At 31.7% G+C, this 72089-nt stretch overlaps 2 protein-coding genes across 6 annotated transcripts in view; both read left to right on the top strand.

Moving 5' to 3' along the window:
* Positions 1-5810, top strand: part of LOC139512078 (V-type proton ATPase subunit S1-like) — a 13419-nt gene extending 7609 nt beyond the window's left edge. The window contains exons 5-9 of the mRNA XM_071299443.1: positions 546-631; positions 1363-1589; positions 2780-2824; positions 3923-4154; positions 4695-5810. Of these exons, the coding sequence (XP_071155544.1) occupies positions 546-631; positions 1363-1589; positions 2780-2824; positions 3923-4154; positions 4695-4904 (800 nt within the window). The 3' untranslated portion in view covers positions 4905-5810. The remainder of the gene's footprint in view (positions 1-545; positions 632-1362; positions 1590-2779; positions 2825-3922; positions 4155-4694) is intronic.
* Positions 5811-17688: 11878 nt separating this feature from the next.
* On the top strand, positions 17689-68228 carry LOC139512066 (cAMP-dependent protein kinase type II regulatory subunit-like). 5 transcript variants are annotated; one of them, XM_071299416.1, is made up of 16 exons: positions 17689-18109; positions 25945-25980; positions 27815-27864; positions 31432-31515; positions 38469-38510; positions 44796-44860; positions 46688-46829; positions 49217-49318; positions 53502-53576; positions 54945-55010; positions 58309-58369; positions 60756-60824; positions 62224-62315; positions 62999-63025; positions 63786-63825; positions 65607-68228. In XM_071299416.1, the coding sequence occupies exons 1-14, from the start codon at positions 17875-17877 to the stop codon at positions 63017-63019; spliced, it is 1140 nt and encodes a 379-aa protein (XP_071155517.1). In that variant the 5' UTR covers positions 17689-17874; the 3' UTR covers positions 63020-63025; positions 63786-63825; positions 65607-68228. The 5 variants fall into 5 exon arrangements, with proteins under 5 accessions (XP_071155517.1, XP_071155506.1, XP_071155528.1 ...); XM_071299405.1 differs by lacking the exon at positions 62999-63025; XM_071299427.1 differs by lacking the exon at positions 63786-63825.
* Positions 68229-72089: the final 3861 nt, after the last annotated feature.

Raw genomic sequence — 72089 nt, 5'->3', positions numbered from 1 at the left:
TGTCCAATCAACTTGACACTTAGTACACATGTTCCCTATAATATGATCTATCTAATTTTAATGCCAAATTTGAATTTTGACCCTAATTTCACGTTCCACTGAACATAGAAAATGTTAGTGTGAGTGGGACATCTGTGTATTGTAGACACATTTTTGTTTTATAGACACATGGTATACTTGGTATTTTTTATTTCACTATTCTAAATTTTAAATAGGGTAATAATTGATATGGAGCTGTTCCAAATTTTTATCTAGTCCCCCATTAGAGGCACTCAAATTGATTAAATATGGTTGGTTGCATTTTCCAATAAAGAATTCTTGTGATAATTTTAAGTAAAATGAAAATTTGCCATTATCTTAATAAAGTGCCCCCTACAAATGTATGTCCCCATTTGTTGAGCTGCAACAGGCTTTACCTGCAATCAAGCTTTGAATTCATGAGGAAAAAAAAGGAAATGTTGATTCATAGTGCTTGATTATCTTTTATTTTGATGCTTGAACTTGAATTAATCATGTTAACTATATGAGTTTGTTTCTTCTTACAGATGAGAAAATGGCTGAAATAACTAAACAACTGACAAAACTAGGCATCAAATACACAGCTGTTTATACAGGAAAAACAGCAACAAAGGTATGCATTGAGCTTTATGTGTAGCATTGTGGTTCACAGCTGGCAGATTTAGGGGAGAGCCCCCTTTTGTAAGAAAGATTTGGTTGATTATATAGGGAATCACTGAAGCATGACTGGAGGGGGCCGCCATTTTTAAAAATTTCTGGATTCGCCACTGGTTCATCAATTACATACATGTTCTTGTAAAAGAGTCGAACTTGACAGTGTATGCTGAATATCACTATATTTTACACATTTGAATAGGACACTAAAGTTGTTTACATTTGAATAGAAAACTAAAGTTAATCGTATATTGTGAAAAAGTATGAATTTTATATGGGCTTCAAATTTTATAACATTTCAACATTGTTCACAGGGTCCATCGGACTATCTGAGTATCTCCTGAATTTGTTGGTTTGTTTTAAGAATGATAGTATTTATATATGACACATTTAATGAATATAAATATTTGACATGTAGTTAAGTTTAAAACTTACTCTGGAGATTATACAAATTTTGTCAATATTAGAATACACAATTAATAATTTGATTTGCTCATTCAAAATTCTAAACTAGATGTTTTCCATGTTCAATGTAGGCATTTTCATGCTAGACATGGTGGAGGTAGCACCAATGAAGCCATGAAACATAAACCTGATAGAAGCTCCCTGTGGGCTTTTTAATTCTTTTATGTTAATCTTTATATCTATCATCATTACCATGACATTACAGATTTTATGATCTCTTTTCAGACTTCTAATGTTCAGGGTTCTGGTGTCAGCAGAAGACTTCAAGCCATAGATGATGTTTCTAACCCCAATGCCACATTTATGAATATTACCTGTCCTGGTAGGAGCTCACCTTTCTTTTTCTATCTGAGAGGTCTGGAAATAATGGCACAGAGTAATGAGTCGAACTACAATAACAATAACATCACACTCGAAGATGATGGCACAACTTGTGATAATGATACAGCTGTGTAGGTTTTAGATATTCATTTATTTATATTTTGATGCCTTTCTGACTGGGAGATATGATAGCTAGGGGGGGTTAAGAAACAAACCTTGTAGGCAATGTTCTTTTTATACGAACGCAAAAAATTTTGCTGTCGTACATGTATATTGGTATCACATTGTCGTCAGCGTCGTCCGAAGACGGATGGTTTCCGGATAATAACTTTTGTATAAGTAAATAGAAATCAATAAAATTATAACACAATGTTTATAACCACAAGAGGAAGGTTGGGATGGATTTTTGGGGTTATGGTCCCATCGGTTTAGGAATTGGGGGCCCAAAGGGGCCAAAAACATACATTTATCTAGTTTCAGGACAATAAGTTGTGTATAAGTATTTCAATTACTCTGAAATTGTACCATCAATGTTCATACCATTAAGTAGAAGGTTGGGATTTATTTTAAGGGTTTAAAGAACTACTTTTTTTACAAGGAGGATCCGCATCAGGAAAAGATGATCAGGATATGCTAATTTACGGAAAAAGTCATCTCACTTTGTACCTCGAAAATTTAACCATATATGTGAAAATGTAACAGCAGCGAAACAAGCTATCATACATATCCAAGTTTACGATATGGACTGAGCTACAGGAAAAAACATTACGATTACTGCCTATGTAAAAACAATTAAAGCTATTGACCCAGTTAAGTAAATTTGATCTTCCATGCCATAGCTTGCAAAATTTAGTAGTAATGATTTTTACAAAAACAAGGAAGAAAATATTATGAGTGGGTGGAGTAGGAAATTCAGATAACATGATTGTGTAATAGACTTAATGCTTGTTTTGTCTATTTAATTGAGAAATAAAATGTTACACACAACCAGTAGAATTTGAAAGACAACTAAGCTAAGACCTGGCAGTGTTTTTGAAACTTCCAATTATAATCTTATAATTTGTAGTAAATACATCAGTGTTTTTAAGAACAGTCTGCTTGTAATGTCTGTACTTGACATGTCAAACGTAAAATATTTGTTTTGCTTGCTCTGTAAAATGTTATTTGTCTTTAAGAATGTTGTTGCATTGCTTTTATGAAAAAATATGGTTGAACTAGATGAAATAGATAAGTTTTCTGAAGATATTATTTTGTTTTTTGCTCCATATCTGGATGAATATATAATAACAAATGAAATGTATATAAATTTATCTCTTTCCAGGTTAAAGTTGAAAGCCATAGGAGATGATATGAAATTTAATTTGGAGTAAGTAAAATACACAGATATTGTGCTTTGTCTTTGGATTTTTATAATTCCCATGTAGGATAGTTTTGTGTAAAATCTGTGCTAGTGATGTTGAAATGATAAAAAATAATTATTAATTTGTCAGTTTATACGTTAGTAAAATTGATTGATGGATGCTCAAGATTCAGTGCCAATGAAACATGGATATTCAAATCATAAGTTGTGAAAGCAAAAGAATATACCTAGATTATCCCTGCTTTGTACTAGAACAATCAAATTATTCACATGATACATGTAGATGGAAATAGCCTGCAGATATATGTCATCATAGACAAACATACATTTTTTGGTCTCTGGACTGACTGTTCTTTGCCCTTGCTCAAATATGGATAATGCTTGTCCGTAAAACAACCAGAAATTTTAAAATCTTCTGTATACCCTCGGTCACACCTTACTGGATAGCACGAACGGATGCCTAAAGGACGAAAATAAAAGTTGACAAAATTGTTTTCTGTTGGGAATCTGTTGATGTACTGACCAAATAAAACGGACGCGTAACGAATGCATAACAGACACACACCGGATATGCAACAAAAGAACTAAGGAAATGTTCCGGACAAAACGGATGTCAAACGTACATCCAACGGACGAATACTGTATAAAACGGACACCTAACTGGACGTTCAACAGACATTTCATCCATTAGACGTCCGTTCAAAGTTTTGAACATGCTCAAAATTTTCCACCGGACAGAAAAGACGTCGACGGATAAAACGTATGCTAAACGGACATGGACAGACGTCTAACGGATATGAACAGAAAAAAAGTTATCCGTTAGGCATCCGTTCGAGCTATCTGTTAAGGTGTGACCGAGGCTAATGACATAAGTTGGAATGGTATTGTGAACCTAATCCACTTCAGACAAAAATTTGACTACCATGCATGGAAATTAAGTCAATTTCTAGTGACTGCATGTATACAAATGTAATTTAATACAATATTTGTTTTTATAATCACTCAGGATTTAAAGAAATTAGCCATCAGATAGTATGCATTGCCATTGAGGTCATGCTGTAAATCTCATGTGTTATATTTAATATAAATATATTTTTGTTACAGATGGTCCATGTTGATTGACAACATCTCAGAATACTGGACTATTAAAGAGAATATGGTATTCCTAGAGTGGACAAACGGCACTAAGACTGTTACTGCTAACGAGACCCTAGTCATCAAACCAGGAGACCTAATGGCACCAAAACACTTCTCTTACCATTGTTCAATGCACAAGATTACCACTCTACGTGTCAATGCAACTGCTAATATCACTTTGATGTTTGATGGTCTACAGGTATATTATAATTCTACCAAACTTAGACAGAAGCTTGTTTTTTATCATAAGATAATATCCAGAAGTAAAGGTAAACAAAAAATCCCTTTTTTTCCCCTAAATTTTACTTACAAATGGACTTATTTTTTTTTCTGTCAGTTAACATTACATCCACTCTGTGGTGGTTAATGTTTTTTTTTAAATTTTAATAACTTTCTTAAACTATTCTGGATTCCTACTAAACTTGGAAGGAGCTTGTTTATGATCAAAAGCTAGTCTCTTAGAAGAAAATTTTGTAAAAATATATTTCCTGTTTTTCCATGTACGTTACTTATATAAGGACTTAGTATTTTGTCCAGTTCACATTACAAACAGTGTGCAGTTAAGTTTCTTAAAACATTTATTTGATTCATAAAGAAGCTGAGACGTTCGCAAAACCCTTACAAATTATTTCTCAAGGTGACAGACAACATGTTCCTTCATCAACTAATTTAAAATTTTCTTTAATTTTAAAGATTTTACAAAATTTAAATTAATTTTATTTTTGATTTTGTATTTCAGTTCCAGCCGTTCATGATAATGGATAACCAGTTCTCTGATGGTTGGGACTGTGTGGTATTCTTCACCCCAGGGATATGGATGGCTCTCATCAGTGTCTCCATCATGATACTGATTGTTCTGTATGGACTAGGGATGATAGCTTCATTGAAAACCATGGACAGATATGATGATCCTAAAGGAAAGACAATTACAGTCAATGTTAATGAATAATCATAACAAAATAGGAGAGATCTTTGTTTCCATTAATCTAAAAGTTTAACAAAAATTGAAGTAAGAGCATATTTAGAATAAGTTGCATAATGAAATCAAAGAAGTAAATAAAACTAAATGCTTAACTGGTTAGAACTTCACATGTTTTGGATTAAGAGTTCATTTGAAAGTAATAATTTTTATTAAATTTAACATGTTCTCATACGTAAGGCAAAATGTGAATTGGTAAACTTTAATATTTGGCTGTCAGGTAATTCCTATGTTGATGGGGCATCACAAGTGATCAAGTACAGAAAAAAAACTATCATAACTATATTATTATGACTTATGTATTGCCAAATAAACTATTAAGTTCTAAATACTTTGGCACTAGTAATTCACAAGAAGTTAAATTAAAATCAAGATTAATTAAAAAAGAATTTACATGATATACATCTTTATACTTTTTAATTCTTTGAAAGTTCTGGTTTTGTCCTATTCTATAACATGACTGGAATAGTTTATTGAAGAAACTGTAGATTTAATTCTACAAAGATTAATGGAAACTTAATCTCTTGTTTTGAATTGTGAACATTAGTTCTCTCAGATTTAAGGAAAACATTTTCTTTAATTTCTTTCAAACTTTAAATGTCTTAAGTTTTCTTGTTTGATGGATTCTTCCTGATATTGTAAAAAAAACAACAACAAAAAATTCAAAATTTCTGTTGCTTTTGAAATTTAGTTAAGGTTATAATATTGCAAATGTTCCAAACTTGTTTCTTTTCTTATCAAAGTACATTGATAAAGTTAAAAATGTAAACTCTGTTTTTTAAATAATATACTCTGTTTAATTGGGAATCTTGCATTTCTATAGTAAGTCACTTTCAATATTTTTTTGTAGCAAAGTAATAAAAATAGAAGAAGAAATTTGTCTTCTGTTTTGTTCTTTAATTAATTTTTGACATTTTGATTACTTTTTGCTGTGTTGTAGGACAGTTCATTTCTTGGAAAGAACGAATAAACTCTCATTTTCCTGTCAATTTAAAAAAAAATGAGGTATGATAGCCAATTTGACAATAAACAAAAAAAAACAAATATGATAGACAGGAACAAACCAAAACCACTGAATTACAGGCTTCTGACCTTGGACAGGCAAATTCATAATCCAAATATGCATAATTTGTTAAGGCCTGATAGAGATTACAATATATATGCTTTATAAAATTGAGAATGGAAATGGTGAATGTGTCAAAGAGACAACCTGAAAACAGCTTGAGGCCACCATTTGGGTCTTCAACACAGCAAGAAAATCCTGAACCCAGAAGCATGCCCAAGCTGGCATCTAAACAGAATGTGTGCTAGTTCAATGAAAATGGAATGTCTCAAGCTTGGAATGATTGATCCCTTGGTGATGAAGACGAATCTTATTCAATATCAATTGCATCAACATTACTTAATACACAGTAAATTTTGCTTCTAACATTGCTTAGACATTGTGCTTTTTTTGCACGAATATAAAATAATTTCTATAAAAAATGATTATTTCTTGCTCAACATCCAATCTCAAGTATTTAATGCATAATCAGGACAAGAACAAATTTAGAAATGATACAATACAGAGCCCTGTTATAAGTCAGAGGGCAAAGGCGCTGTCCATATTTTTATGTGCAAATTATTTATTTGCCTCAAATTTGGCAAAGACTTCAAAAATTCATATGACCTTGCATTCATGACTCAAAGAAGAAAATAATGATATGGCTTAGAATGAATTATATCTCTTAGCAGTCCTTGCTTGAAAGTAGATTTGTGGTTTTGACTTTTTCTGTATTTGATATAATTGGTTATTCAATCAATCAAATCCAGAAACACAAATTAAACATTATCAATAATCCATATAAATCAGGTCCATGTCTGATAAACCCTGCCAGACGGATATGTATACCATACAATCATTTCATACACCAAATGCAGTTGACTGTCAGCTTAAAGTTAAAAAAAACCAGATCTATTTGTGAAAACTTAACATTGACCTTGAAAGTGAGATCAAGGTCAGAGTACACCTGCCAGATAGACATGCACACCTTACAATCATACCATACACCGAATATAGTTGGACTTCCAGCTAATAGTATCTGAGAAACAGACCAAAAAGAACGAAAACTTAACATTGACCAATAAACCATTAAAATGAGGTCAAGGTCAGAGTAAACCTGCCAGATAGACTTGTACACCTTAACCATCATACAATACACCAAATATAGTTTATCTGCTCTTATAAGATCTGAGAAACGGATTTTACCTCTAAATTTAAAGAAATTTCACTAATAAACGAAATGAGGTCAAGGCCTAATGAACCCTGCCAGACAGATATGTACACCTTACAATCATTCTATGCACACAATGTATTTGACTTATTACTTATACAAATGAATCTAAGAAAATGGACCAAACTACGACTACTCAGACTACTGAATATTGACCAGTAAATCATGCAAATGAGGTCAAAAATTGAGAAGAAATTAAACCTTACCAGATAGATTGGACATAAACAACCAGTATTGTGTAACAAATTATTGACCTACTTCTACTACATAGTAGCCTGGCCTACTCTTATAGTATCTGAAAAACGGACACAATCGCGTAACTTTATCCTCGATCACTGATGCAAGAAATCAGGTCGACATCTATTACAGATTACACCCTGCCTGACGGGCATTTAGACCTTGTAAGGTTGATCAAGGATCTTGAAAACGTTTATCCATATTAACCATAATGAACCTTTGAAGAGCAAGATACAGAAGTAGAGAGACAACTATACACATTAAACGGAAGAATACGTGAAATAAACAAACGTATAGGTAGCCACTCATCTCAATTTTCCTCAGATATAAGCAACACCAGTAAATATCACTGTGGAAAAGACAGGAAACTCAAAACGACGAGAAACTACGAGTTTGGACTGTATCAAGGCTGAATTCACCCAGGCGAGCTACTAGCAAAAAATTGGCTAAAAAAGATCTCAGAACAGACCAAGAGAGACTGCTGGGAAGTTGTACACAAACCACCTTTAAAATAAGCTCACTGCCTGCAGATTTAGTCAGCGTGGGTTTTTCCACACTACACTAAATCACTATGTTTGCAGTGACACTTATTTTATTATATGTAGTACTCACCATACCAACAGTTACACAACACAGTAAATCATGGACACACCAACAACTAGTTCAACAATTACTAAATGCTAAATTACACCCAGCCGGTAGAAGACCAATCTGCCTACCTATCTGTAACGCCAAAAGCAAATATTTTCTCCTACTATTGATAACTCTTAAGTAGAGACAGGACCGTCAAAAAAAAGAAACCATTATCCCTGTGGTCTATGCGAGCATCCAGTCACATGGAACTGTCGAGGAGTGTGCTGCGACGGGTGCAACATCTGACACCACAGCTCTTGTATAGAACTATGTTCAAAAGATTATGAACTCCTAGAAAAATCCAATGTACAGTGGATATGCTGTAAATGCGAAAGCATGAACATAAGCTCATTCACCTTTAGAAGCTATGAATTAGAAACATCAAACATATATACGAACAAATAACAGGAATGGACTCAATATCATCAGTCTTCAGTCCACTGAAGTCAAGTAGCCCAAAAGAGTGGAAATATGTCATCACACAGCAAGACACGATCATCCATAAACCAAAGGAAATCACGTCTCAGTAGTAATCCTTACGAGATACCAGCAAATTCAAACATCCGCATCATGACAATTAACTGCAGGAGTATAAAAGATGAAAAAACAAGAATTTGAAACAGCACTCCACAACTTAAAACCAGACATAGTATGCGCCACCGAATCATGGTTATAAAGGGAATAAAACCAGGATCAAACCCAACAAAAGACGCCATAATGTCAAGCGAAATATTTCCATCAAATTACAATGTATACAGAAACGACAGAGTGACCCTTGGAGGGGGCGTATTTGTACTCGTTGAGAAATCCATCACATCAGTCGAACAAACATCCTTAATCACTGACGGAGAAATTGAATGGGTAAAGATCAAAATAAAAAACAACAAAGACTTGCTAGTTGGATCTTTTTACATGCCACATAGAGATCAAAACACCTAAACGAACTGCAAAAGTCGTTCGAGAAGGCCAGAAGTAATGGGAACACCAATGTCATTGTATCAGGAGATTTCAACTGCCCTGACATCATGGGAGACAGCAACAGCCCTTGGACCAGACAGAGAAATCCAACAAGGACTAGATGATATAGCGGAAGCATATAACTTGACACAAATACACACTATACCAACTCGTGAAGGAAACCTCCTAGATCTTGTATTTGTCACGAACCCAACTCTATAGTAAAATCCTCAAATAACGTACCAAGTATATCAGACCATGATATTATCATCACCGACCTGGAAACAAAAGTACACCATCAAAAAAGCCTACCAAGAAAATGTTATATATACAAGAAGGCTAAATGGGACCAAATTAGCATTGACCTTAAACACACCCTAGAAGAGGTCAAAGAAAAACACCATCAAGGAGCTGAGGTACATCAACTTTGGGACACCTTAAAAAGTCAGCTTCAAAAAACCATGAATACAAATATTCCGAACAAAGAAATAAGATCAAGAAATAACATCCCATGGATCAAACACAAACAGAGGAAAATGCTAAAGAAAAAAAAGAGGCTATACAAACAAGCCAGAAAAACAAACAAATGGTCAAATTATAGGTCTTTTCAAAAGGAATGTAAGAAACAATTGATGTAAGCAGAATATGAATACGTCAACCAAAATATCTTTGAGGGACTAAACAACAATGACACAAAGCCGTTTTGGAAGTACATGAAATCCAAACGACAGGACTCAGGAGGAATAGCACCATTAAAAAAGGGGACTAATCTTGTCAGTGACAGTAAGGGGAAAGCCGAACTCCTACTAAAACAATTCAAGTCCGTATTCACAATAACAAGAGACACAAACCTACCAACAAGAATACGAGCTAAAATCAACATAACACTATTAACGATCGACCAAAAGGGACTGGTAAAACTATTAAAAAACAAAATTGACTTTAGTGAGACAAAATTGACTTTTGTGAGACAAAAATGACTTTTGTGAGACAAAAATGACTTTTGTGAGACAAAATTGATTTTTGTGAGACAAAACTCAATTTTGTCAATTTTGTCTCACAAAAGTCAATTTTGTCTCACAAAAGTCAATTTTGTCTCACAAAAGTCAATTTTGTCTCACAAAAGTCAATTTTGTCTCACAAAAGTCAATTTTGTCTCACAAAAGTCAATTTTGTCTCACAAAAGTCAATTTTGTCTCACAACAGTCAATTTTGTGTCAAAAAAGTCGATTTTGTATGCAAAATAGTTCACAGAATCCAAACTAATTAAATTTGCATACAAAATTGACTTTTGTGAGACAAAATTCAATTTTGTAAGACAAAATTCAATTTTGTCAATTTTGTCTCACAAAAGGCAATTTTTGTCTCATAAATGTCTATTTTGTCTCACAAATGTCACAAAAGGCAATTTTGTGTCACAAAAGTCGATTTTGTATGCAAATTAGTTTACAGAATCCAAACTAAACAAATTTGCATACAAAATTGACTTTTGTCGCCCAATTTTCAAATTAGGTAACAAAAGTAAAGTCTGTGTTACAAAAATGAATTTTGTCATGACAAAAGTAACTTTTGTCCACTGAAAGATAATTTTGTATGACAAAATTTTAAATTTGCAGTATGCTACAAATTTTGTTAAACTGAACTCATTTTTGTTGAACAAAACTCACTTTTGTCCGTACAAAATTGAATTTCGAGTACAAAACCACAAGAGTCCCATTCGGCGCCCCGTACCTACAAGAGGTACAAGTGAACCCGTACTTAGGACTCCAAATCTCAAACGATCTGAAATGAAGTATCCACATAAATAACATCAGCAAGAAAGCCAATGCCACCTTGGGCTTTATTAGGAGGAACTTGAGGAACGTACCTGAGGCATGTATGAAAGTAGCATACATATCCCTAGTAAGATCGACAATGGAATATGGCGCAACAATCTGGAACCCATATATATGAAAGGGGATATTGACAGTGGCGAATCAAGAAATTTTCATAAGTGGGGGCCTACTGACTGCCTAAAAGGGTGCCCGCTCCAGTCACGCTTCAGTGATTTCGTATATAAGCAACCAATTTTTTCCCAAAAAGGAGGGGGCGGGCCCCCTGCCCCCTAAATCCGCCTCTGATTGACAAATTAGAACGTATCCAAAACAGAGGCATACGATTCATTAAGAAAAATTACAGGAGTCGAGAAACAGAGTCCATAACAAACATGATTCGCCAGCTTGAAATTGAGACGCTAGAGGAAAGAAGACACAGCCTCCGTCTTATTCTGATTTACAAGGGGGTTGACGGTCTGGTGCCGGTTCTACCAGCCGACAAGTTTGTCATACCAGCACGACCTAAACGAATGATAAAAGCCAAAACGTATTCAAATTGTGAAACTGACAATATCATCGAACGTCAAGTCATCAATAACACCAGAGGATTAAAAGTACCAAATAGCAACAAACCACAGTATAAACATTCATTTTTTGTGGAAACAACTATTCACTGGAACCAACTACCAGATAAAGTTGTGCATGCAGGTTCTGTAGAGGCATTTAAGACCGCTCTACAAGAACACCGCCCATAACAACGGCGCTCTTCTCCACCGTGTATAAAAGCCTAAACAGGATTCTACACGTACCACTACAGATACAGATAATAAGTGAGCAACTCACGTGCGACAAAAATCGGTTCAAGTAAAATAAAGAAGTGATGAGACGGCAGCAAGCAAGTTAGAATTTGGCACAACAACTTACAATCATTGACTAGCAAATATTATTGACTTTAATATGAATTTCTAAAGTAAGCCCATAAATTGAGGTCTAGCTTCTGGTAATGTTACAATTGATTGAAAGTCTCTTTAGAGGACGGGGCTGTGGCACATATCCATGGTAATCAGTGACACAGATATTTTGCACCCTCAAAATTGCGAATGAATATGACTTTAAATTTATCGTTTTAAACCCTTGGTTCAATAAATTACTTTTAAACAACATACCATTATACCAGGGAATCGTGATAGTAAACGCAAACCCAGAAATAAATACACACCATAAGTAGGTGCAGCTGGAATGTTGCAACACAAAAAAAACTCTTATAGGTCACAACCAATACTTATTGTCAATTATACTAGGTGTAGGTCAGGATATGTCTAAACTGGAATTTGTAGCTTAAATTTGAAGTTCATTGGGATAGATATAACAACAGTCTTCGAACTCTGAATTATTCAGTCGAAAAGGCCGCCCTCAATATAGCGAAACGTGAAGTTTAAGGTAAATGCCATCTTTTCCATTTTCTTGTGATGCTCCTGTATGACCTGTAAGAAGCGGGACACAAAGTTGAGCTCGTAGGAATTCATATTGTCTGTTTCATTCAAAGAATACTTCTTCTTAACCAATGTATGATGTCAATAAAACAGCAAGCATCTTGATGTAAGTGTCAGAAAATATGTTTGAATGAGAGGGTTTTTATTTTTTATTTTATATCACATATTTTGTCTATTCACAAAGCAACATATTTTTATTTACGATGATCATTCTATTACATGTAGATCAAATAGCTCTAGTAGTCATGTTGGATATTGTCATCACTTGCCATTTGTCGTCGTCTCTGGCATTGTTGTCCTAAACTTATTTTTAAAATTCTTCTCCTTTTTTATCTACCAGACCAATTTTGACCAAACTTTGGCTGGTTTATCCTTCTGGTATCTAGCTTAAATTCTGTTTATTGTTATTTCTTCCTATCAACAAACGTGTTTGCCATGTTTGAAATAGATAGCATTTATTGTCTTATATCTTACATACTCGTATATTGTAGTCACAATAATACAATTGAAACTTATCCGTTATCATCTGTGAAAACGTTATTCCATTACGGTCAACAAACTCGTGGCAACGTCGATTAAATTAACGAAAGGATGAATTTAACTTCACCAATTGGAACTGTTGGTTTAATGGCTTCTTTTTGAGTAGCAACTCTCTATCAATGAAATCATGATAGGAAATACAAGATCTAGAATATCGTATCAACTGGGAGATATATAACTACATAACCCGTAAGTTAGCCGTGCTGGAATGTTGCTACGTAGAAATTGGGAAGCTGAAATTATCTCTATTGTCGAATAAATAAAGACAACAGTAGTATACCGCTGTTCGAAATTCATCGGTCGATTGAGAAAAAAAAATCCGGGTTACAAACTAAAACTGAGGGAAACACATCAAATATAAAAGAGAACTACGACACAACAGAAACACATCATTAACATGATTAAAATGTAACACACACAGAAACGAACTATTATAATATAACAAAGTTTTGCCGGTTTTCAAACACATGATATATGATTGTCAATATCTAAATGTAAGTCAAGATATGAGGCAGACTTAACTATATCACCGCCGAAAAAAGGAAAATTAACAATAGAGGGGAAAAAACATCGATTTTGCCGTATTTAATTTTTTGCAGAGTTTCTGGTGTTTTACTGACTATCTAAATATAGGGAAGGAGTGTTTTTGCTGTTGATATTTGATTTATTTAAAGTAAGTTTTATTTGGGTAAATCTCGGCAGTATATTAAGAGAATTCTTTATTAATTAATGCATGATAAAAGAGGGGCGAAAGATACCATAGGAACAGTCAAATCTCATAAATAAAATATAAACTGACAACGTCATGGCTAAAATGAAAAAGAAAAACAGACAAATAAAAGTAAACAAGAAACAACATAGAAAACTAAAAACTGAGCAACACGAATCCCACCAAAAACTGGGGGTGATCTCAGGTGCTCCGGAAGGGTAAGAAAATCCAGATCCACATGTGGCACCCGTCGTGTTGCTCGTGTTATTACAAACCCGGTAAATAGTCTAATTCGGTAGGTCAAATTCATAAAAAATGTAGGGGATTGTAGTTACGACGTAAGATGAATTTTCATTAGGAAAACGGTAAGTGTTGCTGAATTTATAAATTAAGGTGGTATGGGTGTCTTTCGCAATCTTGGATTGTATTAAACAGAGAATCTAAGATCCAGATTTTGAGTCAAGTTAGCAAAATTTGATGAAGGAAATGATGTGAATTTTGCATTTAAAAGAACAAACTAATACGATTTTAACTTATAAATATTAATATCACATATATAGATAGTATAGATATTTCTAGATTGATTTTTAATGTTTTCAATTTGGCATTTTAAGGGGAGGTAACTCTGAAATAGTGTATTTTCTGATGGAAACTACATGGAATTTTGCTATTTTGTGTTTTAGCTTCAGAAAACGAACGGTGACCCTATCTTTTCTTTTGATATTCTCAAAGCATTTTCTAATTTAAGCCATATTTCATGCAAAGTACCAGAATCAAAAATCATATTAAAAAGTTTTACATAAACGGGTATAAAAATGTGTGATGTGCTTTTAATAAATTCATTAATTATGAAATCATCGCCACTGGCCTTTCCGTTTTTCAATTCTCGTGTACACTTGCTAATCTCTTCTGCGGTAATTTCTGAATTCAAACCTTCATTTGCGCCTTGTATGTCATTCGGCTCAGTTGTGACGTCATTTGTATTCTCGGCGTTATTTAAATTTTTGAAAAAATCAAACAGTACATATAATGCTATGTTAGGTTTATTTCTTTTCCCTCCCCTATTTAAAACTTTCCAATATTCCTTCGGATTTTTTGTCCTCAGGTTTTTCATATGTTTTTGATTTTTTTTTTCTATATTCCCTCATCGATTTATCCATCTGGCATTTATATTCCCGTTCTTTCTTTTTCATTTCTTCCCTTCTTGCTTCTGATCTATTACTGTTATAATTTCTCTTTGCTCCCCTGTAAATCTTTCTCTTATTCCAACATTGCTTATCAAACCATGGTTTGTTCCCCTTTTTGCCCAATTTTTTTTCAATACGACTTCCTTGGCTAGCATTATATGTATCTAGAACATTACATGCAGCATCCAATAATATGCTGTTAATTTTGTAGACTAGCTACTTCGTTAATTTTGCCTTGAGATAAAAGGTTACTGTCAACTGATTCTAATTCGGCAACCAAATCTGAAATTTTGTCCTTATCAATAAATTCTACGAATTCATTTTTTTCTCAACATACCATTTTTGTACCCGTTTTACTTCTTCTTCTTCTTTCAGTACAGAGTCGGACTCTTCTTGAGTGTATAAATGACTCTTGCTCGTGAAATCATGAGGCCTTCCCTCCTCACTTAATAAAAACTATTTACAGGAAAAATTATTTACAAATAAAACTATGTACATCTGGGGTCAAAGGAGATCTAGGTGTGTGAAGCTCCTGTCAAGGCCTCTGGCAGGATGGTAAGGCTGGCCTTGAACTCTTCTAGTGTAGCTGCTGTTGTGGCTTTTTCCAGTAGAGTGTTCCATTCCCTGGTTGATCTTGGGAAGAAGGAGTACCTGTATTGGTCTTTTAGAGTGCGCTGTTGGTGTATGCGGTGGCCTCCTCTGGTCCTTGAATCTCCGGGTTTGTAATAATTAGAGGGGTCAATATCCACCAATCTATTGCGGATCTTATATGCCATGGTGAGTCGGTCTTTGCAGCGGCGATCTTTAAGAGGCTCCCATTTTAGTCTCTCCATTAAGGAGCTGACACAACCTGGGGATACATCTTGGTATTCATTGTACACGAACCTAGCTGCCCTTCTCTGTACTTGTTCTAGGTCTTTTTCAAGGGTATGTTGGTAAGGGTCCCATACAGTGGAGGCATATTCCAGGGTAGGTCTGACCATGGTGATATAGGCGTTAGCTTTGACTTCTGGTTTACACCGTCCTAGGTTCCTTCTCAGAAAGCCTAGTGTCCTTGATGCTTTGCCTACCGTCTGGTTGATATGTGTCTTCCACTGTAGGTCATTGTTTATGGTGACTCCCAGGTATTTCCCATGCTCGACTGCATCTAGTGTGTGACCATGTAGTTGGTAGTTCGTTATCAGTGGGTTTCTTTTGTTGGTAATCCGTATCACGATGCATTTCTCAGGATGGAAATTCATCTGCCATCGTGATTCCCACTCTTGGAGTTTGTTAAGGTCGTCTTGGAGTGTCTCGCTATCCTTTATATTCTTTATTTTTCTGTAAACTAGGCAATCGTCTGCAAATAACCTTGCCTCAGAAGATGTTGATTGTGGCAGGTCATTAATATAAGCCAGAAATAATAGGGGTCCGATGACTGTTCCCTGAGGCACCCCTGAGATGACGTCTAGGGGGCCAGACTTATGCCCTTCAAGCAATACGGATTGTGTTCTCTTGCTTAGGAAGTCTTGTATCCATTTGAGTGTTACTCCACGTATTCCGTAATAGTCCATTTTTTGGAGGAGTCTCTTGTGGGGCACTTTGTCAAAGGCTTTGGAGAAATCAAGCAGGATGATGTCTGTCTGTTCTCCTTGGTCTAAATTCTTGCCAATTTCGTCTAGTGTTATCAGGAGTTGTGTTTCACAAGATCTTTTGGATCTGAAACCGTGTTGATGGTCACAAAGGATCTGGTGTCGGTCAAAGTGATCCATGATGGTGCTGTGAACAATATGTTCCAATAGTTTGCAGCAAATTGAAGTCAATGAAACTGGCCGATAGTTAGAAGCTTTGTGTTTTTCTCCTTTTTTTTTTTTTTTTTTTTTACTTCTCTTGCATTTTCCACGCTGTTCTCAGCAATATGCACATCTTCTTAAATACCATCTTTAAAATTTAAAGCCATAATATTAACGGAGAATGGACATCTGAGAACAGCTTGAAAAGTCTTCAACATACATATTTACAACGAAACATAGAAAATCAGAAGTACAAATAAAATAATCAACAACACTGACTGGCCTGACAGTTATAATGCATTTGCTATTAGATTTATCAAAGACTATTTAATTAGATAGGAAAACATTTGTTTGAGAAAGATTGATGTGCGGAAGTGTAGTATAAAAAGTGGAGAGTCAAAACTGTACAGGACTTAACCGAATCAAAGGCACGTCATTAGTTCATTCAACAGATGGATAAACTTGCATCGACTCATATCTAGATTTTAAAAAAATCACTGTATAAATTAGGATGTGATATGACGTATTTAAGTGATGTAATTGTTTTAGTCTACTGAGTGACAGTGATTCTAATTGATATTTTTTTTTATCTATAAAAGAATTCAGTAAATGTGCTAAGTAGGGTGTGGTAAAGAAATCCTTGACATTTAACTGGTATAAGTTAACAACAAAAGTGTACACCAGATACAAACCGTATAGGCTCGTCAATATAAGTGCAGTTGCTAGTTGTTATTGCCTCTATTTAATTGTAGGTCTTCAGATGTATTAATGGTTATGCGCATTGATTTTAGCAGACGACGCACGTTTTGCTAAAGATATATTTTCAGAAAAATAAATTAAACTCTCAACTTTTAATTGTGTTAGTAAAGAAAAGATCGATATAAAATTGTGTTTTTTGTGAGGATTTTATCAGTTACACTCATTTACGTGACTAAAACGTGCATAATCGATGGCGCTTCCGCCCAAATTGTTCGTGAAGCAAAATAGTGCAACAGATTAAAATATATTATATCAAAAATAATTGCCTTGTTTCAATTTTTTTTTTCAATTTCGAAGCAGTTTATAAAATTGAAAACCAAAATAAATCAATTGATTATTATAATTTTGATAATTAAAAGCAAATGTGATTATTATAAGGTACGAAACAGTGGTGACGTACATTATTGGCAATCAGATATAGAAACAGTGTGGCGAATAGTTCAACAGAGATGGGCGACTAAGACCCTTGACAGCTATTGATGTTTTACATCGTGTTATTAGATGTTTTGATTAATTTGCATTCATTATCAATTGTATTTCTGTAGGATTATACTTTCTTTCTAACCATGAATTTTGAAATACCAACAGGACTTACGGATCTTTTACAAGACTTCACTGTTGCTGTTTTAAAAGAACGACCACCTAATTTAAAACAGTTTGCTGCTGATTATTTTGCAAAACTAAATGAACAGAACAATGAAGAAGAAGATGATGACAAACCAAGGGGTGTTAGATTTGCTGGTTCGCCAAACCCAGAACCAATGCAGACGGAAGATGATGAGGATTCTGATGAACCAATGGGTAATTACAAATCCACATGATTTTAATTTAAAGACAAATCAGAACCTATAACTAACTTTCTACTTAATCTATGAACCGTTGTTTTGGGGGTTGAATAAATCTCAGTTTTATGGGTCAACTCTAATACACCTTATTGCTATTTGTCCCCCATTAACGTGATATCATACGGTATCGGGATCGTTCGCCCTGATTACATGTTCGCCCTAGGTTCGTTCGCACTGAGTTTATTCGCCCTGGTAATCCGTTCGCCCTGGGTTCGTTCGCCCTATTTTCATTTATGATATGTATATATGTTACATTAATGAAAGAAATATATATTTATATATATTAAAATGTATGTGTGAGGGTTTGGATGGGGTTAAATGATTAAAGAATAATGCCCTTAAAAAATGAAGATTAGAGAATAATGGGCGAAAAAAATGAAGATTAGAGAAAAAAGGGGTTAATTTTTTTTGAAGATTAGAGAAAAAAGGGGTTATTTTTTTAAAGATTAGAGAAAAAAGGGGTGAAAATTAAATGTTTACAGAATAACAGATCCCCCCATCCAGACCCTCATGTATATCTATTAACAGTTAAATACAGAATATTAATTAAATAAAATTCTTGGCTGCATTGTTACACTTTATTCTAAAATTACTTTTAATTACTGTTGTTTGAATTTTTATTGCTGCATGATTAGGTATGATTTGAAATCTTTGATATCACTGATTGGTATATGAATTGCCTTTGATGGATTAATAATAATGAAAATAACATTTTTCTCAAATAAAATAGTCAGCTTGGATGGGTAAAAACACTGGTGTACACATTGTTAGGCATGAACTTATAACCTAGTAGCAGCTAGCTGTAGACAACATAATACATCGTAAATATTCGGCGAAATTGTAGACCGACTTCAACATATTTAATTAAATACACACAACACAACACTATACTAAAAAATAAAAATCGTAAATATTCGGCGAAATTGTAGACTGACTTCAACCTATTCAATTAAATACCCACAACACAACACTATAATAAAAAATAAAAATCAGGGCGAACATACCCAGTGCGAACAGGTATCAGGGCGAATGGTCTCAGGGCGAAACGGAACTTGAGGGCGAACAGTAACTAGGGCGAACCGAAATCAGGGCGGACGGACCCGGATTCATATCATACAGGTTCCCGTAAAAAGTACGACATTATAAAACAAAATATCTGACGCCACAATGGAAAAGTGATTGTTGTATGACGTCAATAGTTCAAGCAGATAAGGTGTATTGAATACACCTTATTGCTATTTCAGTATGTAATTATACCTTATTGCTATTCCCAGCTGACCTAATTATAACAATCTGTCCTGCTTGAACTATTGACGTCATACAACAATCACTTTTCCATTGTGGCGTCAGATATTTTGAGTTATGACTTCAAAATTTTACGGGAACCTGTGTGATGTCCAGAAATGGTGGACAAATTGAAATAGCAATAAGGTGTACATGTATAGCCATTTTAGGAATCTATTTCGATTGACCAGAGAATCCCCACCAGTTAAACTTTTGATGTCATACAACAATCACTTTTCTGTTGTGGTATAAGATATTTTCTATTGTGAAGTCAAATTTTACAGGAACCTTTGTGATGTCCAGTACTGGTAAACAAATAGCGACAAGGTGTATACATTTGTACACTTAAATACATTTTTAGACTAACTTGAGTAACATCACTACTACATTGTACATTTACAAAATGTATATATGGCTTTCAGTGTTTTATGATTAAGCACCCTGCTTTATATAACTGTATGATTAAAGTCATGAAAGTAGATGGAGAGGGGGGTTGTATACACAATGTGTTAGATATATATAGTAATATACTACATGTATTAGAAAATACTAAGACACATTTAAAAAGGGACATATTGATACATGTACCATGAAACACAATACATGTAGTACATGTACACATATTAATACACACATCTACAAATCCCTTTTATGACATTTTAATAATATAATGAACTACATGTATGACTATACATTACATACTTGTATCTTTCTAGACATGCTATTAAAATAGTGTAGGAAGATACAGAACAGAACATATTTTATTTCCAATTAAGGGCCCACAAGGGGCATACAGAGCATACATGAATAAGGAAAAAGAATATTGATTTGCATGATCATTGGTATTATTTTTTTCCTAAAAAAAAACCAGTGTGAGACTACTTTCATGCATCTTTGATTACATTTGATTTGTGCCACTGCCATACATTTGTACAATCATCATTTGCATAACATCAAACCGTTTTCCTTTACAAATTTAGAAAAGAGACCAGGTATTTACAATATTAATTGAACACATGATTATAATTACTGTTTGTTTGCATTTCATTTGTTGGTTTCAATTCTTATGTTGAACATTGTTTTAGACAAAGTTACGTTTTTGTAAATACATGTATATATTTTATATTATAAATATGTGTATTTACGGTTTCCTGACCTACAATATGAACCCTGATAATTGTGCAAATTATATTTATTTTATTGCGATGTTTTTTTTAAATGACTTATCCCTAAATGTCTACATTGTACATGTAGCTCGAAACGCAATTTAGATAAATGACCTCCAACCAGAAATACAGGGAAAAGCAAAAGGTGATCAGATTTCTGAGTCTGTTAAGACTGTTTCCAGGTTTGCCCATCAAATACAAAAAAATAAAAAAATAAATATTTGCTCAACTATATATCCATCCTATTTTATGTACATGTAGCAGGTGGCGTTAAACGCTCATATTTTATTTATAAGGTCCAAGTGTTGAATTTGTTATTGGCAAGATGTAGAAGGGAGACTTATATATATAGCAAAAGCAATCCTCCATTCTGGTATTTGTAGCTTCAACTTTTAATCTAAGAATGATCGAACTGTCAGTGTTGTTAAGTTTATTCAAAAATCTATATAATTGTCAAACCTACATGGTACATGAAATTTTGGACAGAAGCTTTTTATGATCAAAAGACTGTATATTCAAAACAAAAGTCTGTGCTTTTAGCCTATACCAAGCCCTATCAGATGCCTATGCTAGAGTCTAGTAAAAGTATTTAGGCTTGTGGAAATTTAGTGGAATTTTGTTTATTCATGTTAAATTTTTTTTGAAATTTCTGATTCTGGATAGTAGCTGGAAATTTTTGACCCCAAAAAAAACGAAGGAAAATTTTGAATACACAAGTTTAGTTTTTGGTAGTCTACATTATGCTTAATATGCTGTTACAGTGACAGCAGCAGTTGCAGCAGAGATTATGTTTATTTTGTTCAAAATTCTGTGTACTGTACATTGTATATTCAGAAATTATTGCGAGGTTTTTATTTATGTGAATTATGCAACTGAACAGGATCTGTTACAGAGTATATAGCAATGATAAAGAACTGGGATTCTGAGAACTGACAATATAAACCATGTAAACTGGCCATGGTATGCACTTTTTTCGAAATCGCAATAATAAAACTGAAATATTTTGGTCCATTCTTGAAAAATTTCAATAATTTATGAATTTACATTTTACAGTATTGTTTATCGTTTTACATTTTGTAATTACATTTTACATGAACATGTATCTTTATTACCAAAATGCAAAGTCTATATATATAAACTAAGGGTATACATTTGAATTACATCAACATCAATAAATAATACATGATACAACACATACATAAATACTAACTATGTGACAGAATAGCAGAAGGTGTTGTAGTAATACACAAACATTATTTAAACATTTCAGTTGAAATTCTAAGCTTAAAAGATCTAAATATAAATTTACCTAAATTACACAGCTATTTTACATTGTATACTGGTCATTCTGCTACATAATGGATTTTGTGTCGATGATGTCACATCATGATTAGTATTGACCTTCTAGTTTTTAGTGAACTATTTCATATTTTCTTCCGTTGAGAAGGGGCCTTTGTGGCTGAGTGTTCTAGATCTAAGTAGTTGAACTACTAAACGTTCATCACTAGCCTGTAACCACTGAGGTTGTTAGTTCAAATGTGCATGGGGGCAGGTGCACTGGACTCAATTCTAATTGATTAGGATTATCAGTTTTCCAACCGACTGGACACTTTGACTTCCTCCACCAATAAAAACAGACTACCATGTGCCAGAAATAGCACAATAGTGTTGAAAAAACAGTAAAACATCAATCAATTGATCTTCAGTTGAAAAGTTTAAGCAAAACAATTGTTCATTTACATGTATTTGCAATTTTTCGTATACATATAATATACATAAAATATACATAAAAAATAAATAATTTTAAAAATACCATTTGTAAAAAATTTGCATTCAAATTGCTATTTATTTTCATTTTTATCCATGAAAATAATTACAATTTTAAGAATGATACTGGAAAAGTGTCATTATTCAATATTTTCATGAGGTGCTAGTATATCTCCTCAGTCTGAGAATACTGATTTTCAGATAAATGTTTATGAGTAACCTACATTATAGTTCCTAACCTTCTCATGTAGGTCAGAGGGTCCCTTGTGGAGTGTACATGTTGTCTCATTGGCAATCATACCACATCTTCTAATTTAATATTTATTATCCAACCTGTCAAACAAGGAAAGTAATATTAATTTTGACTGCTCTTTAAATATGATGATCAGCTAGGAGTAAAGTTGGGAATCAAAATCATAAATTTATTGATGTAAAATCAATATGTCTATCATTTGAGAAACAATGCTTCAATGAACATAGATTTGTATAGGTAGTAATTGCTATGATTAAAACCTACACAGGTATTGCACATGTCACAATTAAATCAGGTAGATGTATCTTTATTCAGCTTTGAAGACGTCTAGTTAATGGATGATGATTAGCCAATAGGGGTTACAGTCTATAACCATAGTTTTTAAAACTCTAGATCTTTTCTTATACATGAAAAAAGACCCAGAGGCACAACTTTTCAGGGGCTATCAGAGGGGGACATTTTTCTAGTTCCCCCTCCCGTAGACACTGATTCAGTAGAGGTCAATGAGTCAGCAACCCAAACAAAAAAAATGCCCTACTTTTAGATTATACTGAATCTAAGTGGCCTAGTCCTACATTGTAACTAAGTACAACATTTCATTGCATGTACAATGTACAGGTGCAAAAAAATGCATCTGTCAGCAGTTATTTTCCAATTCTTTAGATCAAGTATCAAGTGTAAGTGGCAATTAGGAAATCAAAATCGAATTCCTTGACCACATGTTTTCTTTTGCTGACAACCATGTCACATGTGCGCTTTTGGTAGGTCTAGTAACTGCTCCATCCTCTTCACCATTCTGTCTGTCTTAAAGAAATTAGTTTTCTTGGCTTTTATGAAAAGGGAATGATTTTATATTCATGATAATTGGTCTGCAGTTGATCAGTAGTAGCGTGAAAGTAATTTCACATCTGTAGAACTAGTACTGCCATTTAATTTCCTGGTTGTATCATTGGTAACCCTTCAAAGATATTTCAATAGAATTAAAAAATATTTGTCATGCAAGTCATTTGGCCTCAGCTGTTTCTGTGAGAGTTAGTGGTATTGGTTTACATACATGTATGTGCTACAAATTTATCTACTATAGATTGAGGCTATTTCTTATTTCATTATTAGGAAGTTGATTATTCGATTGTAATAAGATATTGAGCTGAATTTATTGCAAGACCTTGTCACATTGTCGTACATATCATGTTTATGGATGGCGAAAAAAAACGTATTGCTCATCAAGAATTGTATAGGGTTTCATTCTGAGTTATATTACATCAAAACTCATAGCAGACATTGGAAGACAAATCATTAATGGAAAATATAATGGATTTCTTGTATCGAAGCACAGGAAAATACCGAGCAAAGACGTGAAAGATTTATTCCTTCTAAATAATATGGCATTTTGTACGGAATTCTCTCAAGTAAATGTTGTGATCAGTAATTTGATTTCCTGGAGCATCAGTATTGTGTAGTTCAATATACTCTCTGTCACAGCAGTCTTCATTAAATTGCATTGATTAAGTCTGTCAATAATATCCTTTTTTCTATGGAGTATTGTAAACAGAGGAGGAGAGGTGTTAGTGGTCACAGTACAGGTATTTGTCACCATTTTACTAATTGGCTCAATGTCATCTATAATTTGCATTTACTAAATGTTCATTAATTTGCTTCTTGTTGTTTAAAGATTTTCAAAATATTTGGGTAGTATTTATTTCATAGTTGAAAAAAAGTACATGTAATTCAACCACATAATCTTTATTTTTATATAACTTTTTATATTTGTAATAGTTGCAATTTGGTTCCTACAGAATGCATTTATATTTTGATAACTTGTGTAGTAAGGTTGTGCCAGAAGAGCTTATTTGCAGTGCCTTCTGACAGTATCTGAGGGGTATCTCTGCAGCAGTACATACATGTAGCAGTGTTCTCTTTGCAAATGTATATATAGCGTGGAGTGTGGGTTCATTTAATTTCCTGGTTTTCAAGTTTCACAGATTGAGTGAAAATTGTATTTTTGTAGATAAATGTTTATATGGATTTGCCAAAGTCTGTATTTGATAAAAAAAAGTAATACTTTGTTGAACATTCAAATTCATTGTTTACTAATGCCCACCAATTTAATTGTTGGTATCCAATGTTTATAATCATGATAGCAAATCCATAGAAGAATCAGGGTAACTAGGGAATTTTGATATAACATCTTGTTTCAGACTTTCTCATTCTAGAATGTGTAGCATTGCATCCAGTCACAAGGTTAGAAAATCTATAGTAAAAAGAAATTAGCATCAAATAGCATCATATTCAAACAATATAGCATTTCATTACCATGATGCTTTAGGGTCCTTGGGAGAACACTGCAGATAAAGATATTTTTTCATCATTGTCCTTGGGTAATTCTATCTACTTGTAATGTTAATTGTCTTCTGCTAAATCCTTAATAAATATTGAAATAGTAGATATGTAACTCAAAAGGGCAATGATCCATGTCAGCATGTGTGATTCTCTATAATCAGATAATGTTTCATGTGTACAACATCTGATCTAATTAAAGTGGTCATTGAGCATATTAACTTATATATTTCTTTTCAAACAAATGCATAAACAGCTTTATAATAGGAAAGTACATCAAGTTTTCTTGTTTGCAAGGAAAGGTCATCCAGAAGTGATTAGCATTTTTTTCCCATTTTACCTGTCAAATTTGTTATATACAGGCTGTATATTATTTTGTCATTGGGTTGCTGTCTCATTGTTGTCTACCCTAGATCTCTAATAAGTTATAATCTTAGTACAAATATGAATATATATCTGAAAACAGTTGAACCAAGTGACAGCCTGTGGTCTACTTACACCTCAATAAAAGGAAAATAACTGGTATAAATTTCTTTTTATTATTATTCATTGAGATTAAGTTTGAATTAAACCACATTTTTTATCAATAGTCACAAAATGTTAGTTTTGTAAAGATACTAAAAGTTCTAACCTAAAATACTACATAGATTTACATTGTATCACGCAAATATAATATTCTCATTTGAAATTTTGATATTAAAAGAGTCAGTTATGAATTAAAAGATGTAGACCATTATCAGGATGTATTGATAACTTTGAAAGTTAAAAAACTTGATGAAATTTGTTTCTTAACTTGGAATCTTTGAAGTTATACATGTAAATTAGTTGGTAATTAATTATGGAATCAAGCTAAAAGTAATTGAAAGTGCACATTTTATTTAATTAATCATAATACAATTTATTCTTATTTGTAGTCAAATACAGAACTGAAATATTTTGAAATGTAATTCTACTACTAGTATATAGCTTATATATTTTTTTCAGAACCACCAACCAGAGGGTTCACAAGAAGACAATCTGGTAAGGTTAAGTATAATCTATAAACATGTATATTTGTCGATTGTTTATTGGAATTAAAACACAGTGAAATGGGATTAATATTTAATTCTCAATTTATAAAGACATGATCGTTGCAACGAATGAGTTATTGATTAAACTTGAGCTCATTATTTCTGAACTGGAAAAAAGTCTGGTTCCTTTTTCCAATCAACACACAGATTGTGCAGGGAATCTGTGCAGGATAGACTTGAGGAACCTTATTGATTGTATTTTTCTATTTATGTCAGCATACAAAAGATTATTAATACTAGTGATGACCACTCTATCGGACTCAAATATCCGGTCCCTTTTTTATTTGAATTTTTCAATTGTATGACAGTAGAAAATGTTTTGACAGTTTTGATAGGTCTATCTTTAGGTTAACATTACAATAGCTTTGCTCTGATAATTTTAGAGCTTTAAATGATTGCATGAAAAATTGTATTGTCACCAGATCGACCATAAATGCACAGCTTTCTTTTCCACATGTTCAAGTTAAATTTCATATATAAGTTATTAGAAAAATCCAAAAATTTTGTGTCACTAGCTTTAAATTACAAGCTTGGGTAGTTTATGTAAAAAAATCAAGGTTGGGCATGATTTGGATGAGATTTTGCATATTTGACCGTATCAGGTTTCGATATGTATGAATAAGGAATAAGGGATATGATAAGTTTTGATTAAATTTAACCTCCATCTTCAAAGATTTCCCTGTGTTATCATTGCAGAAAGAAAATCATTATATTACACCAATGTAACTTTGTTACGTCATCCATACAAAATAATCTTTCTTTGTAACTTATCGATGAAAAGGACCTGGGGATTCAAATAAAAAATATCCTAATGATATTGCAGAATAGATTGACTTTATTTCCCTACAAAGTTGGACATGAAATAAAACAGGAAATTGGCAGAACATCTGATTTTCTTGATTGACAAGTAAATGGAAAGACATAAATGCTGAAAAATGGCGATTCAACAATATATTAAAGTACAAACATGTTGGACAAAGATGTATATATCATAGAAAACACAATTTCTAGATTAACTTGGTACTGTAGTCTGTAGAGACTATAGAAATTAGAAAATGCCAAATACAGAAAGTGTATTAGAGCATAAGTGATTTTGATTGTCTTTGATTTCCGTGTAATTTACATGCATGGAATACATGTTCATGTGGTTAGGTTTAGAATCTTCTTTTATAGTGGTGTCAAATCAATAGATACCAGTATATTTATTGAAATCCTTTGTTAAAGTACAAATTTATTTCAAAAGCTGAAAGTTTACTTACAAATTCAATTTACTCAATACACAATGTACATGTTCATTTGTATAAAAAAAAATGAGTTTAAAGATATTTTTGGAGTTTTTAAAAACAATTACTTGTGGCAAGTTGTGCTCAATTAAAGCTCTAGTACTGTGTCATAGAAAGAAAAAAAATTGTTGTAGAAAACTTTCATTACTGACTTTATGGTTTGTATATAATAAAAAAGTATAACAAAACAGTGAAAACTAATGAACTCCAAGGTTAATTCCAAAAGGTGGAAGTCCATAAAAATTGGCAACATCAAAAGTTATCAACCAACATAACAACTGAAAAATAACTGTCCTATACCTGAAATTTACAGGCATTTTTTTTAATATGAATTTTGTTTTTACATAACATACTCTGTACTTCAGCTTTATAACAGCTTTATAAGTTCTCCTTTTTGTCGTTTTTCCTTAGATTTTAATGTTTGACATTTTTTCTCAGCTTTTTTAATTGTTTTGCATGTCTGACATTGTCATACAAGTTTTAAATGTTTATTATTTTCAGTATCTGCTGAACGATATGATCCTGCTGATGACGAAGACTTAGACGAAAAAGTAAGTACAATGAAAAAAGCGATTCCAAATTTGATATCTTATTTTACTGTGTTATATTTGAAAATTTGTAAGCTCATTTTTGAAAAGAGAATGACAGATAGACATAAGCCACCTTATTAAAGTGTCTCATTAAAATATCAACAGTAAGAATTAAAGAAGCAGGGTTTCCTCAAAATGATTGGGCAGCCAAAGAACTTTTATTTTCTGGTTTTAACTGTTTTTGATGGTCACAATTTGTAACTTTAGGTACGTTATTCAATGTAGGTAACCATTAAGGAATTTAGGGTAATGCATCTGGTGAACACACAGGAGAATGATTATTTTACTCCAAATATGTACAGTTAATTGTACATTGATATGAGGTCAGTTTAAAGTGTCTGCATTGTTTATTTTCATTGTTATGCCCCACCTACGATAGTAGAGGGGCATTATGTTTTCTGGTCTGTGCGTCCGTTCGTTCGTTCGTCCGTCCGTCTGTCCCGCTTCAGGTTAAAGTTTTTGGTCAAGGTAGTTTTTGATGAAGCAGAAGTCCAATCAACTTGAAACTTGGTACATATGTTCCATATGATATGAACTTTCTATTTTAAAGACAAATTAAACTTTTGACCCCAATTTCACGGCCCACTGAACATACAAAATGAAAGTGCGAGTTTCAGGTTAAAGTTTTTGGTCAAGGTAGTTTTTGATGAAGTTGAAGTCCAATCAACTTGAAACTTAGTACAAATGTTCCCTATGATATGATCTTTCTAATTTTAATGCCTAATTATATTTTTAACCCATTTTCACGGTCCATTGAACATGGAAAATGATAGTGCGAGTGGGGCATCCGTGTACTTTGGACACATTCTTGTTTTATATATATATACATGTATGTAAACTGTATATTATGTATAATGTTTTAAGCCATTGGCCCAAATGGGCATAAAGTGCTTTTCAAAAAAGTTAAATGAAAGTGAATAGTTTGATATATTGAACGCATGACTTTACTTTTTTTAATGCCATAAAATTTGCAATGGTTTTAAAAGCTTATGTTTTGCTAGACTTGAAGTTTACTGCCAATTTTGCATCTCTCTAAACATGCATCTTGCATTTAGAATATGATTGACTTTTTTAAAACGTTTTCATTTGTTCAAATTTCTTAGACGTGATTATAAAAGAACTTTTACCCGAAGACGTGCACGTTTCCACATCTGTTCCCTAACTTTTATAGTTCTTTAGTGTTTGTGTACTGTAGATCATCTGTCCTTGCATCGTCAATTTGTAGTCTTATATAAATTATTTGTAATAGGGAACTTCTTGAGTACTGAAAGACTTAAACATAGAATTAATATAAATGAAAGTAAATCAGAAAATACCTGCCCACTACATCCTGTATATAAGCTTAATTAATTTTTTTTATAAAGAACGTGCATATTTGGTAAATTATCATTCAAGCATTTACCTATATATAATTGAGTAAATAAATAGAATATCAAATGTGATATGAAGTAAATTAATTCATAATTCTATAGTTATATGCTGATCATTATCTTTAGGGAATCAATGTATTTCATCATCCCTTAGAAATCAGTGGGATTCTAGCTAAAAAAGAATGTTTTATTGATATAATTATATGGTAAATAGTTAATACTTACCAAATTAAAAAAAAAAAATGATATACATATTATGTAAAGCACATTTTAGCTTTGCATATTTTTAGCTCACCTGGCCCGAAGGGCCAAGTGAGCTTTTCCCATCACTTGGCGTCCGTCGTCCGTCGTCCGTCGTCCGTCGTCGTCGTCGTCGTCGTCCGTCGTCGTTAACTTTTACAAAAATCTTCTCCTCTGAAACTACTGGGCCAAATTAATCCAAACTTGGCCACAATCATCATTGGGGTATCTAGTTTAAAAAATGTGTGGCGTGACCCGGCCAACCAACCAAGATGGCCGCCATGGCTAAAATAGAACATAGGGGTAAAATGCAGTTTTTAGCTTATAACTCAAAAACCAAAGCATTTAGAGCAAATCTGACATGGGGTTAAATTGTTTATCAGGTCAAGATCTTTCTGCCCTCAAATTTTCAGATGAATCCGACAACCCATTGTTGGGTTGCTGCCCCTGAATTGGTAATTTTAGGGAATTTTTGCTGTTTTTGGTTATTATCTTGAATATTATTATAGATAGAGATAAACTGTAAACAGCAATAATGTTCAGCAAAGTTAGATTTACAAATAAGTCAACATGACCAAAATGGTCAATTGACCCCTTTAGAAGTTATTGACCTTTATAGTCAATTTTTAACCATTTTTCGTAAATCTTAGAAATCTTTTACAAAAATCTTCTCCTCTGAAACTACTGTGCCAAATTAATCCAAACTTGGCCACAGTCATCTTTGGGGTATCTAGTTTAAAAAATGTGTGGCGTGACCCGGCCAAGTAACCAAGATGGCCACCATGGCTAAAAATAGAACATAGGGGTAAAATGCAGTTTTTGGCTTATAACTCAAAAATCAAAGCATTTAGAGCAAATCTGACGGGTTAAAAGTGTTTATCAGGTCAAGATCTATCTGTCCTGAAATTTTCAGATGAATCCGACAACCTGTTGTTGGGTTGCTGCCCCTGAATTGGTATTTTTAAGGAAATTTTGCTGTTTTTGGTTATTATGTTGAATATTATTATAGATAGAGATAAACTGTAAACAGCAATAATGTTCAGCAAAGTAAGATTTACAAATACCTCAATGCAAAGGAAATGGTCAGCTGACCTCTTTAGGAGTTATTTCCCTTTATAGTCAAATTTTAACCATTTTTTCGTAAATCTTAGTAATCTTTTACAAAAATCTTCTCCTCTGAAACTACTGGGCCAAATTAAACCAAACTTGGCCACAATTGTCATGGGGGTATCTAGTTTAAAAAATGTGTGGCGTGACCCGGCCAACCAACCAAGATGGCCGCCATGGCTAAAAATAGAATATAGGGGTAAAATGCAGTTTTTGGCTTATAACTCAAAAACCAAAGCACTTAGAGCAAATCTGACATGGGTAAAATTGTTTATCAGGTCAAGATCTTTCTGCCCTCAAATTTTCAGATGAATCCGACAACCCGTTGTTTGGTTACTGCCCCTGAATTGGTATCTTGAATATTATTATAGATAGAGATAAACTGTAAACAGCAATAATGTTCAGCAAAGTTTGATTTACAAATAAGTCAACATGACCAAAATAGTCAATTGACTCCTTAAGGAGTTATTGCCGTTTATAGTTAATTTTTAGCATTTTTCATAAATTTTTGTAAATTTTTAGAAAATATTTTCCACTGTAATTACTGGGCCAAGTTCATTATAGATAAAGATAATTGTAGCAACAAGAATGTTCAGTAAAGTAAGATCTACAAACACATCACTATCACCAAAACACAATTATATCATGAATTTATCTGTGTCCATTGTTTAATATGCACATAGACCAAGGTGAGCGACACAGGCTCTTGAGAGCCTCTAGTTTTCCATGGAAAGTTTTACATAATTAAAAAGATTATTTCAATTATCATTGTATAAATTTTTTGTAATATTCATGATTTTTGTTATTGCAGGTTGTATATCCAAAAACAGACGAACAGAGACAAAGATTGAATGAAGCCGTCAAACACATTTTATTATTTAGATCATTAGAACCAGTAAGTAGTCATTTGTGATTTTTGAAGTAAATAATAAATATGCTTGAGGTTTTCCTTGCATTGTTTCAACAATTTCAAGAGCAATCTGAGGAGAAATAACATCATGGGCATTGGTTTAAGGGTATAATTGATTTATCAAATTTCATGATTATTACCAAATATTTGTGGTTTGACAGAAAGTATTTGTTTGAATGATACTTTATTGGTTTTTTGGTTGTATCCTCTGGGTAAACTGTCCTATACAAGTGGAATTTGTACCATAATTAACCATATGAATGCAATAGAATTGTATAAGTATTAAAGTTACGTCATAACTTCAGTCATGTTTAGATTTTGCACCAGTTTACATTAAAAAAAACATGCTCTACCTGCATTGGATGAATTACAATTGCCAATAGATAACTTGCTTTTTAAGTTCATTATTGATTCACCATGTTATTGATTGAAAAATAATGGTCATCAATATACATAAATAGGTCATTAAAGACTGGTACAGTTAACTCCACACATAATTCTTTGTATTTTACAATTTAATGAGGCCCAGTCAAGAGCAGCCATTGTCCTGTTAGATTAATAACTGGTATTATGGCTGTTCCTTATGGAAATTTATCTTTTGATGAAGACCTAATGGTTTTGTGATTATCAACTTTACTCAGCTAACTATGTATGGAAAACACATTAATTCTCTCTCTGTGTTTATGCATGGCAGTAAAATAAAGGAAGCTCTTCTAATGTGTTTCAGATAGATAGATGTCAGCAGTTCGGTTTTCTTGTCCTATATCATGCAATTTGTTGAGAAAAATGATTGTTATAGCTTGCAGGCATGTTTTTGAAGGTTAAATGTGGGTGGTTATATTCTCAGTTACAGAACGTTAGATTGGGTTTATTGAATAGTTCTTAACAAATAGATGTGCAGAATGCAGAATCTGTTGATAGGTTTATACCAATAAATGTTATTTTGAATGGAGTGACATTTGATTCAAGCATGATATGTGGAAATGATATGGAAACAGATATAAGCTGCAATCTATTTCAGTTGTTTGATTTTTAAATGATTTTAATGTTTTGTCATCCTGTCAAAAAAAACTTGTTCATCTATGTAGTGGAAAAATGAAATTTTCTAACTGTTGTTTTGACATAGATATTTTTCATAAACAATGACTCACATAGTTATAGTTTTAATAATTCCATTAAAAATGATTTGGTTGGTGGGAAGGGAATTTCTGGACATGGGTTGTGGGTCGCTTATGGTCATGATGGTAGTACATCCAAGTAATGTGTTAAAAATTACTTTCAGATAGAATGTTGGTTGATGATGCAATTTTTAGGTCCCTTCCTACCCTTCCACATACGTTTGAATAGAATATCCTTAAGTGGAGATACATGGTATAAAAATATGGCACATTGAGCCAATTCCAAATAATAAAATAAACAAAGTTAGAAGGCATTCCAAAAGTTAAATCTGCACAACCGACCTAGATAAGTAAACTTAAACATCTGCAACATTGACCATTATAGATTTTTTGGTTATTTTCTGTTTTCTATAACTGAATTAAAAAGCAAGTTGCATTAAAAAGAAAAAGAAAAAGAAACCACTGAACATGCATGACACAAATTGTACTTGACTGACTTGAGTCTATAGAAATTCACCTTTAGAATAGATACAACTTTCTCAAATGACAGTTCATGTATCAGTATATACCATAAAATGAGCTTCAATTTCACTAATTACTTAAGTCTGGTACATGTTGTTTATATTTTTATTTAATCTGTATGTCGCCTTGTTTCTTATTAAATGTATGAGGTGGATTTTGGTTAAATGGGATTATGTGGGGTATAAACTGTATAGGGTTTTAAGACCACTTAAGAATGGTATTCCAATCAATTTGTTTTTTTCATTTTATTTTATTTCGTTGATGCAGCTCATCAAAGTTCAGTTTGATAAAAAAAAAAATTCCGATATGAAATGTACATGTCTGGTTAAGGTGACTAAGGTCATTAACATGATTTCATGGATTATAAGATAATCCTCATAAGGATTTGTTTATAAGAACCAGTAGTTAATTAAATATATAGGTTCCTAATATTAATTCTAAATAAGAAATTCAGGAGGTTTTTCTAAAGTTCAGTTAAAGTCATTGATATTGTATCCTGTTTTCTTCAAATAAAGTATTTAGAATCTTACAAGTCATTGATATAAAGTTTTCCTTATATCTAAACTTGTTGTGAGTAGTATGGGTGCTTATCTTATGGTAGAAAAAAATTGGCCTTGGCATTAGTGTAATATTAAAAGATTTATGTTTCAGAAGGGACTTAAACTTAATATGTAAAGCTTTTCTAAAAGAGCCATATTAATCATTATGTACTTGAGTACAATAGTACCTGACACTCATAATCTCTGAGTAATTCTATTTAATATTGTGCAAGAAATATTTGAAATCAAAGATTTTTTGGTAGATCTCAAAGAACTTTTAATTAGAATGTATTTAAAAATTCAAAAAGCAATACCTGGTTTCAGTAAAATATGACAGTTATTAAAAGAGTTAATTGAATCAGTTTAGGCATATTAAGAAGATCAACAAAAGAAAAAAAAATGCGCTTAGCATTTGCCTGTACTGTATTGCATGTATTTGAAAAAAAATATATTAAGGAATACATTTTTTATTTGATTTACATATATATAGAAAAAAATGTCATATTTGCTTTAGAAAGTAACATGGCTGCTTGGCCATATTCAATTCAGTATAACCAGTACACTGTATGCACACAAACCTTCCATTTGCCAATTACATCTATAAGTTGGATAGTAATAACAGTTTGTTATACCATCCATCCATGAACCCATTTTCATACTCTTTGCAATCACAACAATCTGTCAGAATATATATATTATTAAGTCTGATTGCATACATAAACATGATAAAGAAATAGTCAATTATATGTAGTGATACAGCTGGTCATGACTGGGTATTTGTCTTGTGATTTAGGAAAAATAACCTACACTTATTTGAGGCCACAATTAAAAATATTTCAGTTTGCCCAAACCCGACCCATGATGACTGGGTGTGGGTAGGTAGGTAGGCAAATTCTTTTTTTTTTTTTTTTTATCAGAATTTGCATGAAAATATTAAAAGATCTTAAAACAGTATATCTTTTTTTTCCGTCAAACCTTTGTAGAGAAAACCAAAAGCCATGAATTTAAAACCTCTATAAATAAATTAGTCTACTATATGATTTGTATCCTGAGATGTTTATAACACTGACAATTGCTAGCTGTGTGAAAGGGCTGGTGGATTTATGAAGTGATTTTCAACAGTTCCATCAACACGATGTTTTTGTAAAAAAAAGTATCAGCTGATTATGTTATGATTAAATTTGTTTGCAGTTTTTAAATCCTATTTCTATTAAAATATTTATATGAATTATTATCTACCATCCTTAGTTTGTGTCTTGTTTATGTTTTGAAAACAAATTTGTATTTACATTATCACACAGGTAAACTAATTTGGCTATAAATAGATCAAAGCATGTTCTGTAGAATCTCCAAACTAAAAACGTATTTGTTATAATTTTATTTTTTTAAATAATTAAGTTTAAATTTTTGAAAATAATCATCATTGATAAAATATAATTGCATAAAGTTAACGTTTTCTGAAGACTATTTATTTTTAGGTCATGGTTCTAGAGGCTTCCTCACAAATTTGTATAAAAATCCAATATGGCGTCCATAACATGTTTTTACTTTTGCACATGTGAAAAAAATATTTCTGTCAAAAGTCAGATTTCTCTTGTCAAAAGTGATTTATATTGCAATAAATTATTCAGAGGGAGTTACATTCAGTTAAGATTATATTTCTGATTCTGTGAACAATTATAGTTTTATCAAATTCTCCCAAACAGCAACGTACTGATCTAGTCCAAATAATTATGACGTCTTGAAAGGCTATTATAATTTTTTTCTTTGACGCCTTACTTCGACGTCATAATGCTGAAGCCGCCATTTTCGGTTGGACTTTGAGAGCATATTTTGCTCTCAACTTTGAGACCCAATTTAGCCATCAAATTTTCAAAGAAGGCTAAAACAAAATGCATATATAAAAATTCTTACCTTTTATGTGTTTGTTTTACGAAAATATTTCCAATTAATCCCTACAGAAATAATAATATAAGTAACAATTCCATCCGAGGCGGGAACATGTCGACTGCATTTTTTAAAACGTTTGTCGGATTTCTTTTTAGGAGATTATAAAATAATTTTTACACCAAACTCGGTAAAACCCGAATTTCCGGAACCATTGTTTTACATTATCCGGAAATTCAGGTTGGTCAAAATGTACCGAGTTTGGTTCAAAAATATATTTTATACACCTTAAATGAAGCATCTTGAGGAGAAATCAGCTAAACGTTTTTATAAAGCAGTAAATTCCCTATCAAAGTCCAACTGAATATATGAGTTTGGCGTTATGACGTTGATGTAAGGCGTCAAAGAAAAAAAATATAATAGCCTTTCAAGACGTCATAATTATTTGGACTACGTACTGATCTTGTCTAATGAGACTTGTAAATTTGAACTATTTGAATAAAAGGGCATCTAATTTACATGATAAAGAAAGATTATAATTAAAGACAACAATTTATCAAGAAATAATTCCTTTTTATTCAGTAAAAACAAAATCTTCTTGCAAGATTGTAAATTCGCAACTTCCGGATCCATTTCCTGTCAGAATAACATTGAAAATATTCGATTGCACATGGTTTTGAACAAATCTACCTGAATATTCTTATCAGATATTCGATAACACGATGAAATTAACATTGAGCATATAGGTAAGGGTTTGGTAGTACAGACAACTACAGCGTAAAAAAAACTGCCACTTCACATGTTTTACTTCTTTACGTTCGTTAAATCAGAAGATAAAAACAGAGAACATCGAATATCGACTAACTCAGTAACTGCGTCTTTTATACGCTTTTTTTAAATATTATTCACAGTTACTTTCAAACGCAAAAACGACAAACATTAAGTTTTGTACGATGACGGAGCGGACCCAAAAAAAATCTGAAAAAAAAAAAATTCTTCAAAAAAACGTCAAAAAAAGAATTTGAGTCGGCGGGTTTATTTTGGGTCGGTCGCGTTTGGGCAAACATACAATCTTTTTATTTTGGCCTGACAGATTTTTTAAATATCTTAATATTTAATGATACTGTGGATTCACTATTATTTGTGGTATACTAATTTTTGTGGGTTTCATGGGAACAGGTGAACCACATTCAGATATTCAACAAAATACATTTTTAGCTCACCTGGCCTAAAAGGCCATGTGAGCTTTTCTCATCACTTGGCGTCCGTTGTCGTCGACGTCGTCGTCTGTCGTCGTTAACAATTTTTCAAACATCTTCTCCTCTGAAACTACTGAATGGATTTGAATGAAACTTAACATGATTGTTCTTTAGTATATCCTGCACAAAATGTGCGCTTCGATTTTTGATCCGTCAAAAAACATGGCCGCCGTTACTTAAAATAGAACATAGGGGTCAAATGCAGTTTTTGGCTTATATCTCAAAAACGAAAGCATTTAGAGCAAATCTGACATGGGATAAAAATGTTCATTATGTCAAGATCTATCAGCCCTTAAATTTTCAGATGAATTAAACAAACCATTGTTGGGTTGCTGCCACTTAATTGGTAATTTTAAGGAAATTTTGCAGTTTTTGGTCATTATCTTGAATATTAATATAGATAAAGATAAACTGTAAACAGCAAAAAAGATCAGCAAAGTAAGATCTACAAATAAGTTAATATGACCAAAATTGTCAATTGACCCCTTAAGGGGTTATTGTCCTTTAATGACAATTTTTCACAATTTGTTCATCATATTTGCTAACTTTAAAAAATCTTCTCCTCTGAAACTACTGAATGGATTTGGTTAAAACTTAGCATGATTGTTCCTTAGATTATCCTGCACAAAGTGTGTGCTTTGATTTTTGATCCGTCAAAAAACATGGCCGCCGTTACTTAAAATAGAACATAGGGGTCAAATGCAGTTTTTGGCTTATATCTCAAAAACGAAAGCATTTAGACACATCTGACATTGAGTAAAAATGTTCATTAGGTCAAGATCTATCAGCCCTGAAATTTTCAGATGATTCAAACAAACCATTGTTGGGTTGCTGCCACTTAATTGGTAATTTTAAGGAAATTTTGCAGTTTTTGGTCATTATCTTGAATATTATTATAGATAAAGATAAACTGTAAACAGCAAATATGATCAGCAAAGTAAGATCTACAAATAAGTCAATTTGACCAAAATTGTCAATTGACCTCTTTAGGAGTTATTGCCCTTTAAAGACTTATTTCACAATTTGTTCATCATGTTGACTTACTTTAAAAAATCTTCTCTTATGAAACTGCTGTATCAATTTCAGCCAAACTTAGGCTAAATGAGTTTCAGAGTTTCAGAGTATCTAGTATAAATTTTATATTTCATTTCCTTGTATGTCAAGAAACATAGCTCCTATGGCTAAAATAGAACATAGGAGAAAATGATTTTTTTTGCTTTTGAAGAAAATAGGACGATTCAAAGAACATTTAAATAAATTGAAAAGCCAAAATAATCATTGATGAGAGATTAAACCAAAAAAATTCAGGTGAGCGATTCAGGCTCTTGAGAGCCTCTTGTTTCTAAAGGCTTTGTATGGAAGATGGCAAAACCACTAAATTAGATATCCACAAAAATGTAACTTTTACTCAATCCGAGAAAATTGATAGCCACGAAAATAAATGAATGGACAGAAGCCCAGCTAATTATATGTAGTGATACAGCTGGTCAAGACTGGCATATGGTTTGGGGTTTAGGAAAAATAACCTACAGATTTTTTATTTTTTTTTTTTGAACATTAGAATAACTAATGATATCCTTGTGTAAAAAGTAACTTTTTGTTTTGTTTTGTAGGAACAGATGCAAGAGGTGTTAGATGCCATGTTTGAAAAGAAGGTGTGTATTTATTTTATGTTGCTACTGAAAGATTGGTTTTTCGGTTATTTTGAAATTAAGGAATAACGCTACTTAAGACATATCATAATATATTATTTTATTTCTATTTTCTGACTTTTTTACCTTCTATGTTTTCGATTTGTTTTCAAGAAAAAAGTGTAGTTTTATTTACTTTTTTGGACTATAACTATAAGCATGAAGCTTTTAAGGGTCCTACCAGCATAAAAAGATGTTTTAACATTACAGCGCTGTTTGTTAAAATTCTACTGATCTATTGTGGATCAGAACTTGACTAGAGACAATGAATAACTTTAGTATCATAGTGATGTTTCTATAGACACCCTTAATTATCAAGTTCTATTGGAAGGCATGATTGAAGATTCACTTATTTTTCAAGTTTCATTAGGAATACCAATAATTCAATACATATGTATGATAATATATTAGGTATAGAATAAAGAATAGGTTTTTTTCATATTACATTTTAAGATCGAGTTATGAGATTATAATTGTCTAAATACAGACATTTTTTTGTGATTTTGATTGGTGGATTTCTTATTCTGAGTACGATAATCATGCTCCTAATTTTTATGAGTGTTAGGCCTGGAGTTGCAGGAATTGGACTTCAAAATAAGTCGGGCATTCAAGGCACAAATGTTTATAAAATTTGTCACACATCTCTTCAAAACTTGTTTGAAACATTAGAGCTTTATGGACTTATTCAAAATTGACAAGTTTGTCTTTGCAGAGTTATGCAACTTCAAACGAGACATCTATATTATGTGCTCATGACTCGTTATATAAAATTGACAAATTTTCTTGGTTCAATGTAAAATCTCTTTAAGTAAAACTGAAATCATACTGGTTCTCAAGAAGCATTTTTGGTGTAATTTCTTTGTCTGACCATGGCCAGCGGTCATTTTAACTATATCTTGTTTTCATTTACATTTACTAGTGCTCATTGATTTAAGTAGTTATATAAATTCTAAATAAGTTTTTTTGTTAGACAGAATTCTAGATTGCAATGACCTTGTAAGTTTGAAGCGTATGATTTGACCTTGATCTCATTACTTTTAACACCTTGTTTTATCACAATCAATCCACTATTCAGGTGAAGCATAATTTCCTTTTACTCTTTTTTGTTTGTTTTATGTATGTAATATGAAAAATTCTAACTGATTTTAAATGATCTATATCAAAATAATGCTCTCACAGTAATGAACATAGGTTTGACAAATATCAACTTTCCTTTTAATCTTATTAGTATAAAGTATTAGTCCTGAAAATGTATAATAAAACATAATCTGTAAATGTATAGCTAAAGGGCAGGGACTAATGTGAATAAAGGTACCTGTATATATGTTGATTTTGGGGTCAAATAAAAGTAATAGGAATAAAATCACACCTGAACTAATTAGGACATGGAAAAACTTGATAACAACTGTGTAGCTTGTTACACCTTTTGATTTTGATCTAATTTGTTTGTATTTCGCGTATCTAGAATCGAGCAATGAACTGCATTGCCAAATCAATTTTTCTCTTTAGCTATGCTCTAGATCTTGAGGAAATTGAATTGTATGTTTCATGTGTTTATCTCATATTGATGACAAAGGCTTAGAAAGGTATTCAACTTTATCATTTTACTTCTGACCTTTAATCTGCTTTGAATAGAACAGGTAGAATTGGAGTATTAAATGCATTCTTACTGTAAGAATGTATCCAAGGGTCCTGTTATTGGCCTAATACTATGTATGATAAACATTGATTCAAGTGATAAATTGTAAATACATGTGAACAACCTGACAATTTAAACCCGTTCACCTTAATTTATTTCACATTTCCTATTTTCACTTTTTAAAGTCGTAAACAAACAACGGTTAAGAAATCCCTAAATAATACAAAGCTTAATAAATATTTATGTTCAACTGTTTCATTCTTTATGAATTTTTATGTACCGTTTACCATTTATGTATTTATAAGTAAATTTATATTGCTGTAATTCAAAAATTATTCTGTTGCTTTTTTATTGTGATTTATTGTGACCAAATAAAAAGTTGAGATTTATTAAAAGCAGTTTTTATATGGAGGAAATAATGCAGTAAAAATTTGTTTATGCATGCTCATCTTTATTTTTCTCATGACAAAATAGGGGTCTTGATGATTTTCACTTAAATTACCTTAATGTTTATGCCCTTTGGAAATAAAATACCTTCTTCTTCTTCCTTATTTTCTAATTGATTAATAATAAAAATTGATGCCAATTAATAAGCTATAATGGACCTGATCGTATTCAATCTGTTTTTTCTGGTATGATTAAATACATGTTAAGGACTTTATGTAATTATGGATGGATTTATCTATTTTTCATAGCATTTCTAACATTAGCTCATTTTTTCCTTTAAAGCTTCAGCATATTTTACACAATATTGGTTTCCTTCAGGGTCAAATTACTAGTAAATTTTATCAATCATAATAATACCCAACTATTAAATAAGGAAGACCTGATAAACAAACAAAACAAATCCTAAATAATCATGTATATTGCCATATGGTATGACTCTACACTATGATCCCCTTAAAGTGTAATAGCTGATGACCTTAATTACTGTCAATTCTAGTCACAATAATTACTTATGCAGAAATGCAGTTTTTGACCTAGACTGGTTTTATTTACAAGTACATCATTACTTTAATAGCTGAAATAAAAAAAAAAGTAATTGATCTTTATTAAGTCATTTGAAATGTTGAAGAATTTGTCCTTTTAAATGCATCGTATGAAATCATACAGTTTATAGACTTGATGAATGGACTTGGGCGTTAATGAACTAATTATGGCGTAATGAATTGCCTTCACTTGTAATAACTGCATTGATTATTGTATTGAGTTATACTAAATGATGATATAATTATTTCCTTTCAAACATAAAGCTGAAATCGCCTGGATTGGAATCTTTAAATGTTAATTCCTTGTAGCTATTTCGTTCATAACATAACCAAGTCTCCAAGTAAAAATTTAATCAGAGGATGATTATGCCTATTAATGAAAATTTTCTCTTTTTTTCTGTTGATACATTTAATGTACATTTTCAAAAATGAGATTAGAGGATATTAATGAAACAGTAGAACTGTTGAAGTGTTCGGAATAGATATGAAAATAACTGTCACAGTTGTCAGATTAATATTAAAATTTTAACATTTTACATTAACAGTCCTTAGATATGATTGTCAAAATAAAATGCTCCTGTCTATTTATTTTGCCAGATTTATTTCAGAAATGAAAATACTTAGGCTGAATTTAGATTCTGTTCACTATTACCCAGGCCTAAATTAAAATATTGTTTATTTGCCCTTTTCCGACCCTATGTTTTGAAACAGGGTAGGTAGGTAGGTAAAATATTTTATTTTTCTTTCCCAAAAAATAACTGAGGTAGGTACATTTTTTGTCATGGGTAGGCAGGTAGTTATAACATTTTATTTTATAGATACATAATCTGCATGACGTCATTTTTGTCTGTATTGCTTTTGTTTAAGTATGTTTTTGCTTATAAATTTCTGGGACTTTTAGACTAGTATAAGGTCCCAGGAAGTTTTGAAAAAAACATATCATGTAGAATGTGAAATTAATTCATATGCACTACTATTTTGTTTTCAAATATCAAAATATAGGGCTGTGCGGCATATTTTCAACATTAATATGCCTGGAACTTTTAAGAGTTTTAACTTACACTAATATTCTGACCTACGTTCATTGTACGCTTACCTCGACCTAAAGGTTTTCTGTTAGAGATAACTTTGTCCTGGTAAAATATGCCCGGGCAGACATACATTACTAGTAGAGACAGTCCCTAGAGTGTTTAAATGTTCGTATGTGCCTGGGTTTCCAATAAAAATGATACAAGACTTGAAACTCAATTGTCACGTATTTTTCATCTCATTTATAAATGATCTGTATGGGAAAACTTGGCGATTTTACTGCCAAATATTCTCCACTTTACAGACCTTTGGTTCATGTCAGATATAAATAATATATCAATGCTTGTTGAAGGCATCGTTAACATAATCACCCTGATCCACCGATCACCAAAGGCCATTCCTACATAGGAAACAACGTCCGTTTACAAAATAGTTTGTACACACGTTAAAAATTTTGTATTGGACGAACTTTTTTTTTAATGAATTCTACTCTTCAAGTATAAAGACACAAACGTTCGTCATATCATGATTTCAAACAAATGCTTTGAAACTCTAAATGCAAGTGTTCATGTCAAACGCTCACGTGATACCAAACGGACTAGACCTTATCCGGGAAAGATAAAACCCGAGGATTCCGGTAAAAAAGTTTTGAGCGGGAAATACACATATAAGATTATTTGTAGGAACGGAAAAACAAAATAAAATTAAATCTTGTAGGTAAATACAAATAAAAGATTTTCAGGCGGAACAAATTTATAGGGTCGGTCGGTAAAGGGCAAACAAACAATATTTTAATTTAAGCCCCAGTTGTTGTAAAAATTCCTGATAATTTTTAGTCACTACTGTAAATTCATAAATTATTGCAATTTTGCCATATAAGACTAAAATGAGATTTTGATTTCTGAGAAAACTCCTCTTTCATTCATATAAAAAATTTCCAGACACCAGTTTAGATTATTGCGATTATAACCATGTTGCATTTTTATGCCCCACCTACGATAGTAGAGGGGCATTATGTTTTCTGGTCTGTGCGTCCGTCCGTCCGTCTGTCTGTTCGTTCGTCCGTCCGTCTGTCCGTTCGTTTGTCCGTCTGTCCCGCTTCAGGTTAAAGTTTTTGGTCAAGGTAGTTTTTGATGAAGTTTAAGTCCAATCGACTTCAAACTTAGTACACATGTCCCCTATGATATGATCTTTCTAATTTTAATTTGCAATAATAAAAACATCACAATAATTTCTGAATTTACAGTATTTGAAATTGAATTCTTAAGATGTAAAAGTCCTTTATATAAAAAAAAAATTCTGCAGCAAAAATACCATGATAAATATATGTAATTTAAAGTGACCTCTTTTACCTTCACCATGCAGGGTCATTGACTTGAAACAGTAGACATAATGTCCACCTCCACTCAAAACCATCATATTACGTATCAAACTGTTATGATATATGGAATCTGAATGTATTTTACTCTTGACTGCAAATTATTTTTCCATTCTGCCTTTATTTGTTCATTTAGTGATAAGTCAGACTTCTTAGTTCTGAGTGGTATGATTAATGCAAGTTTGATTTCTATTTGATATAGTCTGGAGGTTATCCAAGTGATGTATGAGGTTGACTCTCTTTTCCTGATTAGCTATTTTCTTATTAGCGGAACATTGATAGAATTTTGTTATACACAAATCAGATAGTGATAAATTCTTTTCTTACACAATTCACTTGCTGTAATTGATTTCCTGGGTAAATTACCTTATAAAGGAGTTTTCAGTTATCATTACTAAATAAAATGATTCAAGTAATTGGTTGTTAATAAGTGTGACTGATTTCGTTTGGTCTTAATCTACCTACAGAACAGCATGACAGGTTGTCATTGTGACTCTATAGTTGATTTTTATTGGGTGTATTTATTAGACATGATAGATAAATAGATTGTATCCAGCCTGGAAAGGATTACAAAGAGATATAGCTATAGAAAGTAGTGATTGAACATGATCTTGACTATGGTAAAACTGTTTGCACTAATTAAAGATGATAGTTTCATGTAAATCTCACAAGATAAGAATGCCCTGAAAACCCATGAATGAATGTAACATCACAATTAAATATAGTTATTGGTATATATTCCTACAATAGGAAGCAAGTACATCTAGTAAGGAGAAAATCTATGGGATGATTAATGAGGATTTGCCCATGCAGTGTTAGATACAATTGTTCAAGTGGCAAAGTCTGACAGATGATGTTACAGAAATCCAATAAGAAATAATCATTGTTTGTTTCTAAAACTGACCAGCTTAAAAGAAGTAATAAATTGTTCCGAAATTTCTTCATGGTCTGGTCATCAAACCTTCCTTCATTTCATCCATTTCAATGTCTTTCTTTTACCCATTGAGATAATTACGGGTTGATATTAAATAAATTATGTTTTAATATTGTTGGTGGACCTCGGCTGTTTTCTGCTCTGTTGTCCGGTTGTTTTCTCTTCGACACATTCCCCATTTCCATTCTCAATTTTACGATAAATTTTAATTTACCGATACTGTGATGTTATTTGATCAGAGATATTTAAACTAATTGTTTATTTACTTATGTACTTACAGGTACTACCAGATGAGCATGTAATTGACCAAGGTGATGATGGAGATAACTTTTATGTAATAGACAGGTAAGTTACTTCCCTTAGTTTTCATGGAAATCAGTTGTTTCTTAAATTAATGATGTGGAAATGAAATGATCAATTCTTTACTTCTAAAGAGAAATAATATCTGTGTTTAAATCTGTCCTTCCCATTATGTTTATCAGTTTTACAAAATATTTCACTTAAGTAAATAAATATTTAATTCATGGTCTTATAAAAGTAGGGAAATGCGATACTGATACAATTGCTTAACTTTGACAAAAATAGAAGATGTGACGTGAGTGTCGATGAGACAACTACCTACCAAGAGCAAAGGATACAGAAATCTTTCTTGGTCATTTGAATCTTTGCCTGTGTCATCTTAATCTCTTGACAAATCCGGAAAAAAATTAAAGAGGGCAATACATTTTGTAAAAAATTATAAAAGCCTTAAACACATCACAGTATTTCTTCAGCAATGTACGCAGTGAATAATATGCATGTTTACCCATTAATTATAAAATTTCATTGTTTATGCTACAGCTGGAGGTCAAAAGTGTTACGACACTTAAAAAATAGGCTAAATATTTCATTTAAAATAAAGAACACATTTAAAAGAATTGCCCTTAAGGTATATCCTATCTGAATTTTTTACTGTTAAAAACAGAAAAATCTTTCAGTACATGTACTTGAAATAGTTTTAAGATATTTGTATGAAATATACTTTTAAATATAAAGAATTCACTGTTTAAAGGCAAATCTGAATTTCAGATGGAAAAAATATATTTTGGTATATAGCATGTGAAGTGAATTTGTATATAAATAATGATTTCCCAGGAATGAGATTTTATAAAAATATTTCTTAATCACCACAAAAAATTTATAAAAATGAACACGATTTCAATACATGTAGTAATAATTTAATTAAGATTTGATCTGAAATAACCTTTTGACAAATACAACTTGAAATGGTGTTTATATGAAATATGTTACTTAATTTTGGAGGTGTAATACAGTTGTTTAATTTTGGAGGTGTGAAAAACTAGTTACCTCTGACTGTAGAATAGTTATTGATTTTCAGTTTGCCTTTCATCCGGATGTTTTTGTTTAGCTAGTTTACCTTCTACCAATAATGGTAATATTGATATCACAAACATGGGTCATTACATATTTGATAAGATTTAAATATTCCTAACCTATTTAGGCTCATTACGTCTCAGTTTTCCATACAATATGGTGGTTCAGCAACAATAGAACGTCATTAGAATGTCAGATTTAAATCTTATTATCTTGTGGGAGTTTACAATTGTAATTTACGGACTAAAGTCAATTGTGTGACAATTATTATAACAAAGATAAATCATTATAACTTTTCAAACCTGATTGATAAAATATCCCACTCAATCTTATACAGTGATATGGTAATTTTGTCAAAATACCTTGACAATTGTTCCAATGCAGCTGATGATACATAATTTCTCTTCATTCTAAGTTATTAATCCATTATCAATAAAGAATCTTGCAAAAGACGCTGGTAGAGTAATGAAGTCTTTTGTGACTAATACTTAATACATACCATATTAGGTATCTTGAGACGTAAATATCTGATATCTGAAGTCTTCTTATTATCTTGACAATATCATTTCCATTTTAATCAGAATTAGTTGGTTTAGTCCGTACTATCAGCAATATATTGCTATGATGGTATACATAAGAGAATTCCACCAGGATGAGAGAATTTCCTGTCCAGTATCATGTAGTTTGATCTGACTGACATGTTGTTTTGATTTTCTTTGTAAAAGAAAATAATTGTATTTCCTGTCTATTAGTATATATATTTTAGTCTAAATAACACATTTATATCTTTTCTTTCAGTGGAAAATACGATATATTTGTAAATGGCAATCTGGTAGGAAATTATGACACGAACGGAAGCTTTGGTGAATTAGCATTAATGTACAATATGCCAAGAGCAGCCACAATAGTTGCCACAACAGAAGGAACATTATGGGCAATGGTAGGTTTTTTTGGTCCCTTAAATAACTTTAGCTAAAATCCGATTTTTTTATCTGTTTCTTTGGGCCAGTATGTGCTTTTCTCATCACTCAGTTTCTGCTGTATTCGATTGTCTGTTATTTGTTAACTTTTACAAAAATCTAATCTAATTTACTACATCTAAGGTTATAGCTATAAATATCCTTTGAAGTGATTGAAGATGATACAATTTTTAACCGGATTTTTGTGACAAAAATGTCGGTTATTGATTTGGGGATGTACGGCGGGTGGCGGGGCGGGCGGCCGGTCGGCAACCAAATGTTGTCCGTGCATTTACTCATGAACTGTTCAACCAAAGCTTTCAAATTTTAATATGTTGTTACAGACAACAAAATGAAGGTCAAGTTCAATAATGACGATTTTGACTTTTACCGTTCAGGAGTTATGGTTCTTGAAAGATTGAAAAATGGCTTTTTCAGTCGTGTCCGTGCATTTACTCATGAACCATTCAACCTAAGCTTTTCAAATTTTAATATGTTGATACTGATGACAAAGTGGAGGTCAAATTTGATATTGACGATTTTCACTTTCACCGTTCATCATTTATGGTTCTTGTGATATTGGCAGGATACAAATAAATGTTAATAAATCCAGTTTGCTGTCGTTGTGACAGCCTCTTGTTAAATATTGAATTTATGACATAAAATGCACAAAGTAAATAGGTTTTGTTTAGTAGAAAGATAATTTAACATAATAAATATATCAAATACACTTGATATTGACTAACACTTGTGTTCATGTTAAAACTTTGTCTCATTTAAAAAAGATTAAGTGTGCCTAACAAATGGATCCCCTTTCCATAGTTGGTAATGACATTCAGATTGAATTCTACTTTATAACCTCCTGTGTTATAAAACAGCAGGTGCCCTAGATTGCCTTTCTGTTTGTTCATTATCTTAGCCAATGTTTTTTATTTTGTTTTATATAATATGGAAATTTAGTTAATTTGATTGAATGATCTGCAGTCATTATATTTAAATGGATTGAACTAAAAGGGCAGTGTTCCACCAAATGACAGGCTAATTGTTATTTGTAATATGACGCTAAATTACATTAATTAAATGCGCAATACTGTTAGCTGTGTAAGTTTCGACCTATACCAAATCTTCTTTTTAAAGTGGTAAATGTGTACTATTTGTTGTTTCTACATTTGAAATTTAGTTATTTGCAAAATAATAGTATTGTTATTTTGAAATTTTGCAAGGTTTTCACGAATTCAAATAATGTGGCCAGTTTAGGGTTGCAATGATTTTAAACTCGCATTCTAAAATCTGATGCATATATCTGTAGAAATTTTAATAATTAATCTGGCATTTTTGTTCTTTAGAAATCACAATGATATGCACACACCATAATTTCTGAATTTGCAGCATTTATATATCTTGGACCAATTTAAGAGTCTGTTAATATTCTTTTTTTAGAGGAATTTCCTAGAACACAGTTAAAATGTCTTCCTTTTTTCTGAAGACAAAAGTAGAATGATATTAGATTTAAAAACTGCTGTCACAAATAAAAGATCCTTGCATTACCAGGAAAAGTTGTTATTAAGTAGAATAATACTCTAGGTGGGCTGTTTTATTAAGTTGATGTTGGATGTCATAGACATTTCACTGATCAAGTGGCGTGCATGTGATATATTTCATTCTGATCAATGAATTCATTGGAAACACAAAACAATAGTATTTTCATGCATCAGAAATATTGGCACTAATTTTCGTATAAATAGGTAATTTAAGACTTTGTCTACAGAATGTTTCCTTATACATAATTTGTAATAATGCTTTAGGAAAATAGAAATATACCTTGTAGACTGCTATTAATGTGAAGAAAAATGGAAATGGCAGTCTGAATATTTCCCTAGTGAATCTCATGACTGGCTATAATCCTATCAAGTTAAGATTTGGTGAAAATTGATTATTATAGATGGGAAACCATAATATAAGGTGTCAGTAGGTCTATTGAAATACTACTCTACTTTAGTATAGCTACTCTGATTAACCTCTGGGAAATGATCTAATCGTAAAAATGAAACATATTAAGTGTGTTCTTTGGGGGGGAGGGGGAAATAATACAATGTTTAAATATATTTGTTTGTACCCCATCATTTATAATCTCCATTTTCATTTGTAGCCGCATCATATTTAAAACCCAGTTAAAATATCATGTGGCCCCAAACCTCACACACACATTTTAGGGGGAGTAGCTCTTGGATAAATGGAGTGCAATACTACATTGTCAATTTTATAATATTAGTGCATATACTTATTATTTAAGTCAATTAATGATGAACACCTTAGTATACATTTATTCAAATTACCAGTTAATAGATCATATATTTTTCCCCTCTAGGATAGACAGACATTTAGGAGAATAGTTTTGAAAACTGCATTCAACAAAAGAAAGATGTATGAGCAACTTATTGAAGGTGTACCAGTATTAAAAGCATTAGAGGTTTGTTTTATTGCTTATTACCTTTAATCTTTATGTGATTTAAGTTTTTTTAACTGCATGAAGAGTGGGAAGTGCAGGTGAAGTATCCTCACATGTTTACCTCTAAGACATTATTATTGTGCTTTATGTTACCTGTAACTTATAATTTAGTTAACTGATAGAGTGCAGTTGGAATCACTCCATAACATTAGGTAAAATGAAAACCCCTTTATATGTACCGGTAATATGTATATACAAGTTTCTTAGTTTGTGTATTTTAGTTGATTTATTAGTTGACAATCATCATGAATATGCATGAAATGTCACAAGATTTAAAGCAAACAACAAACTTATCTAGTTGCCCACGATACTTGCAGTTTTATTTTATGAAAAAATAAAAAAAGTTAAAAGATAAAATATCTTCAAATGGGAATTTTTGTCCTGTTTTAAATCAGTTTTAGTATAAAAAAAAAAAGAGATTGAAACCTTGTACTTACTAACAAGAGTAGCAATGACAAAATGAACTGATTGGAGAATCCCAGCAAGTGTAAAGAAATGTCATCTGTGAATATCAGATTTCTCCACACTTCTATGTTGTTAGTTGGAATATAATTTGATAACAGCAGCTGCAACGGAAATATAATCATAAAGAAAGGATATTGACATATCAATTTGAAATTTGTCAATTGCAGTCTTCTGTGATGAAAATTCAAGATGTATATTAAGGATCTGATGCCTCGTGTAAGGAGCCTGCCATGATCTTTGCACGTTAAGAACCCTTGCAACAACTCTTTGAGGGGTCCGTAGGTGGCCTGTTGCAAGGCAAAATTTCGGTCCCTATCCAATATACCCTTATTTTCCAGTGGCAGTCCAAATTTCCCCGACCATCATTCCAGATGACCTCTATTATTTCAAGACCTACCTATAGTATTTATTGTGAACTTGTTCTCGTCCTGAATATGCATGAAATATTTGCCACTGGACGTTAAGTAACCAACAATCAATCAATGTATATTAAGGAAAATCAAAAATGCTCATTGAGCAATCTCCATTATAATATTCAGGAAGTTAACATAAATGTAGTTCAACATGAAAGTCCATCATTTTGCTAAAATTGAGTGATTGGTGTCATTAGAATTATTGATTTTTAGCTCATTTCACCTTTAAGAGTTAATTACCTTTAATGGTGACTTTTATGAGCTTTTAGTGTGGTTGTAGTTTTTTTTTTTTTAGTATATATAGGGAGAAAGTGTAAAGTGTATACAGCAAAATTTATAAGGAAGGAAATAAAGATCTACAAATCTTTTTATTAGTTGTTAAGATTTGAGGGGATATTTTTGGAGGATCTTGAAAGATGATTTTGTAAACAAATTTATTTGATTCAGATTTTTCTGTAAACAAAAGTATGATACATTTTTGCATGATGAGCAATTTATAAATAATAAGAAGATGTGGTATGATTGCCATTGAGACAACTGAATCTTCTCACTAGAGGTCAAACAATGTAGAAGTTAGCAACTATAGGGTACTGTACAACCTTCAGATTGAGTCTTTTAACCAGTATACTGTGGCATCCTTTTGTTATTGTCTTTTATCAGTTTCTAAACAATTGAAAAGAAGGATTTTATAAAAAAAAAATCAGAAAAAAAAATATATAACTTGCCGCTTATTTATAACTTGTTTAAGAGGTTGATATTTCATTTCAATATTCCAATCACTGAAGATTACATGTAGTTATTCAGATGTGACAAGTTAAGAAATAGTTAGTTGACATAGAAAGTATAACTGTATTCTTTAGCCTTTCCTCTCTAAATCAGCCAAAGCCTGAAATCATTTGTTATTCAAATTAGAATGTAAATAAGCAATCCCTGTACTGTAATTATTGAATAACATTCAAACAAGATTATAAAATAATCTATTATAAAATGTAACTTTGCATCTATGAAATGATATGAAAAGGCTTACTGAATAATGAATAATTAATGCTGACTTAGTAATTTATAAAGTACCTCACTGTCTAAGATTGACTGTTCAGTTTAAAAACCAAACAGATTAATTTCTTGCTGGTCTCTTATTGAACAAGATGTATATGTATTTAAACTCAATCAAATTGAATTTAAATATAAAATTAATGTAACTCTATATCGCATGAAGTAATGCATACCCATTTAAATATGTATTGGAACTCAAGGATTTAAGCTTTTTGTTCAATCTTGAATATGTTAGTAAAGTATGTCTTTTAGACTAAGTTTTCCAGTGGGAGTAGCTATAAATTGGATTAACGAAGAAATGCCAATATTATTATTTGTATGATGACGGCATAGCATGTTGCATAGGATTTTGACAAGACTTAATAAATGTAAAAACTACATTGTCAATCTCTGGAGGCATCCAGGCTCTCTAAACCAATAAATGCTGTCTGCCACAAAATAACCAATTAAAAATTATATATTTAATAGTAAAAAAGAAAAGATGTCAGTGCTTTTGGTTAAGAATTTTGAGTTGTTTGTAAACATCTTTGGTCTTGATTGGTAACTGTATCTCATTGGCAATCAAATTACATCTTCTTTATATTCATTTAAATTTAATTTCCTCTATCAAATGTTTTACAATAAGACAAGCTTATTTGACACGCAGATGAATTGCTTGGAAGAATTTTTTATTTAAGATCTATGTTACAATGATAATTTTTGGTGTAATGACAATGTCCAGGGGATTGAGGTTGTGGGTATTTACAAATTTGGTTATTTAATCCTGCAACAACTTATGTTTCTTTAACGTTCATGTAAATGTCTGAGACATGTTTACTTAAATGTTTTGATTAAAGATCAATACAGCATTAACTTGGTCTTTAAGTTGTCGTCTATATTAGGTTTCCATTATAATCACATTTTATTGGCATCTTTCTTCCTCAACCTTTTACTTTATAATTTTATGTGCTTTAGATCACTCATCCTGTGTAATGTCAAGACATCAATTTATCTTAGGGTCTTTTACCCGGGGAAAGTTACAGTTTAGTTAATGTTGTAAAACAGGGTAGTAATTCTTGCTGCCACAGGTTCAGTCAGCGTTAAATTTGTAGCACAATAAGTTCAGTGTCCTTGGAGTCCTGAATTGATTTTTCTCTTCATCTGTCTGATATTCATCTGGTAGTTCTACGTAATCATCTTGGTAATGGCTTCACGACATTGTTGAATCTGTTGAAGCAGAAGTTTACAACTATCTGAGCGTATGGATGAAGAGTTTTACATTAAGTGGTATTGAAATCAGACTGAAGTTGCACTCTCAGAGTCTTAGATTCTGAGATAGAAAAGCTTTCATGCGGAAAGATTTTGCATACTGAATTGACACACATTTGTTTGCATGTAAATTTCTGATAGATAGTAAATAAATTGTTGATCTTTGGAGTTCACTCTTTACAATTTTTTGGAAAATTGCTATAATTTTTTGTTTTGCCTGCAATAGAACATGAGACAAAAATGTGATGTTTATTGTGGCAGCGTCAACAATTTTGATAAGTTTATGAGTAGGTCAGTTGTAGGGAAACCACAAATTTTACTTTAAAAATTCAGTAATAAAATTCAAAATCACATTTTTCTACATTGAATATTTAAATACAGAATGTATAAATGATCCTGAAAACAAAACTCAAATAGGTAAATAATGCAAGCATTTCAAAACTTTAAAGGTCTAGCAGGAAAAGTACGTATGAACAACTTTTTATGGCCAATTGCGATGATAGGGAACATATAAATTTTTCAACTGGTCTGTTTGTCAATCCATCTTTAGTCCTTTTGATCAGTACTAAAGTTGACAGATTTCCAGATTAATGCAATATATGTGAAAATAATAAATAATTGAGTTGAATTAGAATTTGATGGGGATATTGGGAAATCTTATTTAATAAATTCTTATGTCAGATATAAAGGCTGTACAGGTACCTGTAATTGTTAATTTCTTTGTCATTTCATCTGTTGTGGAGAGTTGTCTCATTGGCAATCATACCACATCTTCTTTTTTATATATATATTCAACATTTTGACACACTTATCAAAAAAAAATTCGACCCTTTTATCTAATAATTAATGAAGTGGGAACCGCAATCCATTTGTATCCTTAGCTTTGTAAACCTTAAAGGTAAGTAAAACTTAGTATAGGAAATAATTAGGAGTAATTAATGTATATGTCAAATTATATTTTTCAGATTTATGAAAGACAGAATGTTGCAGATGCCTTATTTTCTAAAACATTTGAAGAAGCTTCTTGTATTATAAAACAGGTAGGTATAATAAAGTTGGTACTGTATTTTGAAATACACCAAATTGACAATTCTGTAGGAGTGCAGACAGAAACTAACCAAACAAAAAATGATCATCTATACAACTTCTGTTAAAATTACAATATGTGTAAATTGATAAAGTTACCTTTCAAAGGAATTATTGCCCTTAAATGAATATTTGTATGGAATATTACTTACTTGGTCCATTATCCTAAAAACTGTAATAGATAGACAGAAACTGTATCCTTTTCTCCTATGAAATATTATCAATAATAACAAATCCATGAACTTTTATAAATTGGTATAAATCTTCATGTGAGCATGTTGTACTGTGACATGCTCTTGCCCATCATTCATTATCAAAATTCAGATAGTTTAGCTAATACATACTTATATATTTTTGCACATAATGGCCATGTATGAAATTTTTAAGCCTTTTTCTCAGAAAATACCAATCATTTCTTACTGAAATTTGGTATTAAACTTCATGTGAGCATACTAAATTGAATAAAATGTTTGAAGAAACAAACATAGAGGTTTTCTATGTTTTATGCTCAAGTAAATAGTAAAACACATATATTCATAGCTGCATGTATATTTCTTGTTTGTTTGGTGTCATCTTATTTTTCACCATTAAAGAAATATTATAATTGTTTATCATATACTTAGCATTAATATGATAGCTTTTGCATATGTGTAACGAACGGAAGTACACAAGCCATAATTTCCCACCCAGGCTGATAACCCATATCAGCCCGGTCTGATAACCCATATCAGGGGCGTCTCGTGCAAAAACCCATAACAGTGCATCTCGTGCAAGTTACTTCCGGTGTTTCCGGTATCGGTTGTTATTTTTCCATTGTGACGTCAGATATTGATGACGAAGTCAAAATTTACGGGAACTTTTGTGGGGATAGTTTAGTACTTGCTAACAAATGCCATTGGCAATTATGAATCATTTTATAGTACAACAAACATGGAGTTATAATGATCATGAAACTCTTCCAAATATTCAATGTTTCAAAATGCCTCTATAGGAAATGTTACCATACAATGTACATATATATGGAGGTAGTGATGCTGTTAGTTGACAATTATAGTATATTGAATTTATAACTTATAACTTCTTAATAAAGTTTTTGACTGTTTTAGTTGTTGCATTTGGTTTTTTTCCTTACATAAAACTATTGTCGGAAGTATATGATAAAGCGATTAATACATGGCCTTTTCCATATCAGCCTGGGTATCATCCCTCGACCCATATCAGCGCCTCGACTCCGTCTCGGGCTGATATGGGGGTCTCGGGATGATACCCAGGCTGATATGGAAAAGGCCATGTATTAATCTCTATATATTTTTGCATTGTAGGGTGATGATGCTGATTGTATGTACTTTATAGAAGATGGAGAATGTCGAGTTACAGTTACTAATAAGGTTGTATTGATAAGTAATTATAGCTAGTACTGTGGATTCACTTATTTTTGTGGATACCAATTTTGGTGGATTAAGGAAAACTAGCATGTTCGTAAATATTTAATTTCATGGTTTTGCAGAAGTTTGCACACAAGCCTATAGGAAATTTGTTATTCGTTGAACATTTGATTTCTTGGTTCACCTTTACCCATGAAATCCACGAAAATTGGTATCCAACAAATAATAATGAGTCCACAGTACTTCTTTGAATATGACCAGATGTGTTAATTTGCTGCTAAAGATTTTACTATTTTGGCCTAATTTTTATGAAAAAAATATCTGGTTACAGTTATGTAATTTAATTTGTCATTTGAAATAACAATTAGTTGTTGATAAACTGATGAAGAAGTCATGTTACAAGTTTTAATTACAAATATCAACCTTTAAAGAGTAGTGATTTGTCAGAAGCCATGCATTTAATTAATGTTGTGTGAAATGTTTATTTCCAACATGAAAGGTTTCAGATTTAATGAAGTGGAAGGAAAAATTTATTGTAATCATTTATTGTAAAATTCTTAGTATAGCTCTGCAATACTAAAAGGAAAGCACGGTATTAGAAATATTCATGGAAAATGATCCTCAAAAGACAAAAGAAATATTTTAAAATTAAAAATAAATCTAAAGTCAAAAGTTAACAAAAAATAAGTTCAAAAGACCTTATTTATCATTGACATAAGTTAACAACAAACTAACATAATTATTCAGATGGAAAAGAAATGAAGTTAAAGTACACGTTATATGTCTTTAAATGACCTTGTAACACAATTACATATAGAATATGTTATACACGTGTATTGATATATTGTATGAAAGTGATACTACCACCATACGTCACTTTTAAAATTCTATTTTGTTATTATAATTACTCTTTTGTATCGATACTAAGTACTTCTGAATTAAAATTTAAATGTTTACAACTTAGATTAAAGTTTCATTATAATCCATGATATTTGTATCTACTAAGGATTAACGCATTTTCAAAGGAATTACAGCACATACATGTAAATAAAATGTCACTCAAATATAAATAAGTGTAGAGACCAAAGATACATGTATATACGTGCATGTATGCAGTATTACAAATGTGAATTTTCAGATAACTAACTCAGTTGTATAGGAAAATCATATTGAGAATAAGAGACGGAGAATGTTCTCTGTGTAGGAAATCTTTTTGTGCTGTAAAGATATACACATTTATTTAATTATTTTTCAGAATGAATATTGAAATCCAAGAACCTTGGCGATCTTTTTCCTAAAAAACTATCAAAATTCTTTGAATAACATATTTCTTGAGGGAATTAGAGAACAGTAATCCTTTTGTTTTATCATCCTCCCACCTGAAAATAATACTGTACACTATATCCCTGAAGGATAAATGACAAAACCAGACAATCTCTATTAATGATTTATCAGGTCGTGTAAAAATCACATTGTAATTAGAGCCCTGCATCAAATAAATTGTGGTAAAAAAAGTCACGAATTATAGTTTTGGCCCTGCATCAAATAAATTGTGGTGAAAAAAGTGACGAATTATAGTTTTGTGCTAGGCTGTGAACAACAATTGAAATACATGTATAGATATAATACCTTCCAAAATGATATTTGATGAATTGGAATCTGTAAACTAATTTACATTTCTTCTCAAATTTTTGAGAAACATAGTATTGTAAGAATATCAAAATATTTGATACAAAGATAGTACATGCTATTTCAAATTGATTCACAGTGTCAAATTTTCAGTCAAAACTGAAATTTTGACCCAAAAAATCACTTTTAAAATCAGACAGCTTTTTGCATTTGACTTTCAATAGAAATTTATTATGTTTAATATGCTATTCCAGATTGATTATAGGTTTAACTGCCAAAATACCATAAAATCAATCCTAACTACCTCTGGTGTTAAAGAAACTTTATATTAACATGGAACATATATATCTATAATGTTTTGAAAGTTGATACCCTATTAAAGGTATTGCTTTGTTGTAAACGGTATCAATTATTTGTTTTTGCAGCTGACACAAAAAATGGAAGTCAGTTCCTGATATTTTCAGTTTTGATCGATGGTCAAGTTTCTATAAAAAGATACTTGATTTTTTGTCGAGCCTGCAACTTTTGTTGCAGAAAGCTCGACATAGGGATAGTGATCCAGCGGCGGCGTTAGCTAACTTCTTAAAAGCTTTATATTTTAGAAAGTGGAAGACCTGGATGCTTCATACTTTGTATATAGATGCCTCATGTTATGAACCTTCTGTCAGTCACATGTCCAATGTCCTTGACCTCATTTTCATGGTTCAGTGACTACTTGAAAAAAAAAAAAAAAATTTTGTAATGTTAAATTCTCTCTTATTATAAGTAATAAGGTAACTCTATTTGGTATGTGCGTACCTTGCAAGGTCCTCATGCCTGTCAGACAATTTTCACTTGACCTCGACCTCATTTCATGGATCAGTGAACAAGGTTAAGTTTTGGTGGTCAAGTCCATATCTCAGATACTATAAGCAAAAGGTCTTGTATATATTCAGTGTATAGAAGGATTGTAAGGTGTACATGTCCAACTGGCAGGTGTCATCTGACCTTGACCTCATTTTCATGGTTCAGTGGTTATAGTTAAGTTTTGTGTTTTGGTCTATTTTTCTTATACTATATGCAATAGGTCCACTATATTTGGTGTATGGAATGATTGTAAGGTGTCATGTCTAGCTGACAGGTGTCATCTGACCTTGACCTCATTTTCATGGTTCAGTGGTTAAAGTTTAATTTTGCGTTTTGGTCTATTTTTTCTTATAGGTCAACTATATTTGGTGTATGGAAACATTTTATGATCTATATGTCATTTGACCTTGACCTCATTTTCACGGTTCATTGCACAGTGTTACGTATATGTGTTTTGGTCTAGTTTTTCTTAATATATAAGCAAACGGTCAACTATATTTGTTGTATGGAAAAATTGTTAGCTGTACATGTCTGACCTTGACCTCATTTTCATGGTTCATTGATCAATGTTTATTTTTCTTGATTAATGTTGAGTTTATGTGACAGTTGTAATAAAGCTTTCTATTTAGGACTATCAACATAATATCAATGACTAGTAAAGAAGTCTAGACATTTCAACGTGTGCACTCTTGTTTTTTTGTAAGCTGTCCAGCTTCCATTACAGTAGCCTATACGATTAATTTATCATGTTAATTCTGTGAATGATTGTATACTATACTCTAGCAATGAACAAGTTCTTATATCAAGAATGATTATTTTTTTACAGGCTGATCCCAGTGGAGAAGAAGTTGAAGTAAAGAGATATAACAAAGGAGGCTATTTTGGAGGTTGGTCTACAATTCTACTTTAACAATACATATTTATTGAAGACATTGATGTGTAAAGGTTGGGCCAATAAAATTACAAATGTTTGGACTTTTGTTAAAAGTTTATGAGTCAGTGGCCCAGTTTACACATCAATAACCTCTAAGAAAAATGTAATTAATCTATCATTCTCAACCAAAACATATGATGTTGATTTCATTCAACTACAAGTTTATTGGTAAAAAAGAATTTAATTCATTTGTATTGCACAGGAATATATCACAGAGTGATTGACATAGTGTGTACATAGGCTCTCAGTGTTGTTTCTGTATAATATGTTATGTTCCCTTCCCAAGATATTGTTTCTGATGACAAAATAGAGGTCAACTATGATATTGATGATTTTCACTTTTGTTGTTCAAGAGTTATGGTCCTTGGTTGCTTTAGGAATGACACAAATAAATGTTATGGTTTTGCTGTTATTTTGATTGCCTCTTGTTAATTATAACAAACAAGATACACAGTTCATCTATAATACAGTACAGTTTTCACACATCCTCTGTTGATACTGGTATAAATTCAGGGATCTCCATGGCCTGTTTAACGATGGAGCCCCGCCATCGTTCAAATGTCTTGCGCCATCGTCAAATGACTCGCGCCATCGTTAAATTGTCTTGCGCCATCGTTAAATTGTCTTCCGCCATCGTTCAAAACTTCATCGTTTTTTGTAGCCCGACGCCATTTTTTTTATCAATTATAATCAAATGCATGTAATTGCATAACCCTTAGGCTTTTTATGTTATAATCCAATACAGTTCTAACGCCTGAGGGATATCCGGATTAAGATCGCTAATTACTTGTACCTGAGCTTGTACAGGTAGATCAACAAACCAAACAGGAGAATACTATCTGAGGATAGACGATCCATTTGTCGAAGTAATCAACTAAGTTTCAGCAAATGATTATGATCATTTAGATTAAATAAATAAATTAAAAAATTAATCCAGTTACAAAGAAAACAGTTTAACAAGTCGAACACGTGCTTTATTTTGACTTACGCAATCAGCATCCCCCTTTTTTAAGTAGTACAAAATAAGACGCAAAACAGTAAATATTATTTCATCGTAAATAAATCGAGTACTGCTGTAACGATAATTTAGAATTACTTTAAAAGTTTAAAAGTAAAAACTTAAATATTTCCTGTAAAGAAATATCGTATCTAAATTCCGAATTTATTTCGTATATTACAATCAAATTGATACATCCGCGTTTCCGGTTTCTATTCAGACTCGAAAGATGCATGTTGCAGAGCATTAATTTTTCCAGATAGTCATTAAAAACCTTTTCATTTGTCGACGTTTGCTTTACAAATCTCTTTAACCTTTTACATAACCCGTACGAATTGTTTTGTTGTTGCTGCAAATCAGCCATACCGGTAATGGGCTCTGAATTTGACAGTGTCCACGAAAAATAAGCTCCACATTAGACAAGGTTTGTAATGGTGAAAGTTCCTCCATGGTTCAATTTTCATCCATGGAGATCCCTGAAATTATTGGACATCAACAATGGACATGTATTTGCATGATTGAAATGATACATTTTTTGTATCAATGTCTGTTCTTTAATGTCTGTTAATATTATTTTGCTCAAGCTAAGGTTTGAATATCCCTTCACACAAAGTCGACCTTAATAGGTTTTTGTTATTCACTTAGGCTGACTTCAAGACTGTACTAGTAGAATTCAATCACTCAGTACATTTAAATATGTTTATTGATCTATTAAATTAATTTATATGGGGACGAAGTCCCCAATAACAGTAGAAAATTCAATAAAAAAAAAAATTCGGGAAAATTTCCCGAATTTTTCATTGTACTAATGAACTCAAAATCGTTCAATTTTTTTTATGTCATGTTTTGAAATCCCGGACCTGCGCAGAAATGTACAATATACTTCCTTTTTCCGGTCTCGTTTGTATGAAACTTTGAGTAAAATATATATTTATCAGTCTAGTATAAAATAGGAAGGAACGCGCAATACTTATTTCATTTTTAATAATTCCTTGATATGAAAAAACGTTACCTAATGATAGCGTTTCTTGTTTACATTGCATATGACGTCATAATTTAAATAACGTCACAACTAAAATCCCTAACAACAGAACCAAAATCGGAAACGTTACTGTATTTCCGTGTCTTTTTTTTGGACAAATAATTGAGTTACAAAATAATAATTCATACAGACTTCGTCCCCATTTACAGGTAATGCCTGCCTCATATTAATTTTTTTCCCTAAAATTTGCTCTTACATATTGTAGAAAAATGTCCTTCAGATTATTGCTTTTTAAAAGATGCACATGCACTCTTCCTCAAAGTCTGGACAAATATTTAACAACAAATATTCTGATTTCAGAACTTGCCTTAGTAACACATAAACCAAGAGCTGCTAGTGTATATGCTGTAGGTAGAGTAAAGGTAGCTGGTAAGTAGACAATGTAATTTGTATGCACTGGCAACATTTTCCTTGCCATAATGTTGCCAAGACTATAGAACATAGTTCTGTCCAAAAAAAAATTATACAAATTTTGAAAAGACAACCAAGTTACAGTAATCCATTATAGGATATTTTTAAACAGAGTTTTACATAGTGACTACTTGTTACAGTCATATATGGCTTCTGTATCTAAATAGAAATCCTGTCTAGACTGATGCGAGACCAAAACCTGTTATAGAGATTCTTTCCCCTTTTATTTACTTCCCAAGGCTACATTGAAGACACTGACCTATTTTGATGTTAAAAAATAACTAATTCACCTCACAAACCTTGAGATGTGTAAATTTTTCTCTGTAATCAATTATTCCATAACAAAAAAGTGGTCGTTATAAATGCACTAGTAATTGTGTGTTAAGGTTGTTGATACACATCAATATAATGATATTATTCTAGAGTTAATGTCATCAAATTAGCTAAAAGTACAACTGCATTTAATTCATTTTATTGGTTTCAATTCAGCCTAAATGCTAGACAAAACATCGTCTTTGTTCTAGAATAATCTGTTTCCATTATAGGCATAGCATGAAAACCATATATTGGAAATTGAAAAACGTTGTAATAAATATCTTGAGCCTATAAAATGATTTCACAGACAACTAATCAACATTATTTTATAATTATATTTGACTTAAAATTGACACCAGGGACAAATTAGAATATTTTTCTATAGTTTTTTCTATTGATTATTGTGTATAGCTGTCTGATATATAAATGGTTTATACATTCAAAGTATTTTTCAATATATATTGTTGTTTAAGAAATCTGATTGTGATCCCTTCACAGGAAAGGTGAAACTTTCTGTTCGGCCGGAGTGAGAATTGGTTGAATTAAAAACAGTTCATTTATTTCAATATTTGAAAACTGACAGTGTATAAGTTTTTTTCATTTTGATTATATTTAGGTACTATGAAAGTACTTTTATTATGATGATTTTGGGACATTACAAAAATAAATCCTTACTTGTTCATTTTTCAATAACAACAATATTCATCAAATTTTAAATTAAATGATTGCTTTCAGAACTAAGTTGATTTTTGTTATACAAATTATCTCTATTGAAGGAAATTGCAACATAAACATTTAAATTGTTGCACGTGCATGTAAATCAGATGAGATGACACAAATTAACCTAAAATCGATTAATCAACAGATTGACGATCATCAAAGGTGTTAATTAGGCAATAAACATGTCACTTGAAAAAAAGAAACATAAAAAAAACTTAAATGTACTTTGACTTTAAACTTGATGACTCTTGCAGCTTACTTATAGATTTGTAAAGAATTAAGCAAAGACTATTCTATTTACACAGTAAAATTCTTTTTTCAGTGCTAGATGTACAGGCATTTGAACGACTTTTAGGACCATGTATGGAAATAATGAAGAGAAATATAGATGAATATGAGGAGCAGTTAGTTCAGGTATTTGGTTCCAAAGCCAATGTACATGACCTGAGATGAACTAAAAGGGTGGAGGACCCTCGGTTATTTCACTTTTAAGTTCCATAAAAGGGAATATTCCCACTTTATGAATTTTCTTGATTAGGTGTTATGATGGTTTTTGGTGGTGCTGACATTTTCATTAAGATTCAGAGATAATGTGGGATTGTTTTTGGTATTTTACATGTACATGTATTTGAACTCCACATTATTTTTTTTTCACAAGCAATATTATCATTGTAATTTTATTATTTGATAAATGTGTTCCAAATTTAGTCTCTCACTATGGAAACTGTTCTAACTCAATGTATTTGTCATATTTTTTCTGTTGCATAGAATTTTAACCTGTTCATTGTGCAAGTCTGTCAGAATATATAATTGTCAAGTAAAGCAGTACAGCTATGTAAAATAACACACTTTCTTGCCAAATAATATGACTTGATAGCATATACAATGTTGTACTAAGTTGTACTGTCAATTCTAAATAATAGTAAAAGTTTCCAAACCTTACTGCAGAAGATTCGAAGATAGAAAACATACTCTATCAGAAAATGCATTTGACATTATAGTGCACAATGCATCTGGATTACAGACCTACACTGTGTTTTATATACTTAGAAAATAAAGCCTTTATTATAATGTTTTATGTATAAATATAATTTTAGCTTGATGCCCAACATTTATAGAATGAGGTAAAACTGAGTTGATACTTTTACCCCCTCCACTCTTACTTCACTACCTCTTTTAATATTGATATATTCTACCTCATAGAAAAATTAACATCACTTTTATTATCAAGAAAACTCCACAATATATTTAGGTCTTAAATTATATGACAGACAGAAGATTTTTTTTCCTTAGATATTGTAGAGATTTTTTTTAATTTAATTTTATTTTTAGGCTTTTAGTATATTGTGTTCCCTATAGTACATATTTCTCAGTGAAGTATTTGTTTTAGCCAATTCTTGCTTATGAAAATTGAAGGGACAAACTAGATATTATCCATTTAATTTAATGTCACCAAATAATTGTTATAATTTTTGATAGAATCTGCCTGAGTTTTGATTTTGCGATCTCAGGGTATTAAAAAAAATTCAAACACAGACATTCCAAAATTGGGGTATGCCATTTTTGATCAATCTATGAAATCATTGCCCATTTTTGAATAACATATTCTGAAATTCCAAATTTTTGAATTTTAACGAATAAGATTTCATTTGAAATTTGAAAGACAAACTTCAATGTAAAATTAATAACTGTATTAAGCATACATGATTTTGGTACCATATGATGTACTCATGTATGTCTCATTTAGTCACTTATGTGTGAATCTCACTTCTTACATTTCACTGTGTGTTTGTCTGGTTTGTGTCTTTACTAGTGTTATACACTCTTAATTGATAATGTGTGCAAATGTTAGTGTAGATGTATAAATCTAAATTTATTTTGCAGCTTGACTTGGTTGATGCCAAGCCTCGATAGTATCATACATGTAAGAAATTCTAATTTCTTGGTGTAGTCTTTCTTATAACACAATTTGATATGAAGGTCAATGGGCATTGGTTAAGGATTAATGCTAACATTTTATATTAACATGTTTTATTGGTTTCTATTGTGGTGTAATAACTAAATAACCATGCTTTTGGCTGATGGGGATTTTGTCCAATTCTTTTATTAAAGTAAATTTCAACCCAAATTTTTAGAATCAATGTAATTGATTATTTTGAATTTTATTGTTTTACTTTCCCCCTTTTTGTTTAACGACTTTGTATGGAAATTATCTAAATTGGTTCTTAATGTAAGGGAAGAAAAAAGGAAAATTTATTGAATATAAGTTCAAATTTTTAGCTCATTGAGTTGAAATTTTTATCATTATGTATGATTTATAAAGTTTGACCTGATTATCAAATACCTTAATATTGTTTCGTAGAATAGCTTTGATACTGTCTTCGGTTCTAGTTGTTAACCTGATAATACCTTGAACAGTGATTTAAGTTCATCATACTTGCTAAATCTTCCGCCAATGTATTGCTATATTACTGCAATTATTTTTTTTATCTAGAAATTCATAAATAATATGAAAAAAAAAGCATGACAGCTTGTATGTTACGCTTTATAGATATATACATGTATATTTCACCTGTTATCTAGACCATGACTTGTAATTCAATGACTTTTATTTAATTTCCTTAAAAAATTTATACAATTTATTTAAGAAAATAAACCAATAAGGAAGTAAATGTTTGAATTAAATAATACATCACAGAAAACGTCATGTCCCATTGCTTTTGTGCTGTTCTGTCTTGATGCATATTGATGAATGAAGATCACTGTAGATTGTTGTTTATTGATAGTGAATGAATGTAGTAGATAATAAACTTATATGATGCTATAGCTTTTAATCTTACTTCAAAGTTATGGCTCTGTAGCACTTTTAGAATGGCCTAATGTTCTCCTTTATTGCATTGTTAGGTATTGTCATAACCTTTTTTGTTTTTTTTTCTGTTGACTTGAAAACAATTAAGATAAGTTGACCTTTCAAAAGCACAAATTTTGATCCTTTAAAGTTTTGTCGTATTTTATTTATAAACCCTTTTCCATTCATTATCTAAACTATAAAAAAATATGACCGTCTGCAACTTGCTTCATTATAAGCTAAATTATCTATCTTAATACAGTTATCAGATTTGTCTCATTTCTGCTGTTCAGAAACTTAGCTTTGTACTCTCTTATTAGCGCAAACAATGGTACATTAAGAATATGTCTTATTAAAGCATTATTAGAAATATAGTAAGTATACTTGCCAATAGTTTTGTAACAAAATTATCTTTGTAAAGCAATTTTTGTCAGGAAAAGTAAGTGAAACTTTAATTTTTTTAAGTTCTGACCATACCAAAAGCATCTCCAAATACATGAAGATTTGTGCATCTGAACGATTGCTTACACCTTTAAAGACTCGAAGTGTGAAATAGCCTTTACATACAATTGTTAATTACAACCAAATAAGTCGATAAAAGAATGTAAAATGTTGGTATGGCATTGTATATGTGTTGTTGCAGTAAATATATACTTGTACCTTATATATTTGTTGTAACCTGTAAAATTGTAGCATGATTCAAGTACTTTTTGTGTCTAGTTAAAATTTAGATTTAATAAAACTGAATAACAAAATAACTGCTGAAAATCAAACACATAAGTGAATGAAAAACAAAGAATGAAATATAATTGGAAAGTTTTATTTACAATTTTAAAGTGTAAGTTTCCTTTTTACAGATTGAGATTTATAGGCAATATTCATCGAAAACTTGGGATCGTATAAAGGGAGGCAAATCTGTCATGTCAGTGGAGTATGAACTGTGTGAAGTACATATATATTTACTTGTGATCTCTTTCCAATTGTATTTTTGCTCACCAGACTGGATTGGTCAAAGTTCATACCAAAGGTGCTGTTAAAGATCAGGAATAATTTGTATTAGTGGCACTTAAAACCAAATTGTATTATAGTACCATTAATTTAAACCTAAAATGTAAATCTAACCAGTGTGTTTATTCAAATATGGTTTAGCTATATGAATCTTTATTAAAAAACCAAATCCATTTGTAACCATTTGTCAAATCTGTTCAATCTTTTTTTTTTCGAAACACATTTGGTTATCTTCGAAGATCATCTATCAGATAAGCTTAATGAGGTCCATATTATGTCATGTGTGTACTTTTAAAACACTAAGGACGTCATTGTTTATTCTATCTGGTACCTTACAATGATGTCTGGTTCCTGGTAAAAGGTGTGGAGAAAAGTGATGGTTAATGGTCTGACACAGAATTATACTGATGACATAATCTAATAATAATTAGCTTTATCATTGATTTTATTCAGCCCATGTCGAACATTAGTATCATTATCTTCAGATTTTAATGAAGATTGATTCTTTCACGTCTCCTGAGAGGAATCAGGGAAATGCTTTGTTATACCTTATAATTGAATTCTTCTTGACTTTTCAGTTGTATGAGATGGTTACAATTATATTTGTCTTTTAAAACTATTAAATTCTTCTCTACAGTTTTACGGGTTATTATTATTTATTTTATTTTTGTCTTTGCTTGGAAGTTCCTTGAAACTTGAATACTCTCCTCTTAAGATAGGTTTTCTTATATATGCCTGCTTTGATTTTGGAACAGTCATTAGGAGTGGACAGAAGTATGTTTAATGTTTACTTTATCCTTCCAAAAAAATTCTTCCTGTTTCCAAATATTTTTGTTTAAAGTACATGTATATGTAAAATATAAGGGTAGTATGAAGAGCTAAAGAGGATGATACTGATAGATTGTATAAACATGAAATTAGTTCAGGAATATACCATGTTCTTTACTTATTTGATTTCATGATATATTGTAATATAATGTACTTGGTAAATAAACTTGTTATTTTTATTGAATATTATTAAGTTTATTACAGTTTTGTATATTTTTGTGTGACAGTATACATAAATTGTAAGACATTCCATTCCACATGATATCTTTAGATGATTTTCAGATTCAATCATCTTTGAGACTGCCCCCTGGTAAATAATTGGATGTGTTCTAGTCATAATTCAGTACATTCAGATATTTTTTTGATTTTTTTTGACAGTTTCTTTAACCTGTGAAAACGAAGGAAAATGACTGCCTTTATTTGTAGAAATGACCTGAAAAACCAAATTGAAGCTTGCCATAAAATTTTTGTTTCATATGATGACTTCTGTTACTAGTGAATGTGTGTGTTTGGTTTTCCTTTACAACATGTTTTTACAATCTGTTATGATTTTAATGTAAAAGTTCAGATAAGAATATTTTCTATAATGTCCAATTGTTCAATTACCTAGTATAGTTAAAATTTGGTTCAGGCTAGTAGAAAATTTCATAAAATTTAGTGTAGTGCAAATAGTGATCTTGCAAATGAAAATTTCCATTGTCCAATTAACAGAAAGGAGGAGGAATTTAAAGAGCAGTTATTTGGCCCTGAAATTTTAAAAGTAGTGAAATTCTTCAAGACTTTCAAAATTTGTTTATTCTAATGATAAATAAAAAGCTTGGTATGATCTTGACATTTCAGTTTTAGGCAAAATACCTGTAATAATGAGTCAAGACATTCACAAAAAATGTTTAATCTTCTTTAAGACCATTGAAGAATGTTTTGGCCAAGTATCTTTTTGATGAGTTAACTCAATCTTATTGCTTTGCCATTTGGATTTTAAAAAAAACCCATTTTATTCTGTTAGCAAAGCTTAAACTTAAAGGGAAGTCTTACTTTGTTAGCAAAATTATTTTTATATATTCTTTTCTTATAGGGAAGAAAAATATTAATAACAGATTGTCCCTCAGAATTTGTAACCATAGCGATATTCAAGGAAGGATTTTTTTATTTATATTTTTAGAGTCTGCCATTAGGGTACTGACTCTCCAAGCCTAAGAAAGTGCTGTAGAGTTAAATATTTACCATAAATATGTTGAGTATAAATTATTACTTTGTAGTGTAGATTGTTAGTGCTGTATTTATATTTCCCTCGTGCAAGGAATTGCCAATAGAACTAAAAATGATGTGCATGAATGTTAATTTTTGCATTCGTGTACAGATAATTCATCATGCAGCATGATAGATAGACACATTCTCATACATGTACTTCTGTCTTTTATACTTGATCTGGTTTTTACTAAAGAACAAAATATTTGGTTGGACCATTAAATGAAAAGATGATGTCATACCATAAAAATTAGTCATATTTTTGGACTGAGTATGAAAATATCACAATGTTTTATTTAATTCATGCATGTTATTTAATGGTTTTGTAAAACAGAGTTGTGTGTTGGGAAATATGAAGAAATGTTCCTTAATTGATTAAAGATTTAAAATACTCACGACTAGTTGTGCTTATGCTGCCATAGTTGGTTATCAGATAAACACAAAATAAAAAAAAGTTGGGTAATAATTCAAATGCACATTTTTGCTTGGATTTATTGATTCCATTGTTAAAGGAAGGATAAAATATGCATAGAAAAAAATCAATGTAGGTGTGAACTTTTCAATGCAGCTATGTCTCATTCTCTTATTATTATCAATACTAAACCAATTAATTTGTACTACTTTTAAAATTGTGTTTTAAGTTCAAATATTTGCTATCAGTTTCATTGCATTTTGTATTTCCTCAGAAAAATTAGTAGCTTACAAATCAATGTTGGTTTACAGTAGAAAATAACCATTCAATAGTTATAGCAATATTTATTTGCTAATGACAAATAACTGGTTGTCATGCCCTGACCTTATAACATTTCCTTTTGTCTGGCCTTATATTGCAGAAAGTGAAATATAGATATAAAGATATGATTTTACCAATACAGTGACCATGAATCAAATGTTGTATGGTTTCTATTAAGCTCAATATTTCAGAAGGGAGAAGAGCTATTGTGTGAAGATGGCAAGCAGTATTAATTGTATGTCTTCAAGTCGATGTAAATATGTGGGAAAGTTAAGTTATATTCAAGTGTGTTTGTCGTTAGTTTCGTTAATTTGCGTTAATCTAGTTGTAGATTCTATACAATTAAGAATGATATCTGTGATGATAAAACCAAATAAGTCTAATGAAATTCCTCTTTCATATCAAAAGTAAAATAACAAAAAAAAAACGGAACTGCCAAGCAAAATACAAATCAGAAAGTGCCTAAACAAATGCCAAAATCAAAATCTCAAAAACACATAACCAATGGAAAACAACTGTTATATTCCTGACTTGGTACAGACATTAAAATATGTAGAAAATGGTTGATTCAATCTGGTTTATTTGTTAGCTAAACCTCTCACTTGCATTACTGTTGCATAAATTCCACTTATCCAATTCTGCATTGGTAAGATTATACTCCAATAATTGTGTTACGTCAACATATTTATTTGTTTCTCTATTAAAACCAGTTAAAAATGTCCGAGCATAAAATCATTTACTTCTAACTCTATTACAAAACTCAATATACAATTCTTGACCTCAATCATTTGTTAGATTGATTGATTATTTTACGTGTTTTATTCCAGTTCAGCACTTTTCAGAAAGTGGAGTTTTTATTGATGGAGGAATCTAGTACCGATCGATTTATATCTTTCAAACAGCGGTATATTTAGTACTGTCACTACTGTTGCCTCTGTTTGCTTTTCATACAACATAAGTGTCCATGTTGGTATATCCAGGCCTTTAATTTTCCTTGGAGACCTGTCTTGTCGATGTTCCTCATTCCCTCTGAAACCTGTTGTTCTATTCTCCTGATATTGATCTTGCCAGAGTCATCAAACCACTTTCCTATAAAGCACTTGGTGGGATTGTCAATTATTGATGGAATGACTTCTACTTGCACCTTCAGTCAAACTTTGTGTGTGCTTATTATTAGAGCTTTCTAATTTTTGGCTTGAAAGCCATCCTTGCTAATATTACTGTCTCTTCCAAGGTCTTAAAAGCAATCTAGCCTGGACATGGGTATATGTAGTGATAGTTAAATCGTCCATGAACCCTCTATTTGGTGGTTGCCTAATATGTTAGTTGATATTTTTGGACCTCTAGTTTCTCTATCTCAAGATTTGATTATCTGTATTCACTCCCATAACAAACAAGATAACTAATACGGTACAACCAGTAACTACTAGTATTCCATTTTGTAGTTTCTGTCATGTTGATGTAAATATGCTTATTATAAAGCGCAGGCCAATCCCAATGAGATAACTTCTTATTACTCTCTTGAAGTAGTCTGGAACATAGTTATGATCTAATGACTCCTGTATCAGCATGTGTGGAATTGTGCCATAGGCGTTGGTCAAATATAACAATACTACTTTACGATCTTACTTGCCACCTGAATTAGTTGTGAAATGTTGCTTGTGTGTTCAATGCGTCCTGATAATTCTGGTACTCCGCCCTTCTGTTCTGAAGTGTCTTCACAGTTGTTGTTATCTGTCACAAATGATTTCATCCTAGCAATGATAGAGAAAAGGGTCATAAGACCGTCCGTCCGTCAGTCCTGTTCTTTGTCATTTCAACTCTCTGAAACCACACAACAGAATTTCATCAAACCTTTTTAGATATTAAGGACATACTATGGAGATGTGCATATCGACATGAAATTATGATTCAATTTTTTTTCTAAGAGTTACGCCTCTTTGAAATTATTTGCTTCAATAAAGCACTGCACCAGTTTGTCATCGCAACTTCTCTGAAACCACACAACAGAATTTCATGAAATTTTTTAGATAATAAGGACATACTATGTAGATGTGCATATCGACAGGAACTTATCATTCATTTTTTTTTCTTGGAGTTATTTTAATTGTCCAATGATAATGTGGGGACGTGGGGGATGTGAGCGCGCTCTCAAAGTTCTTTAACTTGATCGAAAAGCAGATAAGTATGGACGAAATTGTGTGTTGAGGTATTCGACTAGCTTAGCTGGTTGTAAATTGCTCGTTCGAAAAAAAATTGAAATAGCTGGAAGTGTACTTACTGGTCTAAAGTTGCCCACATCAAGTCCATTGTTCTTTTTGTGTTATGTTACAACTTGTGCCTGTTTTAGTTTGTCGGGAAAATTGGCTGATTTTAATTTATTAATTCAGTTATTGATTTTATGATAACTGGTTGTGCTGGTTTTAGCGCTTTAACTGAGATGCCATCTATTCCTGTTGTCTTTTTTATGTTTGATTTTTTAACGGGTTTTTTTCTACAAATTCATTTGATATAAAACTACTCAGCGAAGCAATTTATTTATTCCTGTAGAGGGGCGAGTGCTTTAAGGTTAAGGAACAATAAATTGGCTATGTCATAAAATTTGCTAACATTTGCATACAAATTGACGACTTTTAGACAAATTTTAGAAGGTTCTTCGCTGATTTTATGTCCTTTCTATACAAATATTCACCCCATAAAGCAAGAAATCAATCTAATATTTCAGATAATGAAAGAGATAAATTCTTTTTTTTTTCATTTTCAGTTGTAGTTCGCCGAAAAAGTAAAATCACAAAAATACTGAACTCCGAGGAAAATTCAGAACAGAGTCACTTATCAAATGGCAAAATCAAATGATAAAACACATCAAACGAATGGACAACAACTGTTATATTCCTGACTTGGTACAGACATTATCAAATGTAGAAAATGGTGGATTGAACCTGGTTTTACAGCGCTAAACCTCTCTTTAGTACGACAGTCGCATCAATTTCCCTTATATTGACAATGATGCGTGCACAAAATGTCACAAATAGGGGTACAAAAACAACACGGACCCCAACAAAAACTAGGATTGATTTCAGATGCACCGGAAGGTAAAGCAGATCCTGCTCCAAATGTGGCACCCGTCGTATTGCCCATGTTGTTACAAAGCCGGTAAATAGTTTTATTCGGTAGGTCACATTTGTGAAAACATTGTATGCAAAATTTTAACAAAATCTGTGACATGTTTACTGTTCCTTGACCTTAAGTAGTCAAATAACTATCCCTAGCTCATCAACACTGAGGTAGTGAGTGGCAAATTTGCTTGTGGCAAGTGATTTTACTCTAATCTTAATTGACTTGGATTGTCAGTTTTCCACCCAATGGTAGGTGGTTCTCTCTTGCTTCCTCCACCTATAAATACTGACTGCCACGAAATGACACAACACTTAAAATAGAGCGTTGCGCACCAATCAATCAATGTTAACATGCATACAATGTAAGTTAGAATGTTAGTGGCTCATAAGCTCTATCCTGTTTC

Source organism: Mytilus edulis, chromosome 1 (genome assembly GCF_963676685.1).
Source record: "Mytilus edulis chromosome 1, xbMytEdul2.2, whole genome shotgun sequence".
Lineage (NCBI taxonomy): Eukaryota > Metazoa > Mollusca > Bivalvia > Mytilida > Mytilidae > Mytilus > Mytilus edulis.
This window is presented reverse-complemented; position numbering and strand designations above follow the sequence as displayed.

Coding starts and splice junctions, on each gene's coding strand:
- LOC139512066 (XM_071299388.1), top strand. CDS start 17,875: ATGAATTTTGAAATACCAACAGGACTTACGGATCTTTTACAAGACTTC. Junction 31,516..38,468: donor TATTTAGATCATTAGAACCA/GTAAGTAGTCAT, acceptor TTTGTTTTGTAG/GAACAGATGCAAGAGGTGTT. Junction 49,319..53,501: donor CAGTATTAAAAGCATTAGAG/GTTTGTTTTATT, acceptor TATATTTTTCAG/ATTTATGAAAGACAGAATGT.